The following is a 67228-nucleotide window of genomic DNA, read 5'->3' on the forward strand; positions in this document are numbered from 1 at the left end:
TTTGAAAATAAGGGGGGGGGGCACCGGGCGCAACTGCTCGCAATTAGCCGGCAGCAACATCAGGAGAATGGCATGACGATTAAATGCGAGCGAGCGAAGTAAGCGAGCTTCAGAATTTTGACATTGTACAGTCCAAAAACGGCCGTTTGTAGCTATATATTTTCGCTTAGGAAATTAAGGGGGTGGGGCGCACCGGGCGCAACTGCTGGCAATTACTGGCAGCAACATCAGGATCGAGAAAGACATAACGATTAAATGCGAGGGAACGGAGCGAGTGAGCTTGAAAATTTTGACATTGTACAGTCCCAAAACTGCCGTTTATACCTATATTTTTTCGCTTTGAAAATTAAGGGGGGAGGCGCACCGGTCGCAACTGCTGGCAATTACCCGGCAGCAACATCAGGAGAATGGCATGACGATTAAATGCGAGCGAGCGAGGCAAGAGAGCTTGAAAATTTGGACATTGTAAAGTCAAAAAACGGCCGTTTGTAGCTATGTTTTTTTCGCTTAATAAACTAAGGGGGTGGGGGCGCACAGGGCGCAACTGCTGGCAGTTACTGGCAGCAACATCAGGAGAATGGCATAACGATTAAATACGAGTGAGCGAAGCGAGCGAGCTTGAAAATTTTGACATTTTACAGTCCAACAACTGCCGTTTGTAGCTAGATTTTTTCGATTTGAAAATAAGGGGGGGGGGCACCGGGCGCAACTGCTGGCAATTAGCCGGCAGCAACATCAGGAGAATGGCATGACGATTAAATGCGAGCGAGCGAAGTAAGTGAGCTTCAGAATTTTGACATTGTACAGTCCAAAAACAGCCGTTTGTAGCTATATATTTTCGCTTAGGGAACTAAGGGAGTGGGGCGCACCGGGCGCAACTGCTGGCAATTACTGGAAGCAACATCAGGATCGAGAAAGACATAACGATTAAATGCGAGCGAATGGAGCGAGCGAGCTTGAAAATTTGGACATTTTACAGTCCAAAAACTGCCGTTTGTAGCTATATTTTTTCGGTTTGAAAATTTAGGAGGGGGCGCACCGGGTGCAACTGCTGGCAATTTACCCCGCAGGAACATCAGGAGAATGGCATGACGATTAAATGCGAGCGAGCGAAGTTGGCGAGCTTAAAAATTTGGACATTGTACAGTCCAAAAACGGCCGTTTGTAGCTACAGTTTTTCGCTTAGGATATTAAGGGGGTGGGGGCGCACAGGGTGCAACTGCTGGCAGTTACTGGCAGCAACATCAGGAGAATGGCATAACGATTAAATGCGAGTGAGCGAAGCGAGGGAGCTTGAAAATTTTGACATTTTACAGTCCAACAACTGCTGTTTGTAGCTATATTTTTTCGCTTTGAAAATAGGGGGGGCGCACCGGGCGCAACTGCTGGCAATTAGCCGGCAGCAAACATCAGGAGAATGGCATGACGATTAAATGCGAGCGAGCGAAGCAAGCGAGCTTCAGAATTTTGACATTGTACAGTCCAAAAACGGCCGTTTGTAGCTATATTTTTTTTCGCTTAGGAAATTGAGGGGGTGGGGGCGCACAGGGCGCAATTCCTGCCAATTACTGGCAGCAACATCAGGAGAAAGACATAACGATAAAACTAATGCAAGTGAACGGAGCGAGCGACCTTGAAAATTTTCACATTTTACAGTCCAAAAACTGCCGGTTTTAGCTATATTTTTTTTCGCTTTGAAAATTAAGAGGGGGGGGAGGCGCACCGGGCGCAACTGCTTGCAATTACCCGGCAGCAACATCAGGAGAATGGCATGACGATTAAATGCAAGCGACCGAAGCAAGCCAGCTTGAAAATTTGGACATTGTACAGTCCAAAAACGGCCATTTGTAGCTATATTTTTTCTCTTAGGAAATTAAGGGGGTGGGGGCGCACAGGGCACAACTGCTGGCAGTTACTGGCAGCAACATCAGGAGAATGGCATAACGATTAAATGCGAGTGAGCGAAGCGAGGGAGCTTGAAAATTTTGACATTTTACAGTCCAACAACTGCTGTTTGTAGCTATATTTTTTCGCTTTGAAAATAAGGGGGGCGCACCGGGCGCAACTGCTGGCAATTAGCCGGCAGCAACATCAGGAGAATGGCATGACGATTAAATGCGAGCGAGCGAAGCAAGCGAGTTTCAGAATTTTGACATTGTACAGTCCCAAAAACTGCCGTTTGTAGCTATATTTTTTCGCTTTGAAAATTAAGGGGGGGGGGGGGGGAGACGCACCGGGCGCAACTGCTGACAATTACCCGGCAGCAACATCAGGAGAATGGCATGACGATTAAATGCAAGCGAGCGAAGCAAGCGAGCTTGAAAATTTGGACATTGTACAGTCAAAAAACGGCCGTTTGTAGCTATGTTTTTTTCGCTTAGGAAATTAAGGGGGTGGGGGCGCACAGGGCGCAACTGCTGCCAATTACTGGCAGCAACATCAGGAGAAAGACATAGCGATAAAGCTAGTGCGAGCGAACGGAGCGAGCGGACCTTGAAATTTTGACATTTTACAGTCTAAAAACTGCCGTTTGTAGCTATATTTTTTCGCTTTGAAAATAAGGGGGGCGCACGGGCGCAACTTGCTGGCAATTAGCCGGCAGCAACATCAGGAGAATGGCATGACGATTAAATCCGAGCGAGCGAGGCAAGAGAGCTTGAAAATTTGGACATTGCAAAGTCAAAAAACGGCCGTTTGTAGCTATGTTTTTTTCGCTTAATAAACTAAGGGGGTGGGGGCGCACAGGGCGCAACTGCTGGCAGTTACTGGCAGCAACATCAGGAGAATGGCATAACGATTAAATACGAGTGAGCGAAGCGAGCGAGCTTGAAAATTTTGACATTTTACAGTCCAACAACTGCCGTTTGTAGCTATATTTTTTCGATTTGAAAATAAGGGGGGGCACCGGGCGCAACTGCTGGCAATTAGCCGGCAGCAACATCAGGAGAATGGCATGACGATTAAATGCGAGCGAGCGAAGTAAGCGAGCTTCAGAATTTTGACATTGTACAGTCCAAAAACAGCCGTTTGTAGCTATATATTTTCGCTTAGGGAATTAAGGGGGTGGGGCGCACCGGGCGCAACTGCTGGCAATTACTGGAAGCAACATCAGGATCGAGAAAGACATAACGATTAAATGCGAGCGAATGGAGCGAGCGAGCTTGAAAATTTGGACATTTTACAGTCCAAAAACTGCCGTTTGTAGCTATATTTTTTCGGTTTGAAAATTTAGGGGGGGCGCACCGGGTGCAACTGCTGGCAATTACCCCGCAGGAACATCAGGAGAATGGCATGACGATTAAATGGGAGCGAGCGACGTTAGCGAGCTTAAAAATTTGGACATTGTACAGTCCAAAAACGGCCGTTTGTAGCTACAGTTTTTCGCTTAGGATATTAAGGGGGTGGGGGCGCACAGGGTGCAACTGCTGGCAGTTACTGGCAGCAACATCAGGAGAATGGCATAACGATTAAATGCGAGTGAGCGAAGCGAGGGAGCTTGAAAATTTTGACATTTTACAGTCCAACAACTGCTGTTTGTAGCTATATTTTTTCGCTTTGAAAATAGGGGGGCGCACCGGGCGCAACTGCTGGCAATTAGCCGGCAGCAAACATCAGGAGAATGGCATGACGATTAATGCGAGCGAGCGAAGCAAGCGAGCTTCAGAATTTTGACATTGTACAGTCCAAAAACGGCCGTTTGTAGCTATATTTTTTTTCGCTTAGGAAATTGAGGGGGTGGGGGCGCACAGGGCGCAATTGCTGCCAATTACTGGCAGCAACATCAGGAGAAAGACATAACGATAAAACTAATGCGAGCGAACGGAGCGAGCGACCTTGAAAATTTTCACATTTTACAGTCCAAAAACTGCCGGTTTTAGCTATATTTTTTTCGCTTTGAAAATTAAGAGGGGGGGAAGGCGCACCGGGCGCAACTGCTTGCAATTACCCGGCAGCAACATCAGGAGAATGGCATGACGATTAAATGCAAGCGAGCGAAGCAAGCGAGTTTCAGAATTTTGACATTGTACAGTCCCAAAAACTGCCGTTTGTAGCTATATTTTTTCGCTTTGACATTTAAGGGGGGGGACACGCATAGGGCGCAACTGCTGGTAATTACCCGGCAGCAACATCAGGAGAATGGCATGCAATTAAATGCGAGCGAGCGAAGCAAGCGAGCTTGAAAATTTGGACATTGTACAGTCCAAAAACGGCCGTTTGTAGCTATATTTTTTCGCTTAGGAAATTAAGGGGGTGGGGGTGCACAGGGCGCAACTGCTGGCAGTTACTGGCAGCAACATCAGGAGAAAGACAACGATGAAATCCGACCGAACGGAGCGAGCAACCTTGAAAATTTTGACATTTTACAGTCCAAAAACTGCCGGTTTTAGCTATATTTTTTCACTTAGGAAATTAAGGGGGGGACACGCATAGGGCGCAACTGCTGGTAATTACCCGGCAGCAATATCAGGAGAATGGCATGCAATTAAATGCGAGCGAGGAAAGCAAGGGAGCTTGAAAATTTGGACATTGTACAGTCCAAAAACGGCCGTTTGTAGCTATATTTTTTCGCTTAGGAAATTAAGGGGGTGGGGGCGCACAGGGCGCAACTGCTGCCAATTACTGGCAGGAACATCAGGAGAAAGACAACGATGAAATGCGACCGAACGGCGCGAGCGACCTTGAAAATTTTGACATTTTACAGTCCAAAAACTGCCAGTTTTAGCTATATTTTTTCGCTTTGAAAATAGGGGGGGAGGCGCACCGGGCGCACCTGCTTACAATGACCGGGCAGCAACATCAGGAGAATGGCATGACGATTAAATGCAAGCGAGCGAAGCAAGCCAGCTTGAAAATTTGGACATTGTACAATCCAAAAACGGCCATTTGTAGCTATATTTTTTCGCTTAGGAAATTAAGGGGGTGGGGGCGCACAGGGCGCAACTGCTGGCAATTACCCGGCAGCAACATCAGGAGAATGGCATGACGATTAAAGGCGAGCGAGCTTGAAAATTTTGACATTTTACAGTCCAAAAACTGCCGTTTATAGCTATATTTTTTCGCTTAGGAAATTAAGGGGGTGGGGGCGCACAGGGCGCAACTGCTGGCAGTTACTGGCAGCAACATCAGGAGAATGGCATAACGATTAAATGCGAGTGAGCGAACCGAGCGAGCTTCAGAATTTTGACATTGTACAGTCCAAAAACAGCCGTTTGTAGCTATATATTTTCGCTTAGGGAATTAAGGGGGTGGGGCGCACCGGGCGCAACTGCTGGCAATTACTGGCAGCAACATCAGGATCGAGAAAGACATAACGATTAAATGCGAGCGAATGGAGCGAGCGAGCTTGAAAATTTGGACATTTTACAGTCCAAAAACTGCCGTTTGTAGCTATATTTTTTCGGTTTGAAAATTAAGGGGGGGCGCACCGGGTGCAACTGCTGGCAATTACCCCGCAGGAACATCAGGAGAATGGCATGACGATTAAATGCGAGCGAGCGAAGTAAGCGAGCTTAAAAATTTGGACATTGTACAGTCCAAAAACGGCCGTTTGTAGCTACATTTTTTCGCTTAGGAAATTAAGGGGGTGGGGGCGCACAGGGTGCAACTGCTGGCAGTTACTGGCAGCAACATCAGGAGAATGGCATAACGATTAAATACGAATGAGCGAAGCGAGCGAGCTTGAAAATTTTGACATTTTACAGTCCAACAACTGCTGTTTGTAGCTATATTTTTTCGCTTTGAAAATAGGGGGCGGGCGCACCGGGCGCAACTGCTAGCAATTAGCCGGCAGCAAACATCAGGAGAATGGCATGACGATTAAATGCGAGCGAGCGAAGCAAGCGAGCTTCAGAATTCTGACATTGTACAGTCCAAAAACGGCCGTTTGTAGCTATATTTTTTTTCGCTAAGGAAATTGAGGGGGTGGGGGCGCACAGGGCGCAATTGCTGCCAATTACTGGCAGCAACATCAGGAGAAAGACATAACGATAAAACTAATGCGAGCGAACGGAGCGAGCGACCTTGAAAATTTTGACATTTTACAATCCAAAAACGGCCGGTTTTAGCTATATTTTTTTCGCTTTGAAAATTAAGAGGGGGGGGGAGGCGCACCTGGCGCAACTGCTTGCAATTACCCGCCAGCAACATCAGGAGAATGGCATGACGATTAAATGCAAGCGACCGAAGCAAGCCAGCTTGAAAATTTGGACATTGTACAGTCCAAAAACGGCCATTTGTAGCTATATTTTTTCTCTTAGGAAATTAAGGGGGTGGCGGCGCACAGGGCGCAACTGCTGGCAGTTACTGGCAGCAACATCAGGAGAATGGCATAACGATTAAATGCGAGTGAGCGAAGCGAGCGAGCTTGAAAATTTTGACATTTACAGTCCAAAAACTGCCGTTTGTAGCTATATTTTTTTCGCTTTGAAAATAAGGGGGGCGCACCGGGCGCAACTGCTGGCAATTAGCCGGCAGCAACATCAGGAGAATGGCATGACGATTAAATGCGAGCGAGCGAAGCAAGCGAGTTTCAGAATTTTGACATTGTACAGTACCAAAAATTGCCGTTTGTAGCTATATTTTTTCGCTTTGAAAATTAAGGGGGGGGGGACACGCATAGGGCGCAACTGCTGGTAATTACCCGGCAGCAACATCAGGAGAATGGCATGCAATTAAATGCGAGCGAGCGAAGCAAGCGAGCTTCAAAATTTGGACATTGTACAGTCCAAAAACGGCCGTTTGTAGCTATATTTTATCGCTTATTAAGGGGGTGGGGGCGCACAGGGCGACTCTGCTAAAAGTTACTGGCAGCAACATCAGGAGAATGGCATAACGATGAAATGCGAGTGAGCGAAGCGAGCGAGCTTGAAAATTTTGACATTTTACAGTCTAAAAACTGCCGTTTGTAGCTATATTTTTTCGCTTTGAAAATAAGGGGGGCGCACCGGGCGCAACTGTTGGCAAGTAGCTGGCAGCAACATCAGGAGAATGGCATGACGATTGAATGCGAGCGAGCGAAGCATGCGAGCTTGAAAATTTGGACATTGTACAGTCCAAAAACGGCCGTTTGTAGCTATGTTTTTTCGCTTAGGAAATTAAGGGGGTGGGGGCGCACAGGGCGCAACTGCTGACAATTACTGGCAGCAACATCAGGAGAATGACATAACGATTAAATGCGAGCGAACGGAGCGAGCGAGCTTGAAAATTTTGACATTTTACAGTCCAAAAACGGCCGTTTTTAGCTATATTTTTTCGCTTTGAAAATTAAAGGGGGGGAGGCACACCGGGCGCAACTGCTGGCAATTACCGGGCAGCAACATCAGGAGAATGGCATGACGATTAAATGCAAGCGAGCCAAGCAAGCGAGCTTGAAAATTTGGACATTGTACAGTCCAAAAACGGCCGTTTGTAGCTATATTTTTTCTCTTAGAAAATTAAGGGGGTGGGGCGCACAGGGCGCAACTGCTGGCAGTTACTGGCAGCAACATCAGGAGAATGGCATGACGATTAAATGCGAGCGAGTTTCAAAATTATGACATTTTACAGTCGCAAAACTGCCTTTTTTAGCTATATTTTTTCGCCTTGAAAATAAGGGGGGCGCATCGGGCGCAACTGCTGGCAATTAGCCGGCAGCAACATCAGGAGAATGGCATGACGATTAAATGCGAGCGAGCGAAGCAATCGAGCTTGAAAATTTGGACATTGTACAGTCCAAAAACGGCCGTTTGTAGCTATATTTTTTCGCTTTGAAAATTAAGGGGGAGGGAGACGCACGGGGCGCAACTGCTGGCAATTACCCGGCAGCAACATCAGAAGAATGGCATGACGATTAAATGCGAGCGAGCGAAGTAAGCGACCTTGAAAATTTGGACATTGTACAGTCCAAAAACGGCCGTTTGTAGCTATATTTTTTCGCTTAGGAAATTAAGGGGGTGGGGGCGCACAGGGCGCAACTGTTGGCAGTTACTGGCAGCAACATCAGGAGAATGGCATAACGATTAAATGCGAGCGAGCTTGAAAATTTTGACATTTTACAGTCCCAAAACTGCCGTTTGTAGCTATATTTTTTCGCTTTGAAAATAAGGGGGGCGCACTGGGCGCAACTGCTGGCAATTAGCCGGCAGCAACATCAGGAGAAGGGCATGGCGAGTAAATGCGAGCGAGCGAAGCAAGCGAGCTTCAGAATTTTGACATTGTACAGTCCAAAAACGGCCGTTTGTAGCTATATTTTTTTTCGCTAAGGAAATTGAGGGGGTGGGGGCGCACAGGGCGCAATTGCTGCCAATTACTGGCAGCAACATCAGGAGAAAGACATAACGATAAAACTAATGCGAGCGAACGGAGCGAGCGACCTTGAAAATTTTGACATTTTACAATCCAAAAACGGCCAGTTTTAGCTATATTTTTTTCGCTTTGAAAATTAAGAGGGGGGGGGGGAGGCGCACCGGGCGCAACTGCTTGCAATTACCCGGCAGCAACATCAGGAGAATGGCATGACGATTAAATGCAAGCGACCGAAGCAAGCCAGCTTGAAAATTTGGACATTGTACAGTCCAAAAACGGCCATTTGTAGCTATATTTTTTCTCTTAGGAAATTAAGGGGGTGGGGGCGCACAGGGCGCAACTGCTGGCAGTTACTGGCAGCAACATCAGGAGAATGGCATAACGATTAAATGCGAGTGAGCGAAGCGAGCGAGCTTGAAAATTTTGACATTTACAGTCCAAAAACTGCCGTTTGTAGCTATATTTTTTCGCTTTAAAAATAAGGGGGGCGCACCGGGCGCAACTGCTGGCAATTAGCCGGCAGCAACATCAGGAGAATGGCATGACGATTAAATGCGAGCGAGCGAAGCAAGCGAGTTTCAGAATTTTGACATTGTATAGTCCCAAAAACTGCCGTTTGGAGCTATATTTTTTCGCTTTGAAAATTAAGGGGGGGGGGGACACGCATACTGCGCAACTGCTGGTAATTACCCGGCAGCAACATCAGGAGAATGGCATGCAATTAAATGCGAGCGAGCGAAGCAAGCGAGCTTGAAAATTTGGACATTGTACAGTCCAAAAACGGCCGTTTGTAGCTATATTTTTTCGCTTAGGAAATTAAGGGGGTGGGGGCGCACAGGGCGACTCTGCTAAAAGTTACTGGCAGCAACATCAGGAGAATGGCATAACGATGAAATGCGAGTGAGCGAAGCGAGCGACCTTGAAAATTTTGACATTTTACAGTCTAAAAACTGCCGTTTGTAGCTACATGTATATTTTTTCGCTTTGAAAATAAGGGGGGCGCACCGGGCGCAACTGTTGGCAAGTAGCTGGCAGCAACATCAGGAGAATGGCATGACGATTGAATGCGAGCGAGCGAAGCATGCGAGCTTGAAAATTTGGACATTGTACAGTCCAAAAACGGCCGTTTGTAGCTATGTTTTTTCGCTTAGGAAATTGAGGGGGTGGGGGCGCACAGGGCGCAACTGCTGACAATTACTGGCAGCAACATCAGGAGAATGACATAACGATTAAATGCGAGCGAACGGAGCGAGCGAGCTTGAAAATTTTGACATTTTACAGTCCAAAAACGGCCGTTTTTAGCTATATTTTTTCGCTTTGAAAATTAAAGGGGGGGGGGGAGGTACACCGGGCGCAACTGCTGGCAATTACCGGGCAGCAACATCAGGAGAATGGCATGACGATTAAATGCAAGCGAGCCAAGCAAGCGAGCTTGAAAATTTGGACATTGTACAGTCCAAAAACGGCCGTTTGTAGCTATATTTTTTCTCTTAGAAAATTAAGGGGGTGGGGCGCACAGGGCGCAACTGCTGGCAGTTACTGGCAGCAACATCAGGAGAATGGCATGACGATTAAATGCGAGCGAGTTTCAAAATTATGACATTTTACAGTCGCAAAACTGCCGTTTTTAGCTATATTTTTACGCCTTGAAAATAAGGGGGGCGCATCGGGCGCAACTGCTGGCAATTAGCCGGCAGCAACATCAGGAGAATGGCATGACGATTAAATGCGAGCGAGCGAAGCAATCGAGCTTGAAAATTTTTTTACATTGTACAGTCCAAAAACGGCCGTTTGTAGCTATATTTTTTCGCTTTGAAAATTAAGGGGGAGGGAGACGCACGGGGCGCAACTGCTGGCAATTACCCGGCAGCAACATCAGGAGAATGGCATGACGATTAAATGCGAGCGAGCGAAGTAAGCGACCTTGAAAATTTGGACATTGTACAGTCCAAAAACGGCCGTTTGTAGCTATATTTTTTCGCTTAGGAAATTAAGGGGGTGGGGGCGCACAGGGCGCAACTGTTGGCAGTTACTGGCAGCAACATCAGGAGAATGGCATAACGATTAAATGCGAGCGAGCTTGAAAATTTTGACATTTTACAGTCCCAAAACTGCCGTTTGTAGCTATATTTTTTCGCTTTGAAAATAAGGGGGGCGCACTGGGCGCAACTGCTGGCAATTAGCCGGCAGCAACATCAGGAGAAGGGCATGGCGAGTAAATGCGAGCGAGCGAAGCAAGCGAGCTTCAGAATTTTGACATTGTACAGTCCAAAAACGGCCGTTTGTAGCTTTATATTTTCGCTTAGGAAATTAATGGGGGTGGGGGCGCACCGGGCGCAACTGCTGGCAATTACTGGCAGCAACATCAGGAGAAAGACATAACGATTAAATGCGAGCGAACGGAGCGAGCGAGCTCGAAAATTTTGACATTTTACGTACAGACCCAAAACTGCCGTTTGTAGCTATATTTTTTCGCTTTGAAAACAAGGGGGGCGCACCGGGCGCAACTGCTGGCAATTAGCCGGCAGCAACATCAGGAGAATGGCATGACGATGAAATGCGAGCGAGCGAAGCAAGCGAGCTTGAAAATTTGGACATTGTACAGTCCAAAAACGGCCGTTTGTAGCTATATATTTTCGCTTAGGAAATTAAGGGGGTTGGGGGCACCGGGCGCAACTGCTGGCAATTACGGGCAGCAACATCAGGAGAAAGACATAACGATTAAATGCGAGCGAACGGAGCGAGCGAGCTTGAAAATTTTGACATTTTACAGTCCAAAAACTGCCGTTTGTAGCTATATTTTTTCGCTTTGAAAATTAAGGGGGAGGCGCACCGGGCGCAACTGCTGGTAATTACCCGGCAGCAACATCAGAAGAATGGCATGACGATTAAATGAGAGCGAGCGAAGCAATCGAGCTTGAAAATTTGGACATTGTACAGTCCAAAAACGGCCGTTTGTAGCTATATTTTTTCGCTTTGAAAATTAAGGGGGGGGAGACGCACGGGGCGCAACTGCTGGCAATTACCCGGCAGCAACATCAGGAGAATGGCATGACGATTAAATGCGAGCGAGCGAAGCAAGCGCCCTTGAAAATTTGGACATTGTACAGTCCAAAAACGGCCGTTTGTAGCTATATTTTTTCGCTTTGAAAATAAGGGGGGGCGCATCGGGCGCAACTGCTGGCAATTAGCCGGCAGCAACATCAGGAGAATGGCATGGCGATTAAATGCGAGCGAGCGAAGCAAGCGAGCTTCAGAATTTTGACATTGTACAGTCCAAAAACGGCCGTTTGTAGCTATATATTTTCGCTTAGGAAATTAATGGGGGTGGGGGCGCACCGGGTGCAACTGCTGGCAATTACTGGCAGCAACATCAGGAGAAAGACATACGATTAAATGCGAGCGAACGGAGCGAGCGAGCTTAAAAATTTTGACATTTTACAGTCCAAAAACTGCCGTTTGTTGCTTTCTTTTTTTTTTTCGCTTTGGAAAGTATAAGGGATGGGGGCGCACCGGGTGCAACTGCTGGCAATTACTGGCAGCAACATCAGGAGAGCGAGCTAGCTTGAAAATTTTACAGTCCTAAAACTGCCGTTTGTAGCTACATTTTTTTCGCTTTGGAAATCAGAGGGAGCCCTGTGCGCTCGCCCCCCCCCCCCCTCCCCTGGATCTGCCACTGGTAGTCAAAGGTGTCGGTTTATGTTCATGATTAGGGGAGGTATGACCAGCGAGGGGGCGCCGAAGTGACCAAGTAGGGGAAGGATGTCCAAAATCTGCACTTTAGAGCATCCCCTTGTTGTTTGTGTTTGTGTTTGTGTTTGTGTGTGTGTGTGTGTGTGTCTGTGTTATATGCATGGAAAAGTTAGGAAATAGCCCAGGTCAAGTCTTATTATTGATAATGCAAGGCATTTTGATATAGACAAGTATGTAAAGCAACACTGCAAAATCAATGATCTAGCTTTGATATAACGAAGCGTAAGGTACAAAGGTGTACATTCTACATCACACTTTTTTTTTTAATTTGGTTTTTTGGGGCCCGGTGTTACCATTATAATTTGATGAGAGGTGGCCCTAGATTACCAAATTGTAAACCATAATCAAAACAACTTATACACTGTATACTTATACAAAATAACAAAAATCATTTCTTACAACAAACTGATTAAATACGAATTAACATAATTCGTAAATCTGTCCATATTTGGAGCTAGAGGAAATATGTTGGTGGGAAGTGAGTTCCACAGCCGAGTCGTCCTTGATATATAAGAAGACTGATGGAGATACGTGTTCGACTTTGGTACAGTAACTCTAGGGGTGAGCAGTTGCAGAAGAGCGTGTCAATCAAACATTGGAGACCAATGGGGGAAGGATTCCAGACAGCTCAACGGACGGTCTCAAGAAGAAGTGACGGTAGAAAGTACAAAGAGATGCTACATTTTTCCGGTGCTCCAGTGGATAAATTCCAACTTTGATGAGGTCATGAATTCCTAGGAGGCGAAGGGTTTTTCTCTGTAGCCCGTCCAGTAGCCCAAGTGCAGTGGAACCAGCTCCAGCCCATATCGGGCATGCGTACTCCATTAAGGGCCTAATGTAAGCTTTGTAGATGGTGACTCTTGCCTTGAATGGAAGGAGATCTCTTGAACGGCTAAGAATGTAGAGCCTCTTTGCAACCTTTTTGGCAAGCCATGTGACATAAGGATCCCAAGTTAAAGTGTTGGTGATGATAACACCAAGGAGGGTGATACTTCTGGTTGGATTCAGGGCAGAATTCATGAAGTAGAGAGGAGGGTGGTTCTGGTTCCGTGGTAGTGTGTACGTGTCTGTTGGTGATGTAGCTGCTGATGATCATCTCTTCCGTCTTGCTTGCATTGAAGGTGACGCACCAATCTGTTGCCAATTTCTCGATAGTCAACAAGTGACGCTGGAGGCTCTCAGTACAGACGGTTCTGTCACAAGAATTTTTTATAACAATGTGCAGAGTTAAGTTATCAGCAAAGAGGTGAAGATCATTTTCCACTAAGGAAGTCAAGCCGTCAATGTACATAAGGAAGAGCAGGGGCCCCAGCACACTTCCCTGTGGCACACCAGCAGATAGGGTCTTGGATGTTGAAGTTTAGTGTAGCCATCTAGAACGACAGCCTGATGCCTATCGGCCAAGAATGATGAAATCCATCCATATATATCTCCATGTATGCCAAAGGATGACAATTTCGTTAAAAGGCCACTGTGCCAAACACAGTCAAAGGCTTTCTTGATGTCTAAAGCAATGATCCTGACTTCCTGTTGAGAGTCTAAGGAGTCATTCCACCATTGGGTGATAGTCTATATGAAAGCATGTCAACAGTGGATCTGTTGCGCAACATTCCAGCGACTCTTTTTGCCGTTCAGATGTTTTGAGTACACTGCGCACATCCTGCTTATATTTTTTTAGGGGGGACCCTCCGTTAATTGAAAGTAACTAGATATCTCCTCCCACCCAAGGAACATTTGCATTTCTTTAAACTGAAGAAACAGACCTGGTGCACACTTTAGATGAAACATTTTGAAATCTGTCAATCTAAAGTGTATTAAGTAGAAATGACTGAACGGGGAGGGTATGGGAGGGGTTAGGCCTATCCTCCTCTTACGCGAGGGAGATTTTGTATTATCAGAATTGAAATTCAGCCATCTTTTGGAGAAATATTTAGACAGTTTTCTATCAAAAAAGTAAGAACATTTCCACATCTCGGGGGTTACGAGGAGGAGCAAAATGATCTCTTTGTCCACGATACTTTTATGGGGGAACCATCCCCCTCCTTCGATGCCTCTGCATAATGAGGGAGCTTTTGTAACTTTAGATCTGCTGCACATTCTCTGATAAATATAAGGAAATAAAACGTCAATCTCAAAAAGTGTACAAAGTCTATCAAAAGGAAGCCAGTAGCGGAGCTTTTGCATATTTATGATTGCAATTCAGCGATCCGGTGCATAATTCTGGCGGTATAGTTGTACAATTTTCCATAAAGAAAGTTCGAGATTTGTCCTCATCTCGGGAATTGCTCGGGGGACAAATGATTTCTCTGCCCCCAACATTTCCGTAGGGGCGGGGTAAATGCCCCTTTGCCCCCCCCCCCCCCCCCCCCCACCCCGCCCCCAAGATAGATTCGACGCCCCTGATCATCCCTGGGTATGCCCATAGATGTATCAGAGTCATCATCGTTTCAGGAATGATTCAGAAAATGGAGGGGTTCAATTACGGCAGTATAATTTTTGTTATTGTTTGTTTGTTTTCGTACATAATATGCAGATGGTCCCGAGTTGCTCGCTTCATATCATGTTTACATGTAAGCCTATGCTATTTTGACGTTGTCAACGTCTGGACCATACCTTATGTCGACATTACTTTCTTCGCGAGCGAGCGCTTGAGAAAATTATGCTGATGTATTCATTATCCTACAAGATAGAATACTGTTCAGCTCTGTTGCCTGCCTGAAGGCGGGCGTACGAATGTCATGCAATATGCTAAAATTGATACAATCACATTTCTGTTTCCTCCATTTTTTTCTCAAATTTCGGGGGGGGGGGTGATGATCGTACAGGCCATCCCCCCTCCTCCATTTCAGGGGGTGGGGGGATATATCCCCTCCATCCCCCCGGAATTTACGCCCATGCTCTGTACGGATCATTCCACTCCTTTCTGTTGGACAAGCCCATGTCACACAACATTTGCCCCCCCCCCCTTTATAATAATGCCCCACTTCGGCTGATTCAGCACTCCATGGGTATACATTAACTATAGTTTGAAGAAAATGACTAGATTGAGCCACTGTGATCAACCGTTAGTCATAATACAGTTACGGACGAATGATCCCGCAGAGGGTGCTTCTCTTTGTACTGGTCGGCATAGGCGCCGGAAGTGGGGGGGCAGGGGGGGGGGCGGCCGCCCCCCCAATCCAAAAAGTGGGGGGGGCAAAACGCATTTTTGCCCCCCCAAAAAAAAAAAAAAAATAATAATAATAATAATAAAAATAAATGAATAAACAAAGAAAATAAAATAAATATGTATATATATGAGTAAAAGGGAAAAAATATGGCTACAAACGGCAGCTTTTGGACTGTAAAATGTCAAAATTTTCAAGCTCGCTCGCATCCAGCAGTTGAGCCCGGTGCGCCTCCCCCTTAATTTCTAAAGCGAAAAACATAGCTACGACGGCAGTTGTTGGACTCTAGAATGTCAAAATTTTCAAGCTCGCTCGCTTCGCTCGCTCGCATTGAATCGTTATGCCATTCTCCTAATGTTGCTGACAGTAATTGCCAATAGTTGCGCCCGATGCCCCCACCCCTTAATTTCCAAAGCGAAAGATAAATATAACTACAAACGGGAGTTTGTGGACTGTAAAATGTCAAAATTCTCAAGCTCGCTCGCTTTGCTCGCTCACATTGAATCGTTATGCCATTCTCCTAATGTTGCTGCCAATAATTGCCAGCAGTTGCGGACGATGCGCCCCCATTTATTTCCAAAGCGAAATATATAGCTACAATTAAAACTCCAGTTTTGGAACTGTAGAATATCAAAATTTTCGCTCGCTCGCATTTTATTGTTGTGCCATTCACCTTATGTTGCTGACAGCATATAATTTGTCGATCGTTTCACACCGTCATTCCATAATCCATGCATGTAAGGAAAACTTACAATGTTCCTCAATGACTGCGTTGTTGAATGTATCACATTCCGTAATGTATATTGTAGTCCCATTATTGCTCACGCACACACGCACAAGCATATACAGACCGTCAAAATTACTTTATGGTTCCCCCCATGTTTCGACCCACCGTACGCCACTTTACATATATATATATATATATATATATATATATATATATATATATATATATAATAGGTGTGTGTGCGTGTGTGTGTGTGTGTGTGTGTGTGTGTGTGTGTATGTGTATATTGTGTAACATATGCATGGTCTAATCTTGAGCCCCCTCCAATGTTTGCCCCCCCAATCCAAAACTGCTTCCGGCGCGCCTGCTGGTCGGGGGTTAGGTAATCACTAATCAGAATCAAATTTCTAATTGTATATCGTAGAGAGATTATAGTTGCTCCACAACAACAAATATAAATCGCGGGAGAATGACAAAATTTACATGGATAATGCCAATGCTGCTTACAGCATATATATTTTATTCAACACCTGCCTTCCTGTAATTTTGAAACAGAAACTAGATCACAAACAATTTACTTTCCTCACGACTGAGTTGAATATTCCATGTCACGCAACTCTTTTACAGTCTTGGAGACCATTATTTTCATACGATCGACTTATTCTATGGGGATGGGAGGGATTTGGTTATACTTTAAGAGTAGTAGGGAGAGATGATATTAGTGGTAGTGGCCCGGCTTATCTCGACGTCTGCACGGTCGCCGGATGAGGTTCTAATCAGTGATCCTACATAATACGAGTAGACGATCAACTCTCCCAATTTTACACGGCCGCTTGTGAAACGGAAGTGGCTGCCGCCCGCTAGCGTTGAGCTGGTAAAAGAAACAATAGGCTCTAGAATACACTGAATGAAACTGATTAAGCAATTAATTATGTACCATCAATTATACATCTTGAAAATAAAACATTCAACTATTTTTTGAATTACTCATTGTTCAGCATTTATATGAATACCAGAACAATAACAATCACAAAATTCCAGAGGGCTCCTACTCTAATATAATTATCATCATGAGTAGGTCCTGAGGAATCATCTCTCCAAATTTGGTGCTCTTATCCGCGGACCGCGATGTAACCACAGAACTCTTACACACAGAAGAATCACTCGCCACCCGTTTTGTCGCCGTCGCTCCACTCATTGTGTAAGAGTTCTGTGGAGTAACGGTAATCTCAGAATTTAACTAAATGAGACTATTTTAAAGACTATGGTAATCATAGTGACGTAGGCTACTGTAATCATTGCGATTGGCTGTTACAGCTTCATTGTCATAGTCTTCTGAAATGGGCGCGCCATTTTGAGCTAGAAACGCTGCTCACGCGAAATGCATGCACATGGGGACGCTTCACCGCTTGGATTTGTACTGAGTCATGGACAAAGGCGCTCCCCCGGCCCGTACGGGGTGGTGGGACGCCGATGGTACATTTCCGTAAGTGCCGCAATAATGCAGGTACATGTCCTAAAATGTGTACGGACATAATAAATCATACGTTTATAACAGTTTATCTACCAAACACACAGCATGCGAGCGGACACGTCTCCGTCTAAAGCAAAGAGAAGTACTGGGTATATGGGCGAAATACGGACGCCATTAGCTAACGCACCGATAGAGGGCGTATATTACGTGCCGATATAGTAGTGATTTCTGTCTCCCTTTCATTTCTCCCCTTTTTTTAGGGGGCATACAGGGGAAGAGATGTACTTTAACTTAGGACCTCGTTTTGTCATACAGAAGTATCATTCCTGTCTAACCATGAAATGCAATGGAAGAAATGTCATTTATTTTCCAATATGAAGTCCCACAAAGTTTGAGCTAAAGTAGCCCGAGAGAGAAAGAGATAGACGGCGTTTGTCAGCTCAAATACAATCTTTGAAGGACTACAGATTGAAAAGCAATGAAATTTCTTCAATTTTTTTAAAGGTATCGACAGAAAATATACTTTTTGTGATATTTTGAGGTCTGAAACACAATTCTACCGCTGTGTGTTTCCTTAAAATGAAGAAAATGAAAGGAAGGTAGGGTTTGCTCCATGAAACGTGTTTTAAAAGAAGATCGCGGTACAAGCTGTATTATTACTAAAATGGCCGCCATTGGGCTCCATGTGGGGCTCCATGCACAGAACTCTTGAGAGTTCTGTGGCTCCATGGCGGTGTACTACACCCGTTTGCGTGCGAAATCGCGAGAGTACGCCCTCTTTGGGGTAAAGGTCTAGCCGATCTTTTAAAATGTAAATACCGCGCGCCGCCGGCGGCCACCACCACCACCAGCGCTGAAAATCAATCAGAGAGTGAATGCTTCATGAAAATTTAACGGTTTCCACTCTAAACAGTGCCAAATCTGGGAACTGACCTATGCGGACAGCATCATTCATGGACATGATGGAGTCACTGAATCGAAGTCTGCCTAAATCTCCGGTTCAGCGACTTGATTTTGGTGACACGCTCGGTTCAGAAGGCGAAAGCGATGCGAGTTTCACAGCTCTTCCGGACTTGGGTATAGATCTAACCCTACCAGAGGAAAGTGGCGATCGCGTTGCCGTTGCTAGTATGTCCAATGCGAGTTCATTTTTCGATCGTGATGACTTCGATGAGTCTTTGAACTTGACCTCCGAATGGGACCCTGCGTTAGCAACACCAAAGAGCAGTCCATGTAGGCGTCGGATGCAACGTGAACGTAACGTTAGTAGACCAACTTCAAGACTGTTGCAGGACGACGAATATTATGGCTATGCTGCCGAAACATTCAGGCGAACTAGCGAGTCTTTTTCGACTACGTCTACGAGTCCGTCTCCGATGCTATGTACAAGGAAAGTTAATACGAGTAGTCCTGGTTCTCTTTCAGGCGGTAGTGGGGAAGTACTTGGAGGGTACGACTCACCTCCCCACAAGCGCTTGCGTAATCTTCGCCTGTTTGACTCTCCACACACGCCCAAGTCTTTGATACAGAAGGCCAATGCAAGTGCGAGACGGAACAAACTCTTAGCAAGCAGATTGTTCACAGACAAGCCTCGTCAGTCAGGTAACAATCCAGGTCTTACCAAAAGACCACACACCGCTCCTACCGCAAGAAGTATGGCTATGCATAGCAGGAAAGACTTGTCCAGGCAGATTGTTGCAAATGTAAACCCATTTACTCCATCCGCCATTCTTCAAAATGCAGCAAAGAAAAGGCTGCGGCAAGAGAGGTAGGTAAAATTAAAAATAGGGCAGTAAAATAATGTTACTATTGAGAGGTAAATTAGTAGGTCTAGACCTAGTTCTAATACTAAACTATTTAACGGTTACTAGAAGTACAACTATCTAGGCCCAAAACCACTATTTCGGCACAATTGGACAATCGCAAAACGCGAAAATTAAAGTTTTTAGAATAGGTTTCATTTTTATATCAATCCATGACACAAATATTCAAGTTTGTAGTTCAAAAATATGAACACACAATCTTGCTTTATTTTTGTGGTGTGATAATTTCTTTCATAGGGCGTAGATTTCATCATGTAACATACGTTACCAATGTCATTCTATTTCAAATGCTTTAAGATTGGTGACTACAGTCTATGATTGAGATAATTATGCGTCAGATGTGAAGTATACCATCGGCTGCCATGTTTGTAAATGCTGCCTGCAGATGGGAAGGATGGCAAATGACCTGTATGCTATACTGAACACAGCATGTCCTATTGTGTTAAATCTTATTTCATGTAGTGTTCATTTGTTTTCTCGATAATTTGATGTCAGACTTTCTTCAGAAAATATTTTCAACATTTATCAGTCCCAAATTGCCAGCCAATTCTTGAGTATCATCGATGAAACATGTGAATCTATGTGCGCAAAAATATATTCGTCAGATTCCACGTAACGTATGTTTCACGTTAATGTAACGTAAGTTACAAAGGTAATACTACTACATGTGCAACTGATTTTGGTACTTTTTCTTTTTGGTTTTGGTATATATTCTTACATTAATTTCTCGTCAACTCTAAGTGAACGTATATTATAACAAGATGTCGCAATATCATGGTGATACAATTCTCAAAAATTACAATTGAAATAGTTGTAAAACTGCAAGACTTTATAACATGTCCGCGTATAAATTCTGGAGTAGAACATTAATCCGTTACTGTTGATATTTTGAAGACAATTGGCTTCATACTTATGAATTTATGGCATTGAAATGATAAGAGTTGGGAACATGCTTTCACGTGCCTTCACGGACGAAAATATTGTCATGATGTACGTGTAATATAAAACGAGTGGTGGGTAACGTAGGTTTCACTTCAATTTTATCATAATGGAAGTTTTCGTATGCTTGACGTCTTGTAACGTGTTATCTTCATATTGATGTCTTGTAACTTATCTTCAGCTGTCACTTCATGCTGTTGAAAGATATGTTTCGAATCCATAACTTTACAGACTCCATAACTTTGCTGTCGCAACAGTTATTCTATGCAGGAACAGTTTGAAAATAGCAGATGCAATACAATAGTATTCACAAAATTTTTAGCACTTGAATGAAACAATAAGAAACGGCAGAAACGAGATGGTTACTCTATTAAAGTGCTTCATAATGAACAATAACGCCGTATTGCTTGTATTTGAAATTTCTGAACTCAGTAAACAAGAGATAGGGACAGAAGGAACCAAGAAATGTTCTTTGTTAATTGAATAAATGACCACTTTACTATGTTGACTATGGCAAATTAGGTCGATGAAATAACGTCAAATTACATAGTTGCATTAGCACAATACTGGGTAGGATGAATGAAATTGTCATTAGTGAAATGATGTACTTGATTGTCCTTGTTATGTATGCATTTATAAGACAGTATAATCCACAAGGATAACAAGAATAACAAGTCTTGCATTAATAATTCTTGCCGTATCTTTGTCTCCTGCATGGAAAAATGTTTTTTAATCTTTCAAAAGAAAAGTGAAAGGACAAGTTGCTATACATGCACAACAAAGGTACTGATAATGATTACAGGCAGGCCCGTAAGTAGGATTTTCATAGGGTGGGGGATGGGGTCAGAGTTAGAAAAAGTCGACTACTTCCAGTTTTAATCACCTGACAGGGAGAAAAATAAAAGCTCCCGTGCCATTTTTTTTCTTTTGTTTCATTTCTTTTACCGGGTTTCATCGACTGACAAGCAAGAAAAAAAAAGAAAGAAAAGAAAATTGAAGAAATATAAAGAAAGGCTTCAGCTTAATTCTATGCTGCCAGTACAAGCCCAATTTCATGTTTTTTTATTTGTTTATTTCAAACTGGGGAGGAGAATTCTGCGATTCATTTTTTCTTTTTATTTCCTTTTGTTTATATTTTGACTGCTGGCAAAGGGGCGGGGGACCTCGAACCCCCTCCCCTATAGTTACCCTGGTATAGGGTAAATTAAAAAAAAAAGATGCGAGACTTTGCTTCTTCTTTTTTTGTCAACTACGCGACGGGTACATGTCTTTTTTTTTTTTCTTGAATCTTAGCTTAGATATATGATTTTTCGCCAATCTGATTGCAGCTTATATATGTTCCCTATATACGTGATATATGGGGTTTTAATCTCAGCACTGCTCTTCCCATTGAAACTGCATTAACTTTAATGAGAAGGAAGAACAAGAAATGTTGATGTCTTAAACATCCGGTAATACTGAAACATACATCACTATAATCATTATTAGCATTATTATCATCATGTAGGCCTGATCTATGATGGTATACTCAGTAATAGTTAAAATTACATGTCTTTAATGCACATGTATTTTTGTTACCTTTTCTTCATTCAAAGTGTGTTTTTCTTCACTTTGAGATCATCAACGATATAACGACACAAATTTGAGTTAATTTTCTCCTTTAAAAATTGTCAGGTAGTAGTAAGTCACCATATTGATTTATGATAACCGAAGATAAATATAATTGAAAAGATTTATTTCCCCATGGAATTCCTTCAACTATAGTTCTAGAACAATTAAATGTTGTTTTTATCCACGCACATTCTCTAAAATATCCTTTTTCAATGACATGAATTGATGAAACTTACGTTACCCAAACTAGAAACTTACGTTACTATATTAATGCAGGGACCTGATCCAATAGTTTTGAAGTAGAGGTCTGCGTAATCCCTAAGTTTATTAGGTATTCATTGCATTTTCTTGAAACAATGTTAAATTCATTGTTTATACCTGGAATATGACATCATTAAAGCCAAGTTGAACATCAACGCCCACCAAACGATTTTTTTCAAAGATACTATGATTATGTCCCCTTTTACTGCATCCTCCTAACAAACAAGAACATACAGCTGTAAATGAATTTGATATGTTTTGACGGAGAAACTCATCAACATCATAACTGCAACAATTAAATTGTCTCAAATTAAATGGGCTTTTCTGTGGATTGTCTGTTATCAACATGACAACATCTTGAAACTTACGTTACCAAAATTTGAAACATACGTTACGTAATAAATTGAGTGATTTATTTCAAAAGAATAAACCTGTACAGCAAAGTAATAACTGGATTTTTACGGTGGAATCTACTGACTTAATAAACACACAATAAACAGAAGTAAAGCATGATTCTATGAAAAACAACAACACATTTCCAACAAGCAAATACTTACTCAGTTTTTCAACACATAATGTAAAGGTATTTTGCGCGCTGCCAATGCTCAAGATGTCATTGAAAGAAGTTGCTGAGCTATCCCATGACCTCAAATCGACGGCACAGATTCGAGAAATGTACATTTAGGTGGTAATTAATGGTGTAATTAAGCTTTCTGTCATTTGGTGGTAACGTAAGTTACATCACGTATGTTACACTTGTGGATTGAATCGTATAAGTTAGCAACATAATAATGAATCTTTTGCCACCCATGGGTATGACGACAATCTACTCCATTAGTCTCAACTCTAGAACAATCATTCAGAGCTATGCACCTTCATACTTTTTACAAAGATGGTAACGTATGTTACTTCTCTTAAATCTACCTTTTTAAAATCTATATTTGCGAGATTAGCAGTCGCATGTCTTTTGAAGCTGAGTGATGAAATATCTTTTAACATAAACTTACACCCCTTTTGGTCAGAAAAACAATACAATTGTGTAGTACTCATTGTAATAGCATAACCAAGTTGGCAGTACAAAGATGGTAACGTATGTTTCAGCGGATCTGGCGACACATTTCCATCAGTTATTTTGTTGATAAATAATGGTTAGTTTAAAAAGTTGTGTTAGGTTTTCATAGAACCTTATGCCACTTTTCTGAAACCATGAGTAAGCTTCCTCTTTATGCTCATATTTTCCCACAAAGTTGAGAAAACATTAAAAATCATCGTTGGCGACATGCACTTTTAAGCCTGTTGGCCGAACTTAACCCTCCACCAACGGCTTAGTGGTACAATTTTGCCTTCGAAATGATTTCAGTTTTTGTTTATATGTCCCTTGGCATCACATAAATGACAGGGGCATTTTGAAAGAGCTTTTTATCTCTTCTAGGTGAGTAGGAACATAAGCGACACGATTTTTGACCAATTGCGCCGAAATAGTGGTTTTGGGCCTCTAGTACTGTGTAGATGTCTAGACAATAGTTAGGGCAATCAAAAATAGGATTGTTAGGAGATCTGTGACTCATGTGAGATACATACCAGTCCGGGAAACCCGCTCACGAGGCCCCCCCCCCCCCCCCCCCCCCCCCCCCCCCGGAAGGCCTCATGAGGCCTCCAAGGGGGAGCCTCAAGAAGCTCCCCATTCACTTTTTTATTCATCTCACATCTGACGTATAAATTGTCGCAAATTTGCACGGTAATTTTTTTGTTACACACACATGTCCACTATCCATGATGAAAAGAAGAAATAATTCTGTCTGTTTTTTTTTCCAAAAATCAAGTTTTAATAAACCGATGCAGAGCGACCCATCAAAACACGGGCGCCAGCGTGTTCGCACAATGCAAGACTACCACACCTAGATGTAGCGGCCTGATCCGACTAAATATTTTTGGTGCTTTTTTCTGCGGCTCTTACCTCTCCGCGCACGAATCAGCCTCGTGAAGCTGAAGTCTGACATTTTTTTACAAAAATTTGTAACGAGAAAAATAAAATCAGTACTAACCTGATCTTGTTCATATATATTCCAAATTACTAATGTTGGTACACTTATATTTCATATTTTTCATCATTGAAATTGTGATTTTTGCATTTGTTTTTTTTTTCAATAGAATTGTCACTGAAAAAAAAACCACCCATACACTAACTATTCCGCTGCTCAGTTGTACAGGATATAAATAGTGTGTGTGTGTGTGTGTGTGACAGAGAGGGAGAGGGAGAGAGAGGCAAATTTCCAGAGAATGTTTTCTTTCCTCTTTCTTTCTCTGTCTTTCTTTCTGATAACATTGTTCTTTTTCCCCTTTCTAGAACATAGATGTGTCTGCATCAAAGAAATAAGGCTTTTTAGAGAATCACATGTTCATCTGACTGGAATTGTTAGGTGATACGCTATCAGCGTGTCACCTATTGTGATTGTCAAAATTTCTCTTTTTTTTTATTCTTCTTTCTTTCTGCCACATTTTGTGTCGTCAATATCTCAACAATGACATTACGGAATAACATGACATTTTCAGTCAACATGTCTCATGACAAAATCTAGCCACAATAAGGTCAAAACGACTTCCCAATGGGAAATCTCGAAGTTTCAGACAATTTTAAGCGTTTCAAACATTTTCTCGCGTGCGCGTCCGTCCGCGCAATTTCGCGCGCAGAGGGCGTAAGCAACATGAAAATGCATTTTCTTTTTTGACTGATTTGGATTCCTGATACTTTGAGTAACAATATCCATTGATTTCCGATCGATGTTGACCTATAACAAAGAAATGCACTGGCGTCAAAGTTGAAATTCCGCGCGCGCGTCTTTCTGCAAATATAGTGAAAAAACATGTCTTTGTTTATTTCGGCATAGCTCTTTAAATCGTCCATTGACCCTATATTTCTATTGCATATTACAAAAGCATATGAATTGTAAATAACATTCCAAGTATCAATATTGCCAGGAAAACTCGATGACGTGATCATATCGTCATTTTAAATAAAAAAAGTGGAATTGATTTTTTTGAGGTACTGTTTCTGACATTCATTTGCTCGTATCTCTGTTGTTTAAGCTTAATATTATCCCAAATTCGGATATGTTGTAATTTGAACATTTGCCTTTGAAGTCCAAGTCATGGTTTTGGAATTTGATGACGTCATCATACTTTAAATTGTGATTACAGGTAAAGACTCAAAATCGGACAAGTTTACGTGTAATGTCTATGGGAGGTGATTTTCTCTTAAACCATACATTGACTTGACAACGTTTAAGCACCTTTATCTCAGCTGATTTTGCTCCATTTCCTCTGAAACTTAAGTATGTTGTAGCTCAGACAATAAGCTGCAGTAATCATACATTTTATATTTTCAAATCTCCTCATTAGGTCGACAATTTTGTAGTTAAAAACTGAAAATGAGAATGCAATCTGTACGGAACGATTCCCGATTGTTCTTTGCAACTGTATATTGGTCGAATCCACGCGGCCACTTGTGGGAAGTTGAATAGCGCCATCTCAGTCAGCACTGTGACGATAGTTTTATCATACATTTAAGTTTCGCATAGGATCTTCAGGACAGCCGTGTGGCGTAATCGCTTAGCGCGCTGGGTGTTCATAACGCCATACCGGAAGGCGAGAAGTTCGACTCCCGCAGGAGTTTTCTCTTTCTTTCTTTTTCTTTTTTTTATCGGCAGTTCAGCTTTACTCCGATGTCATTTATCGTATTATTTTATCAAGTATACGTAACCCGTGAACACGGCTGCTCTATTTCCCTTGTTTTTTATTGGAGTTTGGAGATTGGGTTTGCTTCATTAATTTTGTCACACTTAATGTTGTAAATTGCCCCTTGTTACAGTGTCCCGCTTGCCACCTTTCGTTTGCTCTTTCCTTTTCTCTTCATTGGTTCTTGTTATATTGTAACAGGATAGGTAGGAACATGTACGTTTAGATAACTTGCAGGAAGGGGAGCTGAATTGATTAACTCTAGTCCAGGTGTATGGCGTCTCGCTCATCTCTTTGAAATTCCAGGTTGTTATTGTTTGACCCAATAACGGAGTTGTAGACAGGTTTTATGTTGCTATAGAGGTATCTTGTGCCACATGAGTGGAAGGCATCACTGTTTAGTAGTAGTAATGAACTTTTTCATGTTGTATATATTATTATGGTATAAAGATATAAATTTCACATCCAATCTTCGGGACAGCCGTGTGGCTTTATAGTCGCTTGGCGCGCTGCATGGTCATTATGCACTACCTTAGGACGAGATGTTCGGGACCCGCAGGACGCTATTATTTTTTTCTCTCCCTCTCTTTCTTTGTTTTTCTTTTGGCAGTTCAGCTTCATTCCGATGTCATTACCCCACGACACACAGACACTCAAGTTCCCCCCTTTTTTTTTGTCGGAGGCTGGAGGTTGAATTTGCTAAATTTATCATACGTAATGTTGTAAATTGCCCTTGGTATACAGTGCCCCGCTTGCCACCTTTCGTTTTCTCTTTCCTTTTCTCTACGTTTGTTCCTGTTACACTGCACAAGACAGGTCGGAAAATAATTTACATAACTCAACTGGAGCAGGAATGGCAACTGAATAAATTAACTCTAGGCCAGGTGTATGGCGTCTCGCTCGTCTCTTTGAAATTCCAGGTTGTTATTGTTTGACCCAATAACGGAATTGTAGACAGGTTTTATGTTGCTATAGAGGTATCTTGTGCCACATGAGTAGAAGGCATCACTGTTTAGTAGTAGTAATGAACTTTTTCATGTCCCTCCATGTCAATTATAGTGTGTTCAAAGGGGTTGTGTGTCTATCTGCCAAAGAAAAGGAAAACCTTATTTTCGTCATGGCTATTTCTCTATACGTAACCGTAGGTGATGAGTGTTGTTGGTATCTGAGCAGTGAATAACACAGCATCAGGCTAAAATCCCCCTTAGTTATACGCGCTAAGCGTTCAATTTGATATATCTTTATTTATGTAGTTAATCACTGCTAATGGAGTTACAGAATTATGTTATGACACGTTTCACTGAAAGTTTGTAAAGCAAAGTTTATGGACAAGGCAAGCAATTGTACATGAATAATACCAATGATTTCAGAGGGAAATTATGGTATACCTAAATGTAAGGGTATCATTGCTTTGGAATTGCTGAGACAATATCTTGGCACGAGGGCTTCCACCTGTAATAACTGATCCCTTTGAAGATGTGTCAGTCACGGTTGATCGTCATGATTCATCTTTCACGTAGAAGCTTCCGTTCCACACTCTTAGTTCGAGAAGACTTACCATCATACTTCAAATTGTGATTAAAGGTAAAGACTCAAAATCAGACAAGTTGACGTGTTATGTCTATGGAAGGTGATTGTTTTTTTAAACCATGCATTGACTTGACAACGTTTAAGCACATTTATCTCAGCTGATTTTGCTCCATTTCCTCTGAAACTTAAGTATGTGGTAGCTCAGACAATAAGCTGCAGTAATCATGCATTTTATTTTTTTCAAATCTCCTCATCAGGTTGATAATTTTGCAGCTAAAAACTGAAAATGAGAATGGAATGTGGACCAAACGATTCCTGAATCATCTTTCACATATAAGCTTACGTTCCTCATATTTTCTCGTCAAGACGTACATGGCCGAGAGGATAAAGGCGACGTCACAAAAGACGTGAGGTTGCACACGTACGGGTTCGAACCCCATGAGAGCACGAAACAAAATATCTTTTGCTTTTTTTTTGTTTTATGGAGTATTCACCTTCGTCCATGTAGAAATCACGTTTTCATGTAAACGTACACACACACAGGCACACACAGGCACACACACACACACACACACACACAATATCCCTACTGAATATCAATGTAAATTTGTGTTGTGTATAGCATACATAGATAGATTTAAGTTTCGCACAAGATCTTCGGATCTTCCGTGTGGCAGAATCGCTTAGCACGCTGCGTGTTTATAATGCCCTACCGGAAGGAGAGAAGTTAATCGAGTCCCGCAGGACTTTTTCCTTTTATTTCTTTTTTCTTTTTTTCTGCAGTTCAGCTTCACTCTGATGTCATGAACAAAGCTACTCTATTTCCCTTGTTTTGTATTGGAGTTTGGAGGTTGGGTTTGCTTCATTAATTTTGTCACACGTAATGTTGTAAATTGCCCCTTGAAACAGTACCCCGCTTGCCACCATTCGTTTTCTCTTTCCCTTTCTCTTCATAGTGTTCTTGTTATACTGTAGCAGGATATTTAGGAACGTGTACGTTTACATAACTAACAGGAATGGGAACTGAATTCATTAACTCTAGTCCAGGTGCATGGCGTCTCGCTTATCTCTTTGGAATTCCAGGTTGTTATTGTTTGACCAAATAACGGAGTTAAAGACAGGCAGGGAAGGAAGTGACTTGATATTGCTTCATAATGAGGAATTTCGGGCAACACCTTTCCAAGTGTAGTGATTATGACGGGGTTCTCTGTCGTTTATTTTTGTCATGGCTGTTTCACTAGTTAGCCATAGGTGATATATGTTGCTGGCATCTGGGAGAATAGAACAGATCAGTACCAAACTGGAATAGCCCTATAAGCAATGTGGTAAGCGTTCAATTTTTTGCATTATCTTTCTTCTTTAAAGTCAATTACTACTCATCGAAATACACAATGATTATAATATGACACGTTCCACTGGTAGTTTAGGAAAAGGGAGTTAATGCACGATGCAATGATAAATGTGCTACCATTGATTTTAGAGACGTCATTGTGGTGTCGTACTGGTGATGGTAAGGGAACCATAGATTGCTTTTAAAGTAATGAGACAATCATTGGACCTTTGCATCAAGACCGTATTCCCATGTAGAATATAATGCATGTTCCTGCGGCGTTTTTTTTTAAATCCTGACGTGGACATTTCCTTTTTCTTGTTTTTAATTTAAGAATGTTATATCTAAATTTGTTTCTTTCCCCTAACATTTTTTTGTTGTTGTTGAATATAAAGTTGGACATTCCGTGACCGAGTAGAAGAGCAGCGATTTAGTTACAGTTTTACAATGCATCTTGTTTACCATCTTCTCTGACATTAAATTGATGGTTTTTATATTTGACATTGTCTGTCTATTTGCCTGTTTATGCTCATAAAACACTGCTATAACAACTAATACATTTGCTTCACTTGTCACATGCAATGATATGGATTGCAGTTGTGCATGCAGTTTTCCTTTTGCCACCTCTCGTTTTTCTCTCCCCTTTTCCCTCACTTTGGTTTTGTTATACTGCAGATGGGAATGATTACAATAACATAACCCAACTTGAAGTAGGAATGAGAACTGAATAAATTAACTCTAGGCCAGGTGTATACAGCGTCTCGCTCATCTCTTTGAAATTTCAGGTTGTCATTGTTCGACCAACGGAGTTGAAGACAGGCTTTATGTTGCTATAGAGGTATCTCGCGCCACATGAATAGAATGCATACGCTGTTTAGTATTAGTAATGAACTTTTTCATGTCCATCCCTGCCAATAAAAGTGTGTTTGACGGGATTCTGTGTCATTCTGCCTACGAGAAAGCAAAGTTTTATTTTCACCATGGCTGTTTCTCTATTCGTAGCCGTGGGTGATGGGTGTTGTTGGCATCTGGGCAGTAAAGAACCGAGTATCATGCTATAATACCCCCCCCCCCCCCCCCCCCCGTTAGGTTCTAAGCGTTCAATACGGTGATATATCTTTCTTCTTTATTATATCAATCACTGTTGAGGGAATTACAGAATTATATTATGACACGTTTCACTCAAAGCTTAAAAAACAAAGTTTATGCACGATACAAGTAATGGTGCATGAGTCCTATAGGCCATTGATTTTAGATGAGAAATTATGATATGCCTATAGTAGCGGTGTCATTGATTAGGAATTAATGACACGATTAAGCACTCTTTCCACTTCTAACTGTCCCCTTTGAATGTGTGTCGATCACGTGAGATTGTCATAAATTATCATTCACGTGAGATCGTCATAAATTATCATTCACGTATACGCTTACGTTCAAAGTGTACTCTTAGTTGGAGGAGACCTATAGTTACATGGTTAAAGGTGATGTCTCTTTCGCTAGAGCCGTACGTTTGGCCCGTTTTTCTTTTGCCCTTTTCTCTTTAATTGAGGTATCACTTTCGTCCAGGATAAATCACATTCTCATGTAAACAGACTCACTTGCTCTATATCCTTTGTTTTGTATCGGAGGCTTCATTGGTTTTACTGCTGGTAAATCTCACAAGCTTGTATATAGCTGTAAGAGCTCTCTGAACTGATCATTGTTATAGCGAGATTAGAGGGAGTCATATTGGTTATGTAAATAATGGTCAAAGGTCATGTTTTAAAAGGCCACTGTTAAAGCCAGGATGGTTATAAACACTTAATTGTCATGTTTTATTTGTACGTGCCGAGGATCACTTGGACCCCGTTTACAGTGCGAGGCTCGGCCTCGGCTGGGCCGCGCCGAGCCCACCTTCATTTCGGTGTAAACGCGCAAAAGGCCAAATGCGGGGCCAAAATTGGCCTCGCATTAGGCCACGCTCTGGAGGTGGTCTCGGTCGCGGCCGAGCCGCGGTCGCGCCCGGCTTTTTTCTCAGTGTAAACGCAAACTGGGCTAAATGCGCGGCCAATTTTAGTCTGGCTTCCAAACCCTCGCCTGTACTATTTCGCTATTCAGGATATTAACCACTTCAACGTCGAAAACTAGTATAGTTTAAGGTGGTTTTGTCCTGCAAAGGATTTTCTCCTTCGGCAAAGCCCTTTGCCCGAACGGCGACTTCGTCGCCACGGAATTCAGTTGGCAAAGGATCTGAAAACCAGACAATACCAAATTGCGTTTGTTTACAAGTAGAGCGCCACTACGACAAAATATTGAAAGGCTTGAATCAAAAGCGCGGCCGAGCCTGGCAGTGTAAACGGACTAAATTGCGGGGCTCGGCCTCGCAATTGAGGTTGGCCTTGGCCGCAGCTCGGCCGCGGCTCGGCCCAGCCCCGCACCGTAAACGGGGTCTAAGTTTATGCACTGTACGTACTCAAAAAGTCCGTAAATCGACTTAGTCGCACACGCACAGAATTTCCACTTAGTTTGTGTGACAGAAAAACAAATGTGATCTGAATAATGTAGGCCCAAGAAAGTTCAACTAAGTATTTCATTATAATTTCAAGGTGCTATATTACATTCTTTTTTTTTTTGTCGATCACGGATGACCGACATCTGATGACCCCAAGCGTATCACCTAACTCGTCTTCAGTGTGACGAGTTTCATATCTCGTTGTTTTTGTTTTTTACTTTGCACTGTATTTCTATTTTTTTCTATTTCTTTCTTTAATTAATTTTTGTGTTTTGTTTTGTTTTGTCATTTTTCTTTTCTTTTCTTTTCTTTTTTCTTTCTTTTTTTTTGGGGGGGGGGGGGTAAAGAATAGGGCCGAGAGGGTTTGTGCTGTGGAAAAAAAAACCCAGCAAAAAATGAACAAAATTATTCTATAATAGGGAGGAATAAAAGGGAAGGGGGAAAAAAAGTTAATTCGTTAAAAAGTTAATCACCGAGTGAAATCTCACAAGTCTCAGATCATGTACACAGACAGTTGTACCTGTACTGACCAACACCATGATTGTAGGACATGCCCATCACTCCAACATCCTACGTCATGTATACATTCAGCCAGTGAGGAATTCTGTGGATTTGTTTAAAATTTGATAAAATAACAGTGCTTAGATTCGCAATGCATGTGCAGTATACAGCAAAATTCTAACGGTCTGATTCAGGCTGCTCGTTCAGCATGTACAGTACGCCGAGCAGTAGGGCCTACTGGGTACAGGAATGGACTCGTCTATTCCTGACACGGGCATGTCAAGTAAAATGGATATAATAGCCATACAGCAGTCTGTGTACAATGACATCTGATGTGAGAGTAAACTCAATGACTCACCCGCGGTGCAGAGGATCCTGCAGTTGTGCGAAACCATAAAATACGGCATTCGTAGCTTCCCATGTACCAAGAACGTATCATGATACATGAGATACATGTACAGTAAACCTCGGATAAGTCGACGTCGAGTGAGTCGAAAATCACTTGACTCGAAGCAAAATAAAAAGTCCCGATTTTTCCCTATGTATTTTCTCTAAGAAATATTTGGATAAGCCGAAGTACGAGAGTCGAATTTCGGCTGTGTCGAAGTAAAACATTCAGTCCCTTTTGTACAAAATACACGTAGTTTACATCACTTGAGCCGAAGAAGATTTGTCTGGCATTCTCATTACATTTAGTGGAGAACAAAAAAATCGGCATGTCGCAGAACCCCGTCCCTGGCCTGCTGCAGGTAAGCATGCACACTCACCGTACCGCTCTGCACGCATGTCGAATACATACACATGTATACTAGTACATGTTTACACACAGCACATCGATCCATATACTTTATCCATACACACAGCACATCCATACTTTATCCATGTCAAGCCAGAACTCCTTGGTCAACCAATCGCTGCTTTAATATTTTAGTGACAGGCCAAGTAGGCGGAGCTTGTTTGTGCGTGCCCGGCTGGCTGTACAGTTTTGTTCAATGGAGGTGGGATGGGCCTGGGAGAGTGTTTGTCTCAGGGTAGGTTGACAGAGATGTTGCACCATAGACATAACACATGCACATTGCCACATTACAGCGCAGACATTCTCAGAACTACGTTTAACTACTGGTATTGATACAAATTCCATGTTCAATTTAGAACAAAAAAAGAACATTATCTTCAAGAACAGACAAATTTGAATGCAAACACACATACGCACGCACGCACACACACACACACACACACACATGCATGCAAATGTACTATAATACATGTACATAACTGTGAGTCGAAAAAAAAATCGACTCTCGCGAGAGTCGAATTTCACTTAAGTCGACGCATTTTCGTCAGTCCCGAGAGCTTCGACTCATGCGAGGTTTACTGTAGCTCTACAAAAAAAAAGCACGGGAAGGCATGAGGTTGGCGCTCTCGCGATTACTAAAAGATAAAGGTATTTACTCAAAAAGTGGTTGATGGGTAGTATTAGGTCCAACTGTACGAATGTAAGTATACACAGCCCTGTCGCTGTACCTGGCGCACCTCACCACCCCGCGCTCCCAAAGACAAAGCACATAAAAGACGTGTGCGGCATGTGAACATGATGATACTGATAAAAAATTTCAGATTTCAAGAAAAACTGTTCGGTTTTCACCTCAGTTTGCTTGGTTATAATAACCCTGCAAAGTTTCACTTGTATGGAACACAGTCAGGGGCGTGAATTGTTGTTCAGTGCGATTGTAGTCATTTTACGCAGGGTGAAGATATTTAAATAGGATAGGGCCCCTGACGAGGTGCGGGTACCTCACTATACTAGTGAACCAGGTTAGGTTCTCTAGAATTGAGAAGAGCACGTCAAATAAAGTTTTGAGGAAAATTGGACAATCCATTCAAAAGTTATGCATTTTTAAAGTTTCAATGCCACCATCGCAGGATGAGAAGAGAGCTTTAGGTGTCACATGCGTAGGATGGTACACGTGTATTAAGAAAATATCTTTTAAGAATTCATATTTTGACTTTTCTTGCATTTAAAACAAAGAGCACTTGACTTGCCTATTTCTGAAGGCAGTGGAATTAATTACCCTTAACATACTACTAGTACCTTGTAGAAGTCTACTTACAACCGTACCTACATAGGCCTACACGTACATCAGTGGTGAGTCAAGGGAATGCACTTAGTTTATTTTTAAAAAGAATGAAATTTTGTGGAATTCTCTTTATATTTTCCTTATATTGTTCTGCATGAATGGCCTTGTTTCAGATCAATGGTGTAACTTTGAAAATGACTACTTATTGAACTATAAGAAATATTAAAGTACAAAGTCGTATTGTCGTTTTCTTTGGTGGCTTGAAAGGGCACCGAAAGTGCTACCTCCCATAGCATAACAAACTTATGTGGTCAATCCATCTCCTTGCCAAGGAGGCATACTCGTATGTGGTCCAAAACTGCCATCCTTCAGGGACAAATTTTGCAAGGTTTCAGGGTAATCAATCTTACATGTAACGAAGCTTTCCAAAATTAAAATCTTATTATTTCTGTTGTAGAAGAAGAGGAGTCATACTAAATACCTATCACCATTAAACACTACAACATCTCATATGTACACACTATTGACACTAACTTTAAATTGGTGTTTGGGACGTGGCATTTTCCGTTAACAATTTAGGGTCTTGTAGAATCAGTGCTTGGAATAAGTAAATTCACAAAGAGAGCATCAAATCATTGTTTAATGCATGGCCAATGATGTGCACATTTACATATCAGTATGAACATTGTACATGTATCACCCATGCTTGATGAGAGAACATGGCAAAATATATTTTTGTTAACAATTTTCCGTTACCTTTTTAACACGTCCGAAACAGATTTCAAATTGAGATAATCAATACTAAAAAATGTAACTAAACATTTTTCACCATTTCTAAGTCACCACTGTTACTCTCATAAGAGTCTGTGAAAATTAGGAAAGTATTTGTTTTTTAACAAAGATTTTCTAGGAATTTTACGTTTTCCGTTAACACATATCACTCCCAAAACATATATACATTGTACATGATAACTTTCGAGTCAGGTTCTCCACTAACAGACTTACCAGGTAAATAGTTGCTTGTCTGACTTCCATAATAACACACTTGTTATACAATGTACAGTGCGTGTATGCATAAGGTCTTATTTCAGTTCAATGGTGTAATCGAGGGACAAAATGGCTAAGATTTATGTTTTGAAATGTTGTTGGACATTTCACTTAGGGTTGATATTTGATGGGAAAAAAAGTTTCAGAGCTCCCGTTTCAATGAAAAGGAAATTACAGGGAGGCAAACTGAAGCATGGAGCTAATTTTAAGAAAAATTCATTTTTCCATTTCTTGACACAGAAGCAAAAAAAAATATATTCAACTTCTCTTTCCATCCTTATCAATATTTAATGCATTCATTTTTCCATTTCTTGACACAGAAGCAAAAAAAAAAAAATATTCAACTTCTCTTTCCATCCTTATCAATATTTAATGCTTGCAATATGGACTCCTCACTTTAGCCAACATTTTTTGATAAGGAGATGTAATTTTTGCATATTTGAGGAGGAAAACGTAAAATATGTGATTTTTTACAAAATGATTGTTTCTTTTTTAAAAATTTCTTTACTACTGAGAGAATATGAATCAGTAACGGTATATAATGTACACAGCATACTTAGGAAGTAACACAATGATATAGGTATCACCAGATTTCAGTCATTTTAACTTGTGATATTTTTCTGACTCGGTGTTTTGGACGTGACTGTTAACAAAAGGCCATTGTTTCAGACATGACACAGTAGTAAACATATAATTTAAGTGGAATAACAAAATTAATTTCATGAGAATTCAAATCGTAATGATGGCCAAGCCATAGTTAATGCATAATTGCCATGTTAAGAGGCATTCAAAATATTAGTATCAGGGTGGTCCACAACTTGAAATTTTAGCATGTCGCAGGGGAAAAAAGTGATCTTGCGCGTGAAAGTATGTGTGCGCGAAGCGCGAAGTCCCTTGCGGCCTGGGTCCAGCTCTAGGGTTCTAGATGCTCTCTGGTGCTATCTTAGCCTTATTTTGAACACTTTGATCACCATGATCACTCTGCAATGCCAGGATAAAAATCATTAATATATTTGAAAAATTATTATTTTGATTATGACATAAGATTTTAAATTGTTCTTGAAATGTTAATATATCGTCCTTACTCCTAAGACCTTTTGAATATATTTTTAATATGATAACTATAGTACTACTAGTATCAAAAGAAGCACTGGCAGAGGCAGCAGTACTTAAACTTGCTAATTTTTTATTGCTGCATTATCATGAAATCACAAAGTTACCTGTCCAATTCAGTGGGAATGGTACGAGGGGGGAAAGTATGCAGCCCGCACGTGGCCAATATTTCAGTAGTCTCTTGGCTCTCATCTAGCTCGGATCGGAAACATTGCATTAGCGAAGCGCGGAAGCCTTCGCTAATGCTCAATGCAACACAGATAAATCGCCGCTAAAAATGCCACTAAATGCTACATTTTCACGGAGATGTAATGAGCGTTGTGAGGGGCATATTCTCACAGAAACAATGCAGAAACTCCATACCTTTTGTTGGCAGCAGTTCCTAAATAATAAATGAAAGAGAAGTAGGTGCTGATGGTGAAAGTTCCGTTTTCTTTTAGGCCTTTCCTGTTTCACCGTTGCAATATAATTAGCCGTCTCTACATCGCAACAACGCGCGCCGTGTACTAGTAGTGTTTTTGCTTTCTCACCGTCTGCTCGACCACGTGGTAGGCCTACTGCATGCAGCCGCAGATGCGCGAGAAGCGAGAAGTTTCGGGACATCGTTGCACTTTCCTTTCTGGATATACTGCGATAGTTTGGCCATGACATCAAAGAGATGGTCGTTATTCCTGAGGTTTGTTTAATCATAAAGTGAAACGATTCATTACTGAGTACTTCGAAGGTTTGTTAATCGAAAACAACAACAACACCAAAGGTCAGTACTACAGATGAATGTTCAAAATAAACAAAACTGATTTCATTCGGAGATTAACAAACATTTTTTTCTCTATTATTTTCCGATGAACGAACCTTCAGAAAAGAATCTAGTATTATTTATCATCGATATTGTTTCAGAATAACAAACCTTCAGAGTACGAAAACTGTAACCGTCTTGGGGCCGTTGTTGTATTCCAAAATTATACTGGTAGAACGTTCGAAATAACAAAACTGATTTTGTTTGGATATAAACGAACATTTCTTCTTTATCATTTTTCGATTAACGATCATTCAGAATTAAGAATGTAGAGTATTATTTTATCATTATTCTTTCGGAGTAACGAACCCTCAGAGTACGAAAACTGTAACCGTTTTGGGGCCGTAGTTTTATTCCGGAATTATACTGGCAGAACGTTCGAAATAACAAAACTTATTTTGTTTGGAAATAAACAAACATTTCTTCTTTATCGTTTTCCGATTATTGATCGTTCAGAATTAAGAATCTATAGTATTTTATCATCATTATTCTTTCGGATTAACGAACCTTCAGAGTACAAGAAAACTGTAACCGTTTTGGGGCCGTCGTTTTATTCCGAAATTTCACTGGCAGAACGTTCGAAATAACAAAACTGATTTCGTTGTGAAATTAACGGACATTTTTTCTTTATTATATTTGGATTAACGAACCTTCAGAATAAAGAATCTAGCATTATTTTATCATTATTATTTCTGTCGGAGTAACGAACCCTCAGAGTACGAAAACTAACTATTTTGTGCCGTCGTTTTAGTCCAAAATTTCACTGGTAGAACGTTCGAAAGGACAACTGATTTTGTTTGGATATAAACGAACGTTTCTTCTTTATCATTTTTCGATAAACGATCATTCAGAATTAAGAATGTAGAGTATTATTTAATCATTATTCTTTCGGAGTAACGAACCCTCAGAGTACGAAAACTGTAACCGTTTTGGGGCCGTAGTTTTATTCCGAAATTATACTGGCAGAACGTTCGAAATAACAAAACTTATTTTGTTTGGAAATAAACAAACATTTCTTCCTTATCGTTTTCCGATTATTGATCGTTCAGAATTAAGAATCTATAGTATTTTGTCATCATTATTCTTTCGGATTAACGAACCTTCAGAGTACAAGAAAACTGTAACCGTTTTGGGGCCGTCGTTTTATTCCGAAATTTCACTGGCAGAACGTTCGAAATAACAAAACTAATTTCGTTGTGAAATTAACGGACATTTTTTCTTTATTATTTTTGGATTAACGAACCTTCAGAATAAAGAATTTAGCATTATTTTATCATTATTATTTCTGTCGGAGTAACGAACCTTCAGAGTACAAGAAAACTGTAACCGTTTTGGGGCCGTCGTTTTAGTCCAAAATTTCACTGGCAGAACGTTCGAAAGGACAACTGATTTCGTTTTGAAATTTACGGACATTTTTTTCTTTATGTATTTTTCGATTAACGAACCTTCAGAATAAAGAATCTAGTACTATTTCATTACTATTTTTTCTGTCGGGAGTAACGAACCCTCGGAGTAAGAAAACTGTAACTTTTTTATTCCGAAATTTCACTGGCAGAACGTTCGAAATAACAAAATTGATTTCGTTTGGAAATTAACTGACATTGTTTCTTTATTATTTTCCGATTAACGAACCTTCAGAATAATAAGGAATGTAGTATTATTCTATCATTATTTTGGAACAAACACCGTTTTGGGGCCATCGCTTTATTCCGAAATTTCACTGGCAGTGAACAGAACACTGGCTAACCAAACTGCCTTGCGTGAATGTGAAAAACATTGTTTACTTTCACTAAATCAAGAACTGATCTGGAAGGAGAACAATTCATGTGTTAACGAAAATCAAAACTGCGTCACAAAATGATATGTATGCCTAGGCCGTCATTGCTAAAGAGAACAACATTTCGCTTTCTCCCGGAAAAAAAAGAAGAAGAAAATGCTCGACAGTTAAGCGCATGAAATGTCAAAATAATATTTTTTTTACATTGTGTGAACAACCAAACATTCTTTAGTTTAAATAAAAAATTATTATAAATAGATAAAGAATGTTTGGTTGTTCACGTCAAAACGCGGGCCTCTGCGTGTGGTATCCATTATTAATTTATGCGGGAAAAACGTAGCTCCTTGAAGCAAGAGCATGAAAAAGAATGAATAAACACACACACACAAACCAAACTTCCCTAATTAACATTAATATAATACATTAATACGTTGTGTTCATGAATCCCAAACGGATCCATTTTCAAACATTTGCAGTGATTGGGACAGAAAAGGGATGGAAGTACGAAATGGAAAGGAGAGCAAACTTCATATCGGTGATGGAGAACAAATATTTCAATAATGAACTAGAAAAGGGGGAAGAGAGAGGGCTCAGAACTCCGCCCATCTATGGATCATTATACCTAAATGAAACTATTTATTCCTTACATTATCAAAATTTCTGAGAAAATTGAATTCAAGTCCATTCATAACTTTTTTGAGTTATCTAGCCGGAAAAAAAGAACCTTGGTGGTGATATTAACTGATGCTGGTGTAGAGAAAAACAAAGACAGCTTGCTCAAAAGATGCTTCCTTCTTTCAGTTTATTTTCTCCCCTGTCATTCCTATCGTTCTCCTCCCAAGAACCCCTGCCATGCATTGACGATGAACAAAACAAAATGTTACCGACGCTGCAATAAAAAAAGAAGAAAGAAACACGTGCTCGAGGCAAATTATCAACACTTTTCAAGTTGAACAAATCAATGTTCGTAATGAAGAATAAAAAAAAACACACACACAACCACAGGCAGTGGGGAAACTTGATATCAAGGCATGTGGAAATTTCCACGAAAGCCAGGTGTCAGATAAAGGAATGCCGCGCGTACTCCCACCTTATACTTCAGTGGTCGGTAAACAGCGTGTAAATAGCATGTAAACCAGCTGGGAATAGCGATGAATGATTAGTCATTTATTTTCTGCCCATGGCATGCAGGCTCCCTAACCTGTTAACAAACCAAGCAGAGGCACGTGGAGCATTACGTACGTTGAACTTGAAAGACCATCATGACAAAATTACTAATTCGGCCAGGAGAAGGAAAAGAATATTCACTTATGACGTTTAAGAATCCATGGAAAGTGAAAAAGCTCAAATGGAACGCATGGCTTTTTAAATAAAAAAACAACCCGCTGAATCTCAAAAAAAAACAAAACAACAATTTGCGTTTGCTTACTCCATCGCACGTTTTCTTTTTTCTTTTTTTTTAATGAAAGATGGAGGTAATTTTCTCTCTGCAGCAATGCTTTGAATGCGTCTAGTTTTGCGTCATTGCCGATGGCAAGCTTCCTAAAGAATTGATACGATCCTTTCAAATATACGAAACAAAGTCTAAATATCTTGGATCCTGGTGGTGAATTCCGGTGGTATTATAAATCCTGCTCACTACCAAAATTTAATCATCTGTTCCTTGCGCCATTTTACCAACCAACTGTTCCTGAAAATTTCATCCTAATCTGTTCCCAAATTTTGACTTATTTTGCGAATAGAGAGACAGACAGGCAGACAAACGAACAAACAAACCAAAGCAGCCAAAAAAAAAAAAAAAGGATACAACCTTTGGCGGAGGGGGGCATTTCATATCGTTTGTTTTTTGCGTAACCAGACAACAAGCGTGACAACAAGTGAGCATGTGTCAGCTTTCCTCAGCCTCCCTTGGCCTCCGACCCTCTCTTTCCGTCCTCTCTCTCCCTCTCACAATACCGTCATGGTACACAACACAAATTGCTGTGCGTGTGGATCCCGAATCAGAGCGCATGTGAGTGAGCAAGTGTGTGATGTGGTGGTGTGCAGCTATAGTAGCTATGTTGTTGAGCCGCGTTGTGATCGGTGCAGTCACTGTGTGGATAACTTTTTGCGCTTGTAAACTGCTGCTCCTTTCAACAAGGAGCACCCTTACAAGTCATTTGCAAGTTAGTTATTTTTAGCATGTCACAGTTTTTTTTTGGCATGGCGTTTAGAATGTCGCACGTTTTGAAGGATGTCGCGCAAAAAATTTAGCATGTCGCAGCAACATGCTAAAACCCCTCGTGGACCTCGCTGTAGTATACATGCAGGACATTTGTTTAGGACGTGACACACAATGGTTTACGCAAATTTGTGTCTCTAATGTTTGAATACAAAGCCTTTCACAAGGCCTGAATTATTATAGTGGGATAGCAACACACTGTATCCCTCAAGCTTGCCTGCCACGTTAGAATGGTGAGGAAAAGCAAATTTATTACCAAATGTCGTATTCACTTGTTAAAAAAAGCTGTAATATTAGCCAATTCATGCAAAGTATCCAGTTATCAAGAAGCCTGCCATTGTACCAGTCGTATACAAGTACTGTAATAATGACACAGAAGGATTTAGTGATTCATATCACCCAGACACATTTGAAAAAGGTCAGTTTTGCAAACAGTCTGAAATAATGATTGAAGACCACTAAGCTTTATGGATCAGTTAGCTCCGTAGTGTTGTTTCGGACGTGACTTTTTAAAGTTCACATGACACAAAGTGAAATAAAGAGCTTGAAGTACATGATACGTATGTGCAATTCTATGATGCCAAAAACTCAATCAACCCAGATTGTATAGTACAAGTTTTCAAGAGTCATGGAGAATACATTTACTTTTTTCCTATGAGTGACTGTGCTTTGTACACAACAACCAAGTCATGGCATCACTGGGATTTATAATTTCCTATTTATGATTTCTTACACAAATATTCAAGAATAGTGCATACATAATATGCATTTGATAAATTACAACAACATTCTCCTGGTGAATTCAAACACATCCTTCGATTGAAATTGAGCTCACTTATCTGCTGAAATTGATTTCTAGCTAGATAGAGTTACTAGCTACTACCTAATACCCCGGTCACACAGCACTCCACGTCTAAATCACGTACAAAAAGTTATGAAAATCTGGTGGACGTGGTCGTAAATGGTAATTTTTTGGTCAATTTGGTTTGGCCATGCTTTGTACGGGGTATGGCTGTTGGCGGCTGTTCCACTGCTGAAGCACTACCTAAGCACGGCTAATCACGTCCAGCCACGTGTATGTACGAGGAAAAATCAATTTGTCAGTGATAAGCCGCTAAACACACGCTATTTCCAGTGATACCAACGCATAACACGAGTCAGATGACCATGCATCTGCCCGCTAAATTTTCGCGTCTAACCGCGTCTCCCCAAGTGTTAATCACTGCCGGAACTAGGATTATCACGTGTGTTTCACGTGTGTTGCACGTCTTTACCACGTGTGCCACCCGTGGTTGTCCGCGGAGTAAAATTTTGAGCAGTTAAAAACTTTTTACTGCATCCGGCGCCGTTCCGATTTTTCCCCGCGTCCTGCCACGTCTATAAATCGACCGTAGCTCGTCTTAAACTCGACATCAACGCGAACAACATCGTCTGCTTCACGTGAGACCACTTTTAGACGGGTTTTGGCCGTGATTAAGCCATAAAGCGCTGTGTGATCGGGGCTTTATGAACGTCTGTCCAGTTAACTCCTGCACATGCAAACATGCTCAAGTATGCTGTGCTTTTATGCAATTCAAATTAAGGAATGTTGTTATTTATATTTTTGATACCTGTGATAGAGATTGAATCATGGTCTCAAAACTGTTTAGAACTGTGCTGGAATCAATTGGTACTGCATTGTACCATCAGTAACAAGTAAGAAAAACAAAACAAAAGAAAAACTCTGTTATTTGTAATAAAATGCTAAATACTGTAAACGTCAATATTTTCGCGCGATTAATCTTTCGCGCTGAGCGGCTCGTAAACATATTCGCGGATTCTTAAATTCGCGCTCCGCAGCGGGTTAATACACAGTCTCTGTTTTCATCCAGCGATGCCAGCGTACGATAAGCGACGTAGCGAGCGGCGCGAGTGCGAGTACAAGCGCTCAACTACGTAGTACATGTGTATTTTACTCGATGTACTGTAGTACTAGTACTGTAGTCGCGGGGATGTAGCAATCGGCCATGGGCTCGGTGCGTGCGGTGCGTGCGATGATACTGCTATATGCGTAAACATGTCTGTGCTACGTAGCTGTATCATCGACGAAGCGCACACAATTCAGGCCGTTCAAAATGTGCATAGAAAATTGCGAAGATATATTCGCGCGTTTTTGAATTCGCGCTAGCCGAACGTAGCGCGAAATCCGCGAAAATTAATGTACCGCGAAAATTTCCACGTTTAGAGTATCCTTACTACCATGGTATTCGTGACTGTAGGAACACAAGTTAGATAACATTCTGCACATACATATGTCCCATCAAATTTCAGTATTCATCTTACGGAACTTTAGCAGGCAAAATCATATGTACATATCTCTCCTTATACCACTTTTCATTCCCAGTTGTTTTTTTTATTATTGTGTTTCTACATAATCATTAAATTGAAGTTTTGGTTTACATTTTTATTTACTTAAAATTTATCTACTTCCAAGTGCATTGCTTGTTGACATGTCACACTACCCCATCTGTGTATGCAATGCCATTTACTGTATGTGTTGGGACAGCATCTAGCGCACTCAGGGATATACAAGTACAGTGTGCGTACATCTTATTCTTACAATGTGTGTATGCCATTAAATATTCATTTTATCAGCTATTTTAAAGCTAAGTCAGCTTCTAGTTGGGAATGGATGGTATATGATGTGATTCAAGTCTACATAAATTATTCTTTAAGATTTAGAGTTTTGATTGTTCGCCATACATTGTATATTATATACATGTCCATCTGCACAACCTGTAAAAGTTGACTGATCATATTTTGGTAGGGCCAAGGAAAAAAATATTTTGGTTTCTGGTAACCCGACCGACCCGACCAAAAGGTGCCGACCCGGTAAATTTTATCCTCATAGATGCGCTGCAACCTTCGTTCGGCCCCCTGTACTCATCGTTCGGCCCCATATGTCCGTGCATCAACATGCGCGACGTACCGCGCCGTGCGCTCGCCCTGCCTATGTGAATGTATTAGCGCACGTGCTACGCACGGGCGAAACTGTATACATGCTGTAGTACATCGCACTACGAGAGCGCGGTACTATCCATGTACTCGCACGCTGTGCGAGAGATTCAACGCATTCACAACACGTTGCAATCGAACACTGGTGATACAACAAATTCTGGCACGGGTGGCATGCAAAATATAAATATTGCGTAAACGCTCGAGTTATCTCTACAGGGATGCCAGTTTTCCGGCAATAGCCGGAATTCCGGCTTTTTCATATTTTGGTGTCCAATTTCCGGCTGCGTTATATTATTTCCGTCTGTGTGGGAAAGCCGGAAAACACGAGAAAGAAACAAAGAAAGAAAGAAAGAAAAACGGAAAAATATCATCATCTAAAAACTTACGGGACATTCACTTTCACGATTTCCGTAGTATGTTTCGCATATACTTGGGCATGAGAATATCACAACACGACTGTCATGCAAAACTAGCGCGATGTAGCTGCTGCTAGCTGGGACCACAGAGAGTTCTGTGGCTGGGACATGCAACACGTGCGATGATAGCGATCGAACAGTGTGTGGTGTTTCTATGCGATGTACTACTAGTATGTGCGGTCGCGGTGCATGAATCATACTGCGCTCTCGCTATAGCTACAGCGCTGAGACGGTGTGGTGAGTCGATTGAGTCAGCTGAACGAAGCAAAACTACGGATTTTACGGCACTAGGACTTCTTTATTTTTGCTACAAATTCCTTATTTTTTATCTAGAATACGACCACATTATTGTCTGGAAAGCGTTATACCAGCACGTGCAATCGCGATCGAACAACGTGTGGTGTTTCTAGGCGATATAGTGCGGTGCATGGATCATGCTGCGCTCTCGCTAGTATAGCTACAGCGCTGAGAGAGTATGGTGAGTCGATCGAGTCAGCTGAACGAAGCAAAACTACGGAGTTTACGGCACTAGGACTTCTTTATTTTTGCTACAAATTCATTTCTCTGGATTAGATTTGAGGGAAGAAGAGCCCTCAGAAATGCTCAGATTGCACCAGAGAGCATCTAAGAACCCCAGAGCTTCCAGGGCCCTTGAGCGGGCCCTGGACCCCGGCCGAAGGGACTTCGCGCACATCAATTTCGTTCACAAAAAAAAATTTCCGGCCCAAGAGCAATTTGCCACTGGCATCCCTGTTTATGGATTCGCTCTGCTCGATATTTGACTTAAATGTTAAGAAATTAAACGAAAATGAGAAGAAATAGCAATGTTTTTTGCACACATTGCGTGAATTTTTAATATCACTGGAAAGAAGACAATATTCTTTTTTTCGCGGGGGGAGGGGGTCTGAAGACTTGCCCAAATAATACGTTGATTGGGTAAAAAAATAAAATAAAACAATAAGAGGGATTTGGTGGAGTGCTTGCCCAAATTTGGCAGGATGTCTTAAGTTAAACTCTCAATTATGTAGCTTGGAGTTTTAGTCCAAAAGAAAATCTTGCTTTAATATCATGTGATTTTTCCCTGAATATAAGTCCTTCACAAAATCCAGGGGGGGGGGGGAGGCTTGGAACTTTTTCATTTCAGTTTGTAATTTTGTGAATCCACAAGAAAATAAGGTAGAATGTGGTAAGATCATCAATTTCATTCACTTTCAAATTCAATTTCAGTCTGCCACTTTTCGACACAGAGGGTACAGAACTTACCTTGACCTTGCTTGGAGGACTGTATCAATTTTGCATCAGATGTTAGGGATGTTCCTTCTGAAGGATGTGATTTATGAGCTCTGTAGTTGAATGAAAAAATTGTGTCATTGAGTCTGTATTTATCTTTCATAGACAGGGGGCAATTAGTTGGGTATATGAAATCATTTTCTAGTCGTAGATCAGTAATTTAGCACTTTAATTTCATATTATTTCTTATTTCAAATGACCTCCAACAGCACCATGATCAGCGTGCCATCACTGCAAACATGAATGACCAAAATTAGGTTGTAAACCATGTACAGTTATTTTGTCACAGTTTTTTGGGTAAAACTTTAGCATAAAAAATATTTAAAAAGTATTGCAACATGAACTTGATTTTTATGTGACCAGGGGGTGTTTCACAAAGAGTTAACTTTAACTTAGAGTCATGCTTAAAGATAATAAAAAGTTTTGGTACCTCAAAAGTTTCCCTGAATTTCCTTGTCTTAGTTTGTGTTTCAGGTGAATGTACGTTGTCTGTGAGACTTACCCGCCCCGAAGTGCTCTCATGTCTTAGTAATCATGCGATAATGGTTTCGTACCAGAGCCGCCGCCGCACGGCCGGCGGCAAGGTAGTGTTGTACGAAACCACTCAGTGTTAACACGTAATCAGATCTCACTGATAGATGGGCATCCCCTAACAACCCTGCTGACGAATGCGGTGATGCGTAATGTACAGCACGCAACTAGGACTTTTAAATGCGACTGTAAGTCAAAGAGGGACAGTTCTATGCCGTAAGTCAAACTTAACTCTTTGTGAAACACCCCCAGACCTATGTAAAATTAAAAACAGTACACGGGTGGTACCACTAAAAGTATATCGTGCGCTAGCACTTCAACAATTTCATATCTAAGCATAAAATAGATGGACCATGCCAAGCAGGGTGCCGGTAACCATGTAAATAATAATGCACGCAGAGATGGTTGCTGCACTGACGTGCTGCTTATATTGGGCTATAACGTTAGACGTAGAGTGGCGATTTCGTCGATCATAATTCTGAACCAAGAAAGGGGACTCGAATATGAAGAGCTTGCAACCTACCTTGTAAAAAGAAGATCCATTTTTCTGCATTTGGCAGATGCCTCTTTCAGTTGTGCTTCTCGCTCACGGGCTCTTCTTTTCCTTGACGGCATGATTTGATTGTGAATACGTCACGATCCACCATGCATGAACAACAGTACGATGCGCATGATATTATGAACACGTGTACTTCGATACAACGTGAAAATTGCGTTTTGTTTTATCTGTTTTTTATTTCATCTTTGTTTCTTTGTGTTGTCAACAAAGGTAAAAGGACCACACCCGGCCAGCCGCTAACGCCCCCCCCCCCCCCCCCCGCCTCACACACACGCACCTGAACATTAAGTTGGGGGAGGGCGCCAGGTTGGTTTGATAGGGGCCAGGATCCCGACAATCATATTCTAACAACAACCCCCCTCCCCAATACATTATATAAAACCACAGGAGGGGACAGGGGCAACCTCCTTAACGAATTTTCAAGTATTTAAAAAAAGCAAAAAAAAATGAAAAGAGAGAAGAAAAATTTTAAAAAAGACAAGGAAAAAGGATAGAAAAGTGTAAAATAGCGTTCTGGATCGTGCATTGCTTTTTTTTTAAATCCCCGCTTATCACAAACACATACATAGTAACGTCATCTTGCCACCTTCGCCGGCCCTCCTACCAAAACACCCTGATGCCTATACAGTATATACCAAAAGAAACTTTGCGTTAATCAACATTAACGTTTCATTAACGCAAGCGGTTTCACCTGAATCGTTAGTAACGCAAAGTAACGATCGGGAAAATTAACGTTTGTAGTAACGATGAGTAACGATGAGTAACGATCCCTCACGCAAATTAACGATGTTTCGTTAAAATTAACGATAGGTAACGCAAGAACTCACACGAGATTTTGGTTTTGTAACGAGACCTGGTGAAAGGACGACGTAGCCCCTGCCGAGTGTAGCGATTTAGCGGAGTCTTTTCGCGAATCGAATCACGATTTCGCGAATGGTTTATTTGCGACCGGCGTCACCAAAAACGCACGCTGGGCCACCAAAAAAAGCCGGATGTTTGCCTTCAGTTTTGAAAATGAACAGCGGTAACTATCGGCTTCGTAAGCTCAGGCCTCGAATTAACCGACGGCCACCGACGGCCATGGCCGTCGGTGCCCCTCTCGTTGGCCGCAATGCCTTTTGTTTACGGCCAAAAAAAAAAATGTGCCCTTTTTCTTGGGGCCGTGGTGCCCTTTTAGAATGAAAGTTATTATTTATGACGTATGATATGCCCTTTCTCAAAGTCTCTTTAATAAGCTTGAACAACTTTCCTGATCTCAAATATCATACCTTCAGTTCACTCGCGTCCCGATGTATCTGATTCAAACTCAAAGTATCTTTCCGAGATATATCATACGAGACGACGTGTACGTACATGTACGCCCGACCGGCTTTTACCGTCCCGACTGCCTCCGCAGCGCAGCGGCCGCGAGTACTGTATATACTAGCTAGGCAGCGCATATTCAGATAGAGTAAAGAGTGAACTCCAAGTTCACCAAGAAAAAAGAAAAATCCCACGATGCCATGGGGTGCCAGAATGGGGAATGGGGAGGGGTGGAGAGAGAGAGAGAGAGAGAGAGACCAATCAACAGAAGAAACCGCGCGTACTGGCGCATTCTTGGAGGTCATGAACTGTCTGTCACAGACTAATCATAGCAATCTACACGCGCACGCAAATTCCTTTGCCTGGTGGTTATGCCAGCCAGCTGTCGGAATGTGCTTTGAAGTTTCATGGCAGCCTGGGTGTGAATCGGTGTCGAGTTTCAATCAATACCTACTGTTGTTTTATTCCTGTTTTTAAAAAAAAATGTTGTTTCACCTGATAGAAACGCGGAGATCGGGAATGTGTTACAGCTGTAGGGAAGAGGTTTTTGTTGTGTGTTGCACTTTGTGTGTGTGTGTGTGTGTGTGTGTTTGTTTTTCTCGGTTTGTTTTTCTTCTTTCTTTTTTCATTAACACCAAACATGCCCTTTCCAATGTGGCCTTGGTGCCCCTCTGACTGACTTAAGTGCCCTGGCCTCTTGGAAAAAGTGCCCTTTTCTAAATGGCCTTGCCCCTCCAAAATCCTATTTCGAGGCCTGTAAAGCTGCTAGATTAAATGTCAGATGTTTGCTCTTAATTTTGGAAATGAATAACGGTAATATTCGACTCCGTATTAAACAAAAATAAATGTCGGATGTTTGCTCATACTTTTGGAAATGAATAGTGGTAAGATTCAGCTCCGTACGGTGCTGAAATTAATGTCAGATATTTGATTTTGCGTTCGGAAATGAATAGGGATAAAATACGGCTCCGGAAGATGCTGAAATAAATGTCGAATGTTTGCTTTGACGGTCGGATATAAATGATAATGAATTTCAACTCCGTATACGATGATAAAATAAATGCCGGAAGTTTACTTTTACGTTCGAAAGTAAATAATAATAATATTTAGCTCTGGAATATGCTAAAGTAAATGTCGAATTATCCCTTTGGCGTTCGGAAATGAATAACAATAATAATAAACTTCGTACAACGACGAGATAAATGTTGGATGTTTGCTTTTACTTTCGAAAGTGAATAGCAATGACATTCGGCTCCAGAAGATGCTGAAATAAATGTCAGATGATTGTTTTTACGTTCGGAAGTGAATAACAGTAATATTTTGCTCCATACGATGCTAAGTAACTGCCGGATGTTTGCTTTTAAATTTCGAAATGAATAACAGTAACATTGAAATGCGTTTGATGGTGAAGTTAATGTTTGCTTTGACGTTCGGAAATGAATAACAATAGTATTCAACTCCGTCCGATGATAGATAAATGTCTGATGTTTACTTTTATGTTCAAAAGTAAATAGCAATAACAATCAGCTCCGGAAGATGCTAAAATAAATGTTGAATGTTTGCTTTGGCGTTCGGAAATGAATAACAATAGTATTCAACTCAGTACGATGATGAAATAATTGCTGGATCTTCGCTTTTACGTTCAAAAGTAAATGGCAATAACATTCAGCTCCGGAAGATACTAAAATATATGTCGAATGATCCCTTTGACGTTCGGAAATGAATAACAGTGATATTCAGCTCCGTACGACGATGAAATGCCGAATGTTCGCTTTTACGTTCGAAAGTAAATAGTGCTCAATAACATTCGGCTTCGGAAGATGCCAAAATAAATGTCAGATGATTGCTTGAACGTTCGGAAGTGACAAGCAGTAACATTCTGCTCCATAATTAAGATGCTAAAATAAATATCAGACATTTGCTATAAATTTAACATTTCGAAATGAATAACAATAACATTCAGTTGCGTTTGATGGTAAATGTAATGTCGGATGACGTTTGAATGTGAAAAACAGTATAACATTCGGCTCCGTACGATGCTGAAATATGTCAGATGATTCATTTCACTTTCGGAAGTGGACAGCAGTAACATTCGGCTCCTTCGATCATAAAGAAAATGTCGGGTGTTTGCTTTTGAAATTGGAGATGAATAACGGTAATATTCTGCTCCGTACGATGCTAAAATAAGTAACAGATTGTTGCTTGTACATTTGGAAATTATAAACGGTATCAATCGGCTCAGTTAGATGATAAAATAAAGAGCGGATGTTTGCTTTCACGTTCGGAAATGAATAAGGATGATATTCGGGTCCGTAAGATGATAGAATGAATGTCGGTTGCTTGGTTTTACATTCCGGAAGGTGTTAAAATACTTGTAAATGTTGAATGATTGCTTGAATTTCCACCAGAAATAAATAACGGTAATTTTTTGGCTCTTTACGATGCTAAAACAAATGTCAGATGTTTACAATGTCTGCAAATGCTCCCACTTTCTCATTTCAAACGTAAATTTTGACCAATTTAATAGGCATCAACTTTTATAATAATCTATAAGCCTATTTGCGAAATCTTAGAACTCAGAATAACGGTATAAGATGATTAAATTTTCTCCTTATTTTAGACGTGGGTACCTGTATCACTTCAGTAATACTTGATATTTATTTTTCTATGTTTAGTAGGACCGATAGTTTTGCTTGTTTGTTTTTCTTTTCGGGCCACCAAAAAATAAAAATCAATCATTTTGGTGGCCCGATCGGGCCACCGAAATAAAAGTTAGTGTGGAGCCCTGGCCTTTTGTGGATAAAGTGTCTTGCTTAAAGGCAAATATCGGGCTTCGAGGGGATTGAAACCGCAAACCCGTACCATGGCTAATTGATTCAGATTCTACTTAAGTACATGTACTTGAAGGTCAACTTTAGATAGACTTTTTTTTTTTTTTTTTTTTTTGCGATACAGCTGGGGCTCCATGCGCATTTATTTACAACAACAGTATAATCGGAAGACGAGCAGAAAGAATGTCAGCACCAGGAGTAATCGCACCGGGCCGAAAGGGGAAAAGGAAAAGTATATCCTGAATCTATACCCCCCACATCGACAAGAAGACAAATGAAAAAAGAAAAGAAAAGAAAATGAATGGACCCACATGACGCATAATTTTGGTAAATCTGCGGGATATTCGTTATTTCATTTTGCTGTGTTCAAACTATACACCAGTATAGCTTTTCGAGTGTGATCTTAATGCGTATGAATGTTCTATGGACTTTAAGTTTATAATGCGAAAGAGGGTAACTATATAACAATTAACGACATTGATAACGCCAAACAATAGGAAATTTCAGAGTGCAAGAAAAATAAGACGTCCCGGAAGTACGCCAGACATCATAATTGCTTTTTTTGTTCCTTTCTAGCTCCACAGCATCACCTAGGAAATCGATTTGACCAAGAACAAAAGCGCGTCCCTCTTTTCTTCCTGGGCAATTACCCCGGACCCTTCCCCTAGCCCTAATCCTAACCATAACCCAAACTCCTCACCCTAAACCTAACCCTAATCTTTACTCTAACCTTACCATTAACCAGTATTTAGCGGGGGAGGGGGGGGGTAATTGCCCTCTGGGGTTAATTGCCCGGATTAGGTTGCAACACACAACAAAAACCTCTTCCCTGGCCCTACACCTTCCCGATCTCCGTGTGTTGTCAGGTGAAACGACATGTTCAAATACAAGAATAAAACAACAGTAGGTATTGATTGAAACTCGACACCCATTCATGCCAGCCAGGCCAGGCTGAAATGTAACTTCAAAGCACATTCCGACAGCTGGCTGGCAAAACCACATGGCAAAGGAATTTGCGCGCGCTTGTGGATTGATCAATAAAATTGGAGGGCCTGGGAGCGGGAAAACAAGGGTGATTACTGAGTAGTCTGTGAGTTGTCAAAAGCAGACCTTTCGAACAATTGCAAACGTCATGATACTATTAAAATTTTTGTCTTCCTTTTGGACTGAAGAAAAAAATCACAAAGACGAGTTGAGTACACGTTGTATCACAATTTTTTACATAGCCATGCAAAACGATTACTACACTCATGTTATGACAAGAAGAATCAATATTCCAAGACAAATACAAAGCAGCCTCGGGTACTGACGGTGACAAGAAACGCCACGCATTCACAATGCACGTTGGGGAGCAACAGGGAGGTGGGAAGAGACTCTTCCCGCCTCCCTGGGAGCAACATGGAGTTGGCAGGGAGGGGTGATCCTGGAGTTTGTGGGAACTTCCCGATACTCGGTGACAACAGGGAGGTGGAAGAGAGACACTCCACCTCCCTGGTGACAACACGATTGTGACGATCTCAAAGCATGGACCCTACCACGCCCAGCAAATCTGCGTGCTACTTCTCAAAAATTTGAAGGAACTTTGTCTCTGATCTGTTGAGTTGTTTTTGCTGAATATCAGGAGCTTTTCATGCCTGACGTTCAAATGGATGGTTGCCAAAAATTTCATAATCTATAAATCTCTCAGTAATTGTCCCCGCCGAACGAGTTCGAGCAGGGGACTATGAAACGGGCTCCGTACGTGTGTGTGTCCGTGTGTCCGTGTGTCCGTGTGTCCGTCCGTCCGTCCGTCCGTCCGTGTGTCCGTCCGTGTGTGCGTCCGTGTGTGATCAAAACGTTCAAAATGCTACTCCTTCGTCATTTCTAACCCAATTTTGATTCTGTTTGCTTTATATGATAGCACTACATGGGAGCTTTGAAACTTCTATACAGAATTTCAATTGTGACCTTTGACCTTGACCTTTGACCTATATTGTACATTTTGCTTCAAAATGCTACTCCTTCGCCATTTCTAACCCGATTTTGATTCCGTTTGCTTTATATGATGGCACTAGGTGAGGGCTTCAAAACTTCTACACAGAATTTTGACCTTTGACTTCTTTGACCTTTGACCTTGATTTTTGACCTATATTGTACATTTTGCTACAAAATGCTACTCCTTTGCCATTTGTAACCCGATTTCAATTCCGTTTGCTTTAAGTGATGGCACTAGGTGAGGGCTTCAAAACTTCTACACAGAATTTTGACCTTTGACTTCTTTGACCTTTGACCTTGATTTTTGACCTATATTGCACATTGCCTACAAAATGCTACTCCTTCGCCATTTCTAACCCGATTTTGATTCCGTTTGCTTTATGTGATGGCACTAGGTGAGGGCTTCAAAACTTCTACACAGAATTTTGACCTTTGACTTCTTTGACCTTTGACCTTGATTTTTGACCTATATTGTACATTTTGCTACAAAATGCTACTCCTTTGCCATTTGTAACCCGATTTCAATTCCGTTTGCTTTAAGTGATGGCACTAGGTGAGGGCTTCAAAACTTCTACACAGAATTTTGACCTTTGACTTCTTTGACCTTTGACCTTGATTTTTGACCTATATTGCACATTGCCTACAAAATGCTACTCCTTCGCCATTTCTAACCCGATTTCGATTCCGTTTGCTTTATGTGATGGCACTAGGTGAGGGCTTCAAAACTTCTACATAGAATTTTGACCTTTGACTTCTTTGACCTTTGACCTTCATCTTTTTACCTATATTGTGCATTTTGCTACTAAATGCTACTTCCGGCGGGGACATATATTACGCACCGCGTAATTTCTACTTTTCCTTGTTTATTTTAGGCTGTTGATGCTGCCGTAAAAACATTAGAAATTTCATAGGAACTAGTCAGGATAAAGACAAAAAAATCTCCACACAAAACAAATATAAAGTATCTTTTATTGTCATTGGTAGTCAAATTTGTGTTATACAGATACATTGTATGATTAAAGCAATAGGTATAGTATTAACTATTGTATTACACGTAGTAACACTTTCATGGTAAGTTTGACGTTTTAAAAATCGCAGGAGAGTTTTTTTTTTTTTTTTTTAAAGGAGTGCAACCATTTCTAAACGTGAAGGCATGATAAATGAAAGGAGAAAAAAAAAGAATCAACGTTTGTAATCCTGGGTCTTCGACTTGAGCTATCTTTAATTAAACATTCCTTCTCTGTTCATCTCCAAGACCCCAGACTGTTCATGACCTCCGAGAATGCGCCAGTACGCGCGGTTTCTTCTGTTGATTGGTATCTCTCTCTCTCCACCCCTCCCCATTCCCCACTCTGGCACCTTGGCATCGTGGGATTTTTCATGTTTCTGGGTAAACTTTCATGTGAAGCGTGCCTATCAAGTCACCACTTGACTCACCTGCTGGCAGTGTAATAATGCGAGCAGAAAGTGGTAGACATTTTCTTCTGCTGCAGCTACTTTTACTGCCGAAATACTCGGCTTTGTCACCACACACTACCACCAGTTATTCGGCGAGACACACGTTGTGTATTGGAATATAAATGGACTTTTGCACCTTCCTGAATTGAGTAAGTGTCTGACCGTTGTTGAAATCGTGACATCGCTAACGTTAGACAGTCGGCGTTAGTTTTAGGCTTGCGTATGCGTGATTTCATGGGTTCAATGTTCGATGGAATATGTTGGCTGTGGGGAAAAATGTGGCTTCGAAATTTTTACTTGCCCGATTCCATTGACTGCGCCCATGAGTACAAATTTGACGACCATGACAATACGACATTGCCAGGGGAGTTCTGCTCAACTACAAAATCTTTTCGGTATTTGATATCGCTATTTAAATGCCTTCCGCCGGCAGGAAATTGTCCGTAGTAAATATTACGAACGACAGTTACTTAACCGAGGCATCTCCGAGTCTCGCAATTTCCGAGATTTCTTGCCAGTCCACATGACAAGTCCGCTAAACGCAAGATCTAAAAATTAACGCACAGTAACGATCTGTAACGCACAGTAACGATCTGTAACGATCTGTAACGATCATTCACGCACGGTGATCGTTAATTTTGTAACGCAGAAAGATTAATGCAGTACCGATCGGCGCTTGCGTTACACGTAAATTTAACGCAAAGTTTATTTTGGTATATACTGTAGATAAATATATCAGATTACTGTTTGCCCTTTGTTTCGTTGGTTGTTGTTGTTTTTATTTTGCTTCCTTTCATTTCCCTCTTTCACTACATTTCCCCATATTTTTCACTTCTTCAAAATTCACTCCTTGCCCCATCCTCGTGGTGCCGCACGTGCCACACACATACTAACTACCCTGTGAAACAAACTCTCAATCTTTTCATTGATGACCACTGTCGCCAACAATGAGAATATAAGAGGTTCTTTCATGAATTCTGTGTTGTCTCCAGGCCTACTAACTCTGACAATCTTTGCATTAAAAACATTATGACGTTATTGTCTGCCTGGATGTTTTTTTAGCCCCCTTTTAATGAAGACTATCCAATTTTATTAAAAAAATAATAATCATACAAGTATTGAAATGCCCCTTTTCTGCCTTTGATGTGTTGGCTCACTTCTTCACCCTCTTGCAATTTTTGCGAAAATTAATTTTTCACAAAAAAACTCACTCTCTTTGCTCACTTGCATGGATTGAATATCTCCCTTTGGCCTTTCAACTTACAAAGTGCCCCTTTTCTGCTGTACCTCCCCACTTCATCCTGAAGGGCCGGACGGCTCTATAGGGGCAGGGGGTGCATACCCCCCCCCCCCCCCCCCCCATACTTTTGGGGGCACCATCAAAATGTGCCCCCTTTTCTGGAATATGCCCCTTTTTAGGAGAATGGGACCGATTTTGCACTAGAAAGGGCAACTGAAAGTACAAAAAGGGCCTGGAAGGAGCACAGGGGGGGGGGGTACACAGTGCCCCTCCACCTTTTGGAGGATCAACTAAATGTGCCCTTTTTCCTGTAAAGGGGGGCACACTTTTTCCTAAGGGGCAGTTTTAAGAACAAAAAGGGCACTTTGAAGAACAAAAAGGGCACTTTGAGGAACAAAAAGGGCACTTTGAGGAACAAAAAGGGCACTTTGAGGAACAAAAAGGGCACTCTGAGGAACAAAAAGGGCACTTTGAGGAACAAAAAGGGCACTTTGAGGAACAAAAAAGGGCACTTTGAGGAACAAAAGGGCACTTTTAGGAACAAAAAGGGCACAATTTTTCTTGCTCGCACCTTTCGGCAAAAATTATTGATTTGAAGAGCAAAATCATTTTTTTTTTTTGCTATTGTTTCACAGTTTTTCGGCTCACTCGCAATTCATTCTTCACAAATATTTCAAGCTCGCTCACTTCGCTTTCTTGCATAAATAAATTTCACTCTGCCGCCCCTAAAGGGGCACTTTCCTTTTAAGTGAAAAACGGCGATAATTTTTCTCGCTCATTTCGCCCACTTGCAACTTTCTTTAAAAAAATATAAAGTTGAAAATTATCAAAATCATGTTTTTGCTACTATTATTTTTTTTTCCCCCCTCACAAAATGACCATTTCAAATCAGGAAGTACCCCCTTTTTGGCTGCCCCCTCCGCCCCGTCCCCACTTTCAATTAACCAGCCAACCCGTGTTCACATACAGTGTTACGGGGTGGGGGATCTGCACAATTTTTATGCCTCCGCAACGAAGTGGCCGGAGGCATTATGTTTTCGGGTCGTCCGTCCGTCCGTCCGTCCGTCCGTACGTCCGTACGTCTGTACGTCCGTCCGTACGTCCGTCCGTCCCGTTTTGTTTTTGTCGATATCTCAAGAACCGTGTGGTGGTTTTACATCAAACTTGGTATGAGGGTATATCCTTGGGGGATTATACTTTGTGTGGATTTTAGGGTCACAGGGTCAAAGGTCACAGGTTATTTTGTGAAAAAAAAATGTGAAATTTCATGTTTTTCTCCATATCTCGCAAATGGTTCAAGGTATCTTCATTGAACTTAGTATATATGGTTGTACCGATGGGCAGTGATTATCTAGGGAAGTTGGGGGTCATGGTTCAAAGGTCAGGGGGGGTCAAAGGTCAAGGTCAACTCCTAAAAATATCACTACTTTCCTTAAAATGCAATATGTCTGAAGGTTTTTTTTTTAAAACTTGGTGTATGGCATGTATTACCCAATATATATTTTTGGGGAAGTTTCTTGCCAAAAGGTCAAAGGTCAAAAGGTAAAAGGTCAAGTGAAAGTGCTAAATTGCACTTTTTCCTCCATATCTCGAAAGTAACTCAAGGTATCATCATGAAACTTACATATTTATGCATGTTCAACCTAACAGTGATTCTCTTTGGAACTGTGAGGTCAAAGGTCAAAGGCCAGGTTTAGATAATGCTATTTTCCCATCTGATACTGAAATTATACTTTTTCTCAATACCTTGAAAATTACTCAATACATAAACTTATAAAAGGGTCAAAAGTCAAGTAAAAATCATAAGTTCCCCCAAATACCTGCACTCTGACATTTTAATCATTCATCCAATTGAACCTAGTTCTAGGAAAGTGAACATTCAGCACATTTGTGGCAAACCTGTCATTTTAATATTTTGCCAATTGTGTGAAACTGTCATCACACATTGTACTATAGACCTATTAGGAGAACCATGCATTATGGCGGAGGCATATCAGTAGCCGTAGCGATATATCTAGTTTTACATTTTATTTCACTTTTTTTTGCATGCGTGCCCTCGATCACATTTACTTTGAGCATGCGGGCATGAATGCAGAGCGAGAGAGATGGCAATGCTCGCAGCCGTCCAACATGCCTGGCATTTATTAGCATGGCTTGCGACCACTTGCTCCAGACGATTTTAATCTTCCGCATTCCCCACAGTAACACACGCATGCACATACTGCACCCACCCAACGCGCTCAACCGCTGATTGCGACACTCGACGTACAGACACCATTAACGTACTTCCGTACGTACGCGCGGGCACACTACGAATACAGTCCAGGAAGTGGACTACTACACTGTTGTACCTAGCTAGCTCTATGGCCGCTGCGCTGCGGAGGCAGTCGGAACGGTCAAAGCCGGTCGGCCGTACATAAGTACAAGTGTACGTACACGTCGTCTTGTTGAGTTTAAATCAGATATATTGGGACGCGAGTGAACTGAACAGAAGGTATGATATTTGAGATGAGGAAATTTGTTCAAGCTTATTGAAGTGTAGACTTTGAGAAAGGGCATATTATACGTCATAAATAAGAACTTTCATTCTAAAAGGGCACCACGGCCACAAGAAAAAGGGCACATTTTTTTTGGCCGTAACTTTGATCACGGAAGAAAGGGCATTGCGGCCAACGAGAGGGGCACCGACGGCCATGGCCGTCGGTGGCCGTCGGTTAATTCGAGGCCTGGAACAACGAACATGACCCCCACCCTCACCCCCCCCCCCAAAAAAAAAAAAAAAGAAAGAAAGAAAGAAAGAGCCAAGTCAAACTAAGAATCAGTCTGAATTAGTCACTTTGAAAATTCCAAGTACCGCCTGAATTATCTCTCTCTGTTCAATAAAGAAATAAACAATGTCAAACTAAGAATTAAACTTATTATCTTGTTTTGAATATTTTTTTTTTGCTTTTCTGATTCAATAAAAAAAAGGGCAAGTAACGCGCAATTGCTGAAGAAAGAAAATATATTTAATGACCAAATAACGGAGAACATATCCTTCTTATTTCTTTTTTCCTCTGTGGGGGGGTTAATTTTCTTGTTAATGCTTGGTCGTTTATGTACACGCAATTTTGGTGAAACCATTTTCTTTTTCGTCGGCATTCGACGATAAGGTTCCTGTGGGTTCCTAATGGTTCACGCTTGCCAAAATTGCGTGATTTCTCTAAAATACTATGAACCTGAATGATCTCTGACTGGTAATTCAGTCTATTTGATGATCAACAGTTGTTTATTTTCTGCTTGTAAAAGACCACGTAAACTACATCGTACATGCTGTTTCGTTCAGCCGAGCGAGCCATGCCATAGCAATGGCGACACACACATGGCGCGCTCGCCTTTCCCACACATTCCCTGGTTACACCTTACAGCCCGCATATGCATGTGATGTATCTTAGGTGACTTACAATGCAGTGAATAATCTGATAATGGTACCGTACTTACAGCTAGGGTTAGGGAAACTGAAACTTTTACAAATTACTTCAATGAAAACGACATCGATATATGTATTCATGTTACCATTTTATTATTATCATGTGTATCAGGTGAATTCCATGCCTGTCTACTGTTCTCATTCTGACCGCTGTGCTACTTGTTGATTCTTGCAGTGATTCTTGCCGGCTCTCTGTGGCCGCACGTGTGTAATGTGTGCGCCTTGGACGCTTCTAACAAAATTTGGACGAAACTGCCGAGCTCCGAACACGCATTTTCCGAACGAGCAACGCATTTGCCAAACGGAATTGAGCAGGCGGATGTGGATGAAATTGCATCCACAAAGCGTCAGAATCATTGCTACTGGCTCAATAACGAAATTTCCTCCCTGCGAGATTTCGTTGCTACTGAATCGATAAGAAACTTTCGTTGGAAAAAGAAATTGACAGCTCTAGGCGTTTCTTATTGCGCGTACTGTACATGTACATGTAATGGATAGGGTCATCCAAATTTGGGTCAGGCTCAAAACATTTATTCCTTGATACATCGCATAATCTAATTTGTCAGAATTTACATAATTTCAAGTTAATTTTTTTTAAATTGTTGTGATGCAGGAGTCTATATAGATCAGAATCATCGTATCACACAGGAAGGTTCTCAGCTTACACCAAACAATAGTATTCTGTTATGTTTTTTTTTTTTTTTCCAGGAGCATTCTTGGTGATGATGATGACCTCGATGAAGACATGGATGACAGCTTCACAGGAAACCCTACTAAGGTATTTTTTCATATGTATCTCTCTTGTATGAATAGCTTGATAGCATAAATCTTTAGATTTTAACAGTTTGGAAATAAGGCAGGAAATATGTAGTCCATACAATTGTAGGCAACCATAACACAGGGTCTGTACTGCACTCTGGCGTACCATCTCTTGGAGGCTGTACAGTTCTAGTTCTTCTATAAAACCAAAAATGATTGTACCCAAAATGCTATAGGAAAGTATGTTCATGAGTGCAAATTCAAGTGTGTTCATGTCAGATCCAGGGGGGCAAAGTGGGAAACAATTTCCACATTTCTTCTGTGGGGGGGGGGGGGGGGGGGGGGCTCCTTAGGGGGTCTCAGAAATATCCCTGCCTTCCCGAATTAGTTTAACATCACAGTTAAAAACTTAAATTTGTGGTAGAGGTGCATGCAGGCCTGAAGACCACTTGTGTCTAGGAACTGAGGTTGGGGGTGAGTATGGGCATGGTCAACATGACAGTGACAGTGAACAAGCATGGGCACCAGCCAGCCCAAAGGCTTGGGTTGGCTACATCTACCTCACAGGAAATAGCAAGGAAATTGGAGGTGAGGGAGTTTTGGTAAAGGAAGAAATCTTTGAGCAGGTACTGTAAACGCAGAAGTTTTTGCGGTACATAGATTTTCGAGGATTGCTACTTCTGGCTAGCAGGAATTCTAAAAAAAGTCTGCGAAAATATCTTTCACAATTTTCTCTGCACATTATGAATGGGTTTGGCAGTTCCGTAGCGCGAATTCAACAACCCACAAATATGTTTTTGAGCCGCTCAGCACAAAATCAATCACACGAAAGTATCAACGTTTACAGTAGTAAAGGTAAGGAAGAAAAATGGCAAGTGATAGTAGGCTTTTCTCGGTTTTCCGATATTTATGCCTTCGCCACAAGCTCAGGCGTTATGTATCTGGGTTGTCCGTCTGTAATGGATTTTGTGGACGACGTCAAGAGCCATTGGAGGTATTCATTTAAATAAAATTTATGTTGACAAAGCTGTGCCTTTCAACTTTTGAGCACACATACTCAAGGTCAAGGTCAAATTCTAAAATTTCACTGTTTCCCCCATATAGTCCATGGGCCAAGACCCGAAAAATGGGTTGTTGGTACCACCTGAGATGGCAAAACCTTTTTGGTGTCATTTTGTTTGTCGGGCATAGATATGCTTATCAAGCTATGATAGCATTTCCAGATGAGTAGCTTAGTCATAATAAATTAATTTTTAACCAATTTGGTCTCGTTTTTATATCCCTGTACTTCTGAATCGAAACTACCCGCTATACAAACAAGAGCACTGTCTTCTGTATGTTCACAGGTGTTCTGTTGTTCCTCTGACGTTCGGAAATGAATCAGAGTAATATTCAATTCCGTATGGTGATTAAATAAATGTCGGATATTTGCTTTACTTTCGAAAGTAAAAAGCAATAACATTCGGCTCCAGAAGATGCCAGAATAAATGTCAGATGATTGCTTTTACTTTTGAAAGTGAATAGCAGTAACATTCTGCTCCATACCATGCTAAAACAAATGTCGGATATTTGTTATTCCACACTGCTCGATTGAAAAAAAAAAACTGTTACGATTCGCTAAAGTTTGTTATCATGCTGAAGGTTCGCTTTTCCTTTTTATATAAGTTTCGAAATTTCGGACGTTACATAGCTGATACAAAAACGAAGTTTCTTACCACGAATATGATAATTTCTTTACAGATAAACGACCCACCTTTTTTTCCATTTTCGGATGAATGAACCATCTGACTTTTTACCCACGCCGATGAAAATCGGCAGGGGGTTATGTAAAGGGTTCCGTATGTTTGTTTGTTTGTTTGTTTTTTGTTTGTTTGTTTGTTTGTTTGTTTGTTTGTGTACAAGATAACAAGAGAACGGGTAAACAGATTTGCACGAAATGTTAAGGGGATGTTTGGATAATGGCAGGAAAGAATCGATTAGATTTTGGTGATAATCGGTTGACCCTTGCAAATTCTGTGTGACCTTGAAGTTTTGACCCCATGGTATAGTGACCACTCTGAAAATTTCCCGTTTCTCACTTTGCGATTTTCCGCTACCATACGAAAACATAAACTCCCAAACGATCCGACTTCGCTGCTCAAATGTTCGTAAGAATTCCGAAATTTACGTTTAGGCCTATTTGAGGGACTATGTCCTTCTAGATTTATGAAAGTACGTTCTCCGTCATCACAAATTAACATTGATTGTTTTTTTCGTTGGAGGAGCATTTGCTCGGTCGCAGTCACACTGCACGATATGCTAGCTCAATGTCAATGCGTGTGCAAGGCCGCTGAAAATGCATCGCGCTCTACACTGTTGGTGCAAAATTGCATCGGGGACGTTGCGGCGCTCGTTGGTGGCCGAATACTGGTGCAGTAGACATTTGCATTCAACCCTTGCATTGAATAATTCCCGTAGACACTTATCATAGGGGTAATTGCCTAGGGGGTACGTAAATTTTGTTTTTCTTTTGCGCTTTTGTAGATACCATCAAAGATTGTACACTCATACGACCTTTGATATCACTCTATAGATATGCGTTACCATTGTAGTGGATAAAAGCTATGAAATACAAGCATGCGCAGTTTCAGTTGCAATCACACGTTATATTGAATATGATTTTCACATGAGGAGGCTACCCGGTATGCTTAATAAAAAATCACATTATTTTCTTTCAGTTTGTATAATTTCTACCCCTCTCTGTTTGGCTCTCAGAGACGGTTATCGAGGCCAACTCGCTATAATTCAATTTAGTAAATGGATGGATGGATGTCCATTATTATGTCTGGTCGGTTGCTATGGGAGATGCTATTGTTGAGAAGATGTAATGTGATGGTCTCAAGGTTATTTTATTCCCCTCACGAGAAGACATATAGCAATCGAAAAATTCTTCATTAAAGTTGGAATCAACGCACTCCCCATTTTTTTCAGGATTCGCTGGCATTGGCTGGTGCGACAGACCCAGTTCGCTTCACACGGCAATCGATGGCGATGGTCCAGAAGCAATTAAACCCATGCCGACTGCCCATTATGGGGTAAGATGGAAGTTAATGGCACAAAGTACTCCGTTCACTTCCGGTCGACCTGGGGTAAAGCAGTAAGCCAGTTCGTAATTAGCTCATGTGCAGGGTACAAATGACGTCTCTATTTTCTTAGTTGGTTAGGCACTTCACTCATATTCAAAGCAACATAATGCGTACCGGTAAGTTTGCCCGGCCTAAAAATTTATGGAATTAGTGCTAAGCAAGAAATGATCTTGCATAGCGAGACCAGCTGACCAGAATGGCCCTTCCAACAGCCCTCGGGGGGAAACATCCATTATGTTCTTTGTTTTGTATTGAATGTATTAAAACATGTTCATATTCGTATATTGCCAAATACCAGGTTTGCAGTCAGGTGGATGTAATAGCAAGTATCATGTACAAGGATTGCATAAATAACTTTATATGACAGATGCTTATCTCCGTCAATTCAAAAACGATCATGTGTTTTGGTACCAATGAACTTTTTCTGCTCATGCGCAAAGTAGAGCTACGAACTGGCTTATTCTGTTGACGATGAACCCTCTGACCCGACTCAAAATACGTGTCCAATCGGAATACGAACATTTTCCTCAATAAGTACTCTACGCGACGCGCAATTTCACTAGACAGAATGTCATGAAACATGTTTTTGTTCGCATCCTTTCAATCTTCGGATAGTGCTGTAAATCTGCATAGTGTTCGTCATTAAAACAAGTTCGCATTTCATTACGTCTACCCTATACCTAGTCCCTCGGTTCTCATTTACCATGAATTACTCTTCCTGAGTGAATTGCATTGTTATATATTTTTCCCAATTCAACCCTGTAATATACGTACATATGAATAGTTATATATATATTTTATAAGTTATAATGTCATTGTCCTTGAGGGAGATGCAACAAGACTGAGAGAAGGATCTTGTTGTTTTGTTTCGAATAGATGAGCAAGAATGGAAGACAAAAAAAAACAACAAAAACACCTTGACGAGTGCATCCGAGAGGATTTACATCACGAAAGAGAATTACATGTGGGTTGAGTGAATGCAGCAATGTTATTGGAACACATCAGTGAAAGTTTGAGGAAAATCGGACATTTCGTTCAAAAGTTATGAATTCTTGAAGTTTCTGCTCAGTCACGGCTGGATGATAAGACTACTATAGCTTGTGATGTCACATGTGTACAACGATATAAAGAAAGAATAAAGAAAAATCAACATATTTTTAGTTTCTCGCATATTTAACAAAAGAATACTCGTCTTCTCTCTTTCAGAAGGCAGGAGGAATAATATCACCCTTAACATACGTCAGTCAGCAAGTCGAAGAAATGTGCACTTTATTTAAAAAGCAAAAGTTTTGTGAAATCCTCTTTTTATTTTCTTTATATCGATGTACGCATGTGACATCATACACTGTCTTCTCACCCAGCAGTGACTACGCAGATACTTTAAACATTCTTAACTTTTGAACGTATTGTCCGATTTTCCCCCCAATTTTCGCTGAAGTGTTCTACTAATATTACATTCATTCAATCCACATGCATATGAAGGTAAACTTGTCCTTTAAGTTGTCAGAGCAGATGTATAGATAAGGGAAGGAGCACCTGATTAGAGAGACGTTACCAAGCAGCACAAATTAATGTGCAGAAGGCTATAAGAAAAAAAGGAGGGAAAACTGCCAGAAAAGGAAAGAGAGAGAAAAAAAAGGGGGGCTGACGATGCAAAATGAAGAAGGAAGTTGACTCCTGGCAGAAAGACGGGTATACACAACGAGAGCAATCAGACAGCGGAAATAGATAGACAGCAGAAAAAGAGAGACGTACAGACATAATAGACGTAAGGGGGCATAGAGACATATATATAGACAAACAGACGGACAGAGAAGGAGGGGAGATGGAGGGGGCGAGTGTAAGAAGAACACAAGTAAAGCTGTTAGGAAGATGATGCAGCCCGTATACAATGCCCCCCTCCCCCCCCAAAAAAAAAGTTCCAGTAATGGAAAACTGCCAGACACAAAGGGGACATATAGAGGAAGAGACAGAGACAGACAGACAGAAATATAAACATAGACAGACATACATACAGACTAAACACAAACAGATCCACAGAGAGAGAGAGAGAGAGAGAGAGACAGACTGACAGACAGACAGAAAAGGAGAGAACTTTAAAGCTATCATTATCATTTTCAGATGAAAAATGAACAACATTAGTGCATCAAAGTAGTTCTAAAATACTAGTTATAGATAGAAACAAGAAAAATGTGAGCGATAGTTTTATGAAAATCATTTCTAGAATAAACTCTCTACAGTTATTGTTTATTGATAAAATTAGTGTTGAAATGTGAATAAATCGAACACTTTTTTAATCACTGCTCTCAGTGGTAGAGAGTGGCTTTAATGACATACTCTCTAAAAAAAATCGAGCGAAAATTTTCACTCTAAAAAGAGTGAATATAAAAAAGAGTGAATTTCGAGAGAAATTGGAGTGAATTTTGAGTGAAAATGCTCATTTTCACTCATTTTGGAGTGACGTCAGGGATCACTCGAAGATTTTGTAGTAATGACATGTGATATAGAACTGACTGCAGACCGTATTTTCACAAGAGTACTAGAGTATTCAATTTTTTTCTTCATTAACGTGAAGTCAGCTTGCTTTATGCTAACTGTGCTGTTGCTATGATGTAACATGTCTGTAGAGCTACGCTTTTCAATCAACTATGGAAACTGCGCCATGCGCATGCTCATGGCAAACTAAGTGACTTTTCTGTCAAAATTTAAGTTGAAAACCTTTCATTTGCTTTGTAAGTTTTGGTCGCTCCCTTTACTCTTTAGTTTTTTTTAGGGCACATCGTCTCTGATAATACTTAACATTTGATTTTCAATAAGTGCACTAGGCACAGAAATTTACACTATACGTTCTATACCAGGCCATCAAGATAGAAGCTTATTATTGGATTTTAGTAGTCCTTCAGTTCGATGTTTACATTTCATGCGTGGTCTTTTCTCATCCATTTTGTATGTAAATATAGGACCTGGTAGTGACATTGAAGGCGAAAATGAAAACGGAAACTTACAGACCATGCTGATATACATGTATATCGATATACCGAAATAAACATACTCCAACATGCGTCACGTTCTATTACGTGTTTAGATTCTGACGGTGTAGAGTGACCTTTAACTATGAGAGAAGCTCATATTATTTGGGGACAGTGACAAGAGTGAGGGAAAAAAATATCACATAGTTTCTAGGTCATACACAATCACAGGTAATAATCGTGATAATGTGAAATTAATAAATGTGAAAATCAGACCCAAAGTATTGAAATGACTCAGCATCGAGGGAGATTTTATACCCAACACGGGTATACGTCAAGCGAACCAAATGCTCACAACCATGACAACATACTTTTAACTTAATAATCTATAATTATCTCTCCGCTTCTCATTCTTTTCTCCTTTTTTTTTTTCGTTTCCACCGATTGAATATGTGATTATATTATAGCGGGGACACGAGAGCAAATCTAGGACGGAGGGAAAAAAGTAGAGTATGTTCCATTGATGGAACGATTTAGTTGAGTGAGTTGAACACTGAATAAGGGAATCATATTTTTTCTTTATTCATCATTATACCTTAATCTAAGTGCACATGAAATCAGCACTCTACCCATCAGACGTAATGGCTATTTCCAAGCTGATTTCGACATTTGAAAGTGCATGATCCATTCATCCGTCTCCCCATTTCTCTCTTATATGATATCATGTCCCGTGAAACAAATAGATATTGAACATACACTCTAAAGCTGCGTTTACACCATGTTCCCGGTAACCACGGCAGCCACGTTTCAGGCCAGCGTGGACAAAACGGGATGGACGTGAAACAACGCGGTGAGACGGGATAGGCAAACGCGACAGGCCGTAATTGCCGTGGATGCCGTGTCAGATTTTTAAACTGTCAAAAAAAATTTCCACGGCAGTCCCGGTGCTAATGAAGAATCTTGTATGCAGTGATAAAATGCAGTGAACGCAACAAAACGGGGCGGCATGTAATACGCCGTAGTAACACTTGGAGGCTGTCCGTACACTCGTAAAACATCCGGGTCAGAACTGACCCGGAAAGGGTCCGTTGGGGTCACACCCCGTTCCAGGTCAGAAATGACAAGGAATGGGGTCAGATATGACCCCATTCAGAGTCATGAATTAGGTCAGGGTGACCCCATTCCGGGTCTTACATGACCAAATTCCAAGTCATTTTTGACCTGGAACGGGGTGTAACCCCAACGGACCCAGTTCCGGGTCAGTTCTAACCCGGATTTTTTTAGAGTGTAGGTGGACGCGACTGAAAAATATTGATAGTCTAGCCTGATCAGACGCCGTGAGAACATCGTCTGGTAGCTCTATGTTCATCGGGGAGAGGACTGGAACGAACAAGTCTAGAATGCGAATAAGGGAAAACAGGAGAATGTCTCATCTACCCACGGCGCACTACGTTTCGGGCAAATGGGGCTGCCAAGGCCGCAGGGAACGTGGTGTAAATGCAGCTTAGAATAATCAATTTGAATCAGAATCGTTCCAAATATTGGGGACTTGAGAGATGTCTGCTAAAAATCTGCTCAAATTTTGAATAGATTCCATATTCTAATATGATCAGTATCTCCTGATATGTAAAGACTCCATTCAAAATTTGTA

At 41.2% G+C, this 67228-nt stretch overlaps 1 protein-coding gene across 1 annotated transcript; it reads left to right on the top strand.

The window, feature by feature from the left end:
* Positions 1-18252: 18252 nt before the first annotated feature.
* Positions 18253-59761, top strand: LOC139712246 (wee1-like protein kinase 1-B). The gene is made up of 2 exons (XM_071624085.1): positions 18253-19172; positions 59433-59761. Exons 1-2 carry the CDS (start codon positions 18340-18342, stop codon positions 59548-59550), a joined length of 951 nt encoding a protein of 316 aa, XP_071480186.1. The 5' UTR covers positions 18253-18339; the 3' UTR covers positions 59551-59761.
* The last annotated feature ends 7467 nt before the right edge of the window (positions 59762-67228 follow it).

The sequence above is a fragment of the Diadema antillarum genome, unplaced genomic scaffold (genome assembly GCF_040938485.1).
Source record: "Diadema antillarum isolate AM-2024a unplaced genomic scaffold, OU_Dant_1.0 seq00001778_RagTag, whole genome shotgun sequence".
Taxonomy (NCBI): Eukaryota; Metazoa; Echinodermata; class Echinoidea; order Diadematoida; family Diadematidae; genus Diadema; species Diadema antillarum.

Excerpts from the sequence above, each read along its gene's own strand:
- LOC139712246 (XM_071624085.1), top strand. The coding sequence starts at position 18,340 with ATGCGGACAGCATCATTCATGGACATGATGGAGTCACTGAATCGAAGT. Across the intron at positions 19,173-59,432 it reads AAAAGGCTGCGGCAAGAGAG|GAGCATTCTTGGTGATGATG; the intron begins GTAGGTAAAATT and ends TTTTTTTTCCAG.